This window comes from Xyrauchen texanus, chromosome 16, assembly GCF_025860055.1.
Source record: "Xyrauchen texanus isolate HMW12.3.18 chromosome 16, RBS_HiC_50CHRs, whole genome shotgun sequence".
NCBI classification, from domain to species: Eukaryota; Metazoa; Chordata; class Actinopteri; order Cypriniformes; family Catostomidae; genus Xyrauchen; species Xyrauchen texanus.
The window spans coordinates 42,474,288-42,546,376 of record NC_068291.1 but is presented as its reverse complement, the minus strand read 5'-3'; the positions used below and the strand labels follow the sequence as shown (position 1 = coordinate 42,546,376).

The 72,089-nt window shown below is 38.8% G+C and overlaps 1 protein-coding gene across 1 annotated transcript; it reads left to right on the top strand.

Moving 5' to 3' along the window:
- Nucleotides 1–36,094: 36,094 nt before the first annotated feature.
- Nucleotides 36,095–54,761, top strand: cdc5l (CDC5 cell division cycle 5-like (S. pombe)). The gene is made up of 16 exons (XM_052146157.1): nucleotides 36,095–36,285; nucleotides 37,380–37,483; nucleotides 37,685–37,846; nucleotides 41,290–41,417; nucleotides 41,527–41,626; nucleotides 41,863–42,081; nucleotides 42,167–42,311; nucleotides 46,503–46,691; nucleotides 46,826–46,974; nucleotides 47,053–47,215; nucleotides 47,319–47,483; nucleotides 47,606–47,686; nucleotides 48,583–48,825; nucleotides 50,464–50,661; nucleotides 53,219–53,431; nucleotides 53,596–54,761. Exons 1-16 carry the CDS (start codon nucleotides 36,241–36,243, stop codon nucleotides 53,698–53,700), a joined length of 2,409 nt encoding a protein of 802 aa, XP_052002117.1. The 5' UTR covers nucleotides 36,095–36,240; the 3' UTR covers nucleotides 53,701–54,761.
- Nucleotides 54,762–72,089: the final 17,328 nt, after the last annotated feature.

Here is a 72,089-nt window from a genome sequence, read left to right as displayed (position 1 = left end):
GGGGTCATGACATGAGAAACCAAATTTGCCTTGATCTTTTGGTATATAAGAGGTCTTTGTATCATTAAAACGTCCTGCAAGTTTAATATTTTAAGACGTCCTCCCCATTCTAAACGAATCATTTATTTAATCAAGCTCAAAATACAGCTCGTTCTGGATTCATGGTTAGAAGTGACGTGTCGGTTAGAAGTGACGTAACAGCGTTTGCATATGACCGCCTCCAGCACAAGATAACTACGATTTAAGCGCCAAGACAGCTACGCTCATTTCAGTATCGCCGTGCGCCTCACAAGTGTTCAGTCGATGGACAGCGAGCTCTGACAGAGACTACTTGTGCACAGGAAAATTACGATGCCACACAGATGTGCTGTTCCTGGCTGTGGTCAAACAAAACCTCTGAATAAGCTGCCGAAAGATCCAGACGTCAGGGAAAAATGGATGCAGTTTATTTTTTGCGGACGACTCAGTCACGGCAGTGTTAACTTAAGCATTTGTTCTGTACATTTTAAGGATGACTGTTTTGAGAACAAATCTCAATATGATGCTTTCTTTGCCAGAAAACTGTTGCTCAAAGATAAGTCCGTGCCGACTATTATGGGAACAACGACGACGCAAACTGTAAGTAATCTATTTTAAACTTTAAACTACTTTTTAAAGCGCAATTTCATTCATTATGAATAATCACAGTGTTTTTACTTAGTTTACTTGCATATTGTTCTGGCTGGGAGCGTCAATAATTGATACATAGGCACTGGCGTTAGCCAATCATAACAGTGGGCGTTAACACTGAAGTCTTAAATGGAAAACGCCCCCAAAACAGACTGTTTGAATCAGAGGATGAGAAACAGGGTGGGAAAAGGTCATAAATCACTAGATTTTAAAAGTTTTTCTTAAAAAAAAATATATTAATACTATAATTGCACCTAAGGTAACATAATAATACAATAAAAAAAACCATGTCATGACCCCTTTAAATCATTCATCTAGGTGCCAGCGAACACTAGAAATAAGAATGTGTTCTCTATCACCTTCTATTCCAATATGCAGATCTGAAAGGTAGGGGACGCTCCAACGCAGCCTCAAAAATCTTGTTAAAAAAAACTTCAAAAGCTTGTAATAAAGGCTCTGTTTGCTCTATCTCCCTACTTAGATCATTCCACTTGATGGCATCAAACACTAAAAAAAAGCAGATCTCTTGTAGAGAGATGGAGCAATTTATTACAAGCTTTTTTAACATAAAAAGGGTCAATTTGACCCTTAAGGACACCGTTGGGACTTGATCGTTAAGACCAAGGGTTAATCATGATTAATCACATAATTTTTCATAGTCGCGATTAATCACAGATTTTGAAAGTGTTGACTCTTTTTGTCTCTATATATCCTTTCCTTCTTAGAAATGAAAAGAAAACAATATGTAACAATTATTCTTTATTAAAAATGTCAAACAAAGCATTCCACAATATAAAGATAGAAAATTGGAGCATTAGGGCCACGCCCACACTAATACGTTTTCAGTTGAATTAAACGTTTGACATGTTTATGTCTCTCATTGACACTTGAACGTTGTTTCTAAAACACTCTCAATTACCACATACTTTGGAAAATGTTGATGTTAGGAAACTGATTTCTCAAACAAAAACAGATTATTGTGGACGTGGCCTGAAAATACCATAATAAGAGGTGCAAAGATCTTTTCCTGCCAGGAATTTTACTATTAAACCTGATTTTTTTTTACAAATGAAGTTACTGTAAAATGATGCAGACTGATGGCTTCAACAGCCTCAGAGTACCAAAAAAGGTTCATGGTACTTCTATACCATGGTTCTTTGGACAGGTACCATGGTATACTTAGAAGTACCTTGGAGTACTTTGTAAATATGGTTGAACATGAATATCAGTAGTATGATTTTTATCAGAGTACCATGGTATTACCATTGGATACCATCACTGCATCCAGGGCTGGACTGGGAAGAGAAAGTGGCCCGGGATTTTACGTGGCAACTGGCCCAAAACACTTCGCTGTCCTTTTCAGCATATCGCAGCGCCATTTTGTGGTCCGATCTGCATAACGCGCTGGCTCATTTTAGCTTATCGCGGACCATTCGGCACGTTTCGCGGCCAACTCACTGGCCCACTCGGTTCTCCCGATGGCCAGTCCACCCCAGATCGGCCCCAAAGTGCGTCGGCCCACCGGGAAAATGCCCGGTATGCCAGATTACTAGTCCAGCCCTGACTGCATCATAATACCACCACAGTTCTTCTTATGGTACTCAGGGATTAACATATTCTTATGTGTTTACTCCAAGGTGCTTCCAAGAATATTTCCAAAAAAACATGGGATTACCATCTGCAAAAATCCATGGTAGTAACATGGCACTTTCTGGTACTTTTCTGTTAGTATACATAATACATATGGAATTGTTGTAAATATGGCCTTAAGCGAAAAACACAATGTTGTCAAATAAATAATATGTAGTTGACATACAGTAAGGTTATAGAGATTTATAATGAATCTGTATAGCAAAACTGAGATCTTTGTGTCAAGGAAGAGTTTTCCTCACTTGTTGTTCCATTTGCATGTTTCTGATTTGCTGCTTGAACCATGTACAGCATCTTCCACAGCACCATATTGAGTTTGACGTCTTTTGCCGAGAGCGATTTGATCCACTTCACTGTCGTCTAAGAATAACAAATAATCATATGGTAGATTTGACCCTTTAAAGCACTTTAATAAATCATAATTACAATACACAGCTCAGTTGGGACACACCCTTGACTATTAAGCCTTTGTTCAATTGAGTTTTTAGGTGAAATAACCTTCATGCCGGACACGGTGTCTCAGAGGTATTGCACATTCTAATTCTATTGTTGCTCATGCTGTTGTTGTTTTGATTGCAGTTCATGTCACAGACTCCAAACGGCACCTATGGCCGAATAATGTGGCCTAAACAACCTGCGAGCAGAATGGCTAATGGCTGAAACCTTCCCAGTCAGACTTGAAGGGGAGAAGAAAGGAGAACATGCCGGCGAGAGCGTTGGGGTTTATGTCCGGCTGAGAGAGCTAGAGCTGAACGGACGGCCGTAACGGCCACCGCTGTAAATCTGCAGTGTATAATGAGAGTGCCACTCAAACACAGACCATCACAACCCATGAAAATCACAATAACACTCAGGAAACTCAATATCCAACAGCCTTTTGTCTATATATCAAGCATCTTTACACCTTTTAAAAGTGATATATAGAAATGTCTGTGTGACAAGGAGGAGGGCGGAGCCCGGCCGTGACTATGCACGCCCAGCCCCCAATCGGGCTAATCATTAGGGATGCGGCAGTCCGAGAGAGAGAGAGAGACACGCGCAGCTGCCGCATCCCTCTGCGCAAATTCTTCTGCTTTAGGGCTTATTCAGACGTCCCCAAAATTATTTGGACACTAAAAGGAATAGTCAGGGTTCAATACAAGTTGTAAGCTCAATTGACAGAATTAGAGGCAGAATGTTGATTTCCACAAAAACGAATTAAAGTTAATGTGGCCAAACCATAAACATAAAAATACTCACTGGTTAAAAAAGTATAGCCACGAGAATTTACATGATTTTTGTATGATAACAATGCTTATTAAGTTATATCCAATATAACAACTTTGTGTATATATATTTTAGCACAATATAAATAAATAAATAAAATCAAAAATATGGTTTTGGAACAACATGAGGGTGTGTAAATAATGACATATCTCACAAATCTCCACTTTCACTTTCACATTCTTCTTCTTTTCTTTTGTTACTGGGCAGGAAGGATAATTAATAGCAAAAAAAGGACTTAAATATGAATCTGTTTCTCACCCACACCTATCATATCACTTCTGAAGACATGGATTTAAACCACTGGAGTCGTATGGATTAATTTTATGATGGTTTTATCTGCTTTTTGGAGCTTCTCATCACTGTTCATCTGCAATGTATGGATCTACAGAGCTGAGATATTGAAAAAAGTCATTCACAACTGGGATGGCATGAGTGTGAGTAAATGAGGAGAGAATTTTCATTTTTAGGTGTACTGTCCCTTTAAGTGTTATTTAGGCATTTAAATAATTTATGAGGAAACTACAACTTATTGCTGACAGCACCAGCTCTTCATTATTAAAAATGCTTATTTCCTAATGCTCAGAAAGTTTTGTAAATTAATGTATGAATGGTACAGACTTTCTGCCAAAATACTATACACTTTCAAGAGTCAGTACAAACATAACAACAACCAAAAACTCTCCGTTTCTGAAGTTTGCATTCTTCAATCAGTAATCACATCTGAACTAAATTAAAAACTCCAAATATGTTCTGCCTCCAAAGCTGTGTGGCTTTAAAGAAGCCCAGAGGATCCCACAAGGTGTTTTCTCAGAATCAAACTTTGATCCTGTTTGATTTAAACAGCTCAAGTAAACCTGGCTAACTGCTTTAAGATATGAGGGATAACTTTATCTCTATTCCCAACTGCTCTTGTGTAAGCCTGTCAGAATCTTTCATCAAGAATATTCATTTACTGCTCAATACACACACACACACACACACACACACACACACACACACACACACACACACACACATTCTCTCTCTCTCTCTCTCTCTCACACACACACACACACACACACACTCTCTCTCTCTCTCTCACACACACAATCACACACACACACTCTCTCTCTCTCTCTCTCTCACACACACACACAATCACACACACACATTCTCTCTCTCTCTCTCTCTCTCTCTCTCTCTCTCACACACACACACACACACACACACACACACACACACACACACATCTCTCTCTCTCTCTCTCTCTCACACACACACAATCACACATTCTGGGGCGGCTGTGGCTCAGGTGGTACAGCAGGTCGGCTGCCAATCGCAGGGTTGGCGGTTCGATTCCCGGCCCACATGACTCCACATGTCGAAGTGTCCTTGGGCAAGACACTGAACCCCAAGTTGCTCCCAATGGCAGGCTAGCACCTTGCATGGCAGCTCTGTCATCATTGGTGTATGAGTGTGTGTGTGTGTGTGTGTGTGTGTGAATGGGTGATTGAGACACAGTGTAAAGCGCTTTGTAACCTCTAAGGTTAAAAAAAGCACCATATAAGTGCAGACCATTTACCTCTCTCTCTCTCTCTCTCTCTCTCTCTCTCTCTCTCTCACACACACAGCAGTTCTAGAACATATGGATGCACTTTGAAAAAGATGTGCCTCCCTGTGGGAGTTTAGGGTACTGCAGGGACACTGTAGTGTTCACAGCCAGAACAAATACTATAAATATTACTGGAAGTTATTCACTGGAAATATGCATCATAGTAATGTGCTTAACTGATGTGAAAATAGTGTCATAATGCAAAAAAAAAAAAAAAACAATCTTAACTTTTTTGTTAATAAATTTGCATGAATTATGGGTTCTATGCAAGTATGCACCCCATCATCTGTGCATGGCCACTCTAAATAAACACTTGTGTTATAGGTGCATGCTTTTATTTATATATATATATTGTCATTCATATTATTACAATTCATTCTACATTTTAGGGGATTTACATATGCCTCATTTTTTTATTAAATATAATCCCTCATTTCTTTCTTTACATTTTTAGTTGAAAAGTATCACAGGTTTTCGTGAGATTCGCCGGTTGAGTGTGATTTAACGTGCACCTGAGCTTGAAGCTGTCGACCAGCATGACATGGATTTGATGTTGAGGTGTTGCTGCCTGCCAGTCTGACAACTTCAGATAAGGTGTTCTGTTTGCAAAGCACTGTTTACACACTAACACACACTGCCTGGCTAAAAGAAAAGACGTATACACACCAACTGAAACACAAACATGCATGAACATACCTTGACCACGCTTACAAACAGTTATGAAGCTGAACATGATTGAAGCTAAACAAGGATGTGAAAAAGACAAGACCAAAACCTCACAGATAATACTAAAGACTTTCTCTCTTGTTGAGAATTTCATCTCACCATGCTGACAGACATCCAGCAGTCAAACATTTGTGATACACAATCATTAGTCGACTATAATTACTGACTATCAGCTATTTAATCATTGCAGCAGAACGGCATTTCTATGAAAAGGAATTTAATATCCTTTTTGGATGTGACATCGGTCCATTTTTCTCTGGCAAGTCATTTGGTAATAATAGACTGAATACACTGAGGCCACATTTGGCTCAGATAATCTTTTAAAAAGTTCCCGAGAGCTTGCTGAGATCTCAACACGCAACCAGATGAGAACAGCATGATGCTCTGTGATTCAGAACTCAACAATATGTCTTCCAGAAAGTGAGAAGATTCTGCTGCAAACATGAGATGTGTTCAACAGTGAATCTCTCAAAGACACATACGGATCATACTTCACTCCATTTACATTTGTGCAATTCGCCAACATCTTTATGCAAAGCGACTTAAGGTGTCAAAATACTTCTAACATAACTGAAGAAAGAATGAGTGTGACATCATTTGGAAGAAAATCTGGCCAAAAAGAAGGTGTTTTTGAGTTTGGTGCATTGGTTTGAAACAGGTTGCCTGCATTCCATTTCAGGAAACTTTAAGTGCTCCTCTAAATGCCGACCCTATTGTTTTAATGTTCGTAAATAATATATCATTGTTCTGCTGTTTTGAACTTCTTTCTAGCTCTGAGCGAGTAGGTAAAGCCAACTCAATGGCTTTAATTTGAATGATTGAAATTACTTTTATTTTGAAATTACGTACACATCTTAGCACATTTCCGTATATGGGCATGAACTTCGTAACTCACCCGGATCTCATTATTTGACATAAAAATCACAATAAAGGTGATGGCTGTACATGCTGTATTTGCTTTAGTGAACTGCTTTACATTGGTGCCGAAACCCGGGAAGAAGGAGGGATTGCCTGTCGCGGAGTCCTTGACACTGCCGTCCACCCAGGGGTGCGGCGCTGCCGGAGTAGCCCGACATCCCAAATACGTGGAACGTCGCATCCATGAGGTGAGTGGGAGGAGTGCCCAGCCGTCCCCCAGAAACACGGAGGTGTCGAAAGAGGACTATCGTCCGCCCTCCTCCCTGACCAACTGGAGCGGTAGGGCCACTGCCAGGGGCGGAGGAGTGTCCCCACGAGTCAGGGGCGTTCTGTCCGCCGGGGGTCGTAGGTCTGACTCTGGTCTGCCTGGGGAGGAGTGGCTGGCGTCTGCCTGAGAGGGTGGAGGAATGATCGAGGACCACGCGACGGTGCATCAGAGAACCGGTGAGGTTTTTATTCCTCTCTCTCTCTCGCTCTGTGTTGGCCTTTGTCCCTCGCCTATTTTGTTCGTTGTTTTTACCCTCCTGCCTCCTCCCAGGTCAAGAAAGGTGGGGAAGACCCGCCGGCAGACAGGGCGCAAGGCACGCCCCGGAGAGGAATGGTAAATGGTAAATGGTCTGCACTTATATAGCGCCTTTTTAAACTTAATGGTATTCAAAGCGCTTTACACTGTGACACATTCACCCATTCATACACACATTCATACACCAATGGCGGCAGAGCTGCCATGCAAGGCGCTAGCCTGCCATTGGGAGCTACTTGGGGTTCAATGTCTTGCCCAAGGACACTTCGGCATGTGGAGTCATGTGGGCTGGGATTCGAACCACCAATCCTGCAATTAGTGGCAGACACGCTCCACCAACTGAGCAACAGCCGCCCCTGGAGGGGGGGGGTGTACGTCATGCCGGGGGCTCCCCGGCCTGAGGCAACGCCGGGAGGAGTGTAGCTCGGAGGAGGGCGGGGCCAGGCTGGAACAACGCATGCCCGGTCCCCAATCAGCCTGATGGAGTGCGCGAGGGATATAGGCGGCCGGTAACAACGGTTCGAGAGAGAGAATGACATGCAGCTGCTCTTTGTGTTTCTGTTTGTGTGTTTTTAGTTTATTTCTTCATTAAACTATTATATATATTGTCAAGCCGGTTCTCACCTCCTCCTTTCCATTGAACTGCTTTACAAAGGTATTGTGGGTAAATTACATGAAATTTTAAGCATTGTCATCAGTGTCCTGCTGTGTGACACTTTCTCCATCTAAATATTTTAAACAAAATGTTATGATATTGTATATCATATCTATATCTATATCTATATCTATTTCTATTATTATTGTACTTGTTGTTCCACAACCTCATATTAACTGAGACAATAGTTTATTTGTTCTTCTGGAAACAGCACCTAAAATACACACTATCCCTTGTACTTTTTAACCGATATCTGTATGTAGGGAAAAATGTTTTCAGAGCTATAAAGTGCTTATTTTTGGTACTTTCTCTAAAAAAAATCCACTCATCACATTTACAGTGGTTTTATAGTTATGACAATTTTGCACTGGTGGGCCCGTTATCATGTCTAGCAGTCAATAGGTGTGTTATGGTGTGGTTGCGGGCCGGGTTTGGTGGGCCGCTCTGGGCCAGAAAGTCCAGGGCCACTTTTTATTTTTCCACAATGTATTTTTCCCACATTAACGTGAGAACGAGACAGAATAAAAAGTAAATATGACATGTTCTTAGGAGTGCCAATCTTTCTAAATATTGTGGCTATTATTAATTCTGGATTTTGTATTTGAATTCACAGTTTTACAAAGTGTTTTACTAATTCATTATAAATAAATCATCAGTTTTTCACATCATTTTCATGCTTATCACCGATATGCCAATGGTTTTAATTTGGTCAATAATTGGCTGCATCCCCATTTTATATTCAACCCACAAGTTAGTCAAAAAGTAATTAATTACAAATGATGAATTACTACTATAATATTGTAATCAGATTGCTGACTTTACTGATTACTTTATAATCACATTACTAATTACTTTGAAGTTACTTTCTAAAAACATTTTCACAGAAAAACTTTTTTTTTCGGTAAACAAATTCAAAATAATGTCTATATTTCCTCCTTGTTCATTGAGCCTGTTTACATGCACACAATATGCTGATAACTCCCAAACAAATCAGACAAAGCAAGAAATCTGGGTTTACATAAGATTTGATATAATCGAGTTATTCTCTGTTTTTGACGTCAGACATGAAGAAAGCATTCGCACAACTCTTATACAAACTGGATAAGTTGGTAGAAATGCAGGTAAAGGTGTTTACATGCAATGCGAAATCAGGGTAATCGTCAAAAATCTACTCATGTGGACTGGTTTGTTCTTAAGCGTTTTATAACCTTACACTGGCAAAGAAACGCCGTTAAATACGTTTACATGAACACCCACGTTGTTGTCTTATTAAGCATAATCAATGTAAGAACATGCATGTAAACATGCTCATTGGCTCGTTAGGGGGCACACACTCTTCAGCTGTCTCTAAACACAAACAGATGTACATATTAACATAATTCATGTTTTAAATGTATTCTACACTTATAATATTATTTTATTAATCTATATAACCCAAGTAATTCAAAATAATTAACTTAATTGAAAATCATTAACTGTAATCTGATCGCAAGAATTTGAAATGTAATGCACTACACTACTTTTTCTACTGAAAAGTAATTAGATTACAGTAATTCATTACTTTGTAATTACGTTTCACCCAACACACTACTTTGGTGTTGCTAGTAGAGCAAAAAATAAATACATAATTTTGCATAAAATTCAGCCTGTTTTTACGACCATAAAGATTTTAAGCTTTTAATTCATTCTTTCAAATACACACAAGTTATCCTTCCCGAATTCTCATTAGGCTACTTTAATGGGGGCTTGTTTAATGTCTCTCCTATCGATCCATGCAAGTCAATATTACTTGTAATGTTAGAGCTAATTTTGCAATAATAGCTAGCTGATTGTACATGATTCAAGCCGTAATTAGGGGGGTCATACATATCCCATCTAAACCCCCTGTAATTCACACCCTTGGCTTATCATGTTTACACAAACTACTTTCCCTTGCTGTTCACTGCATTCAAACAGACAAATATACCTTCCATATCCTGTTCCTGTCATTAACCGGGGCATAAACCGCATCTGTACAGTGGAGGATTGGCAATGCTTTAGTGTCGCTGACAGCACACAGGACAGCTGCTAGCCGAATAAGAACAGTAGTAAATGAGATGACAAATGTTATAGAGACTGACAGACCAAAGTCACACACAGAGAAGAGCTGTTAATGGGTGACATATTAGAAGAGATTAGGTTTTGGAACAACATGAGGGTGAGTAAATGATGACAGAATTTCAAGTTTGGGTGAAATGTCCCTTTATGGATCATCCACATTGAAACAAAACGTGAAAACGCAGGTTGAAATTAAGTGTTATTTTATGCATTTGAGCAAGATGAGAAAAGGGGGAGACCTAATAGTGTTTATTATTGATATTTTGGGATTTAGAACCAATTATGTTATGCTGGGTTACCATTGTGGTGCTGAGTGGAGATTTTGCTCAGGTTGAGGACTGGTACACAACCACCATATAGTGTATGTTGCTCAAAAATGGCAAAAAAAACCTGATTTCTCTAGAAACTCATCAGTCAATCATTGTTTTGAGGAATGAAGGCTATACAATGCTTGAAATTGCCAAAAAATTGCAGATTTCATACAAAGGTGTAACTACAGTCTTCAAAGACAAAGCACAACTGTCTCTAACAAGGACAGAAAGAGATGTGGAAGACCAGATGTACAACTAAACAAGAGGAGAAGTACATCAGAGTCTCTAGTTTGAGAAATAGACGCCTCACATGTCCTCCGCTGACAGCTTCATTGAATTCTACCCGCTAAACACCAGTTTCATGTACAACAGTAAAGAGAAGACTCAGGAGGACTTATGGGAAGAATTGCAAAGCCACTTTTGAAGCAGAAAAACAAAAAGAAAAGGTTCGAGTGGGCAAAGAAACACAGACATTGAACAACAGATAATTGGAAAAGAGTGTTACGGATCTTCACCCCATTGTGCTTTTGTGGGATCAGCTAGACTGTAAGATGTGTGAGAAGTGCCCGACAAGACAGACACATCTATGACAAGTGCTACAGGAAGTGTGGGGTGAAAGGTCAAGTGCTACAGGAAGTGTGGGGTGAAAGGTCAAGTGCTACAGGAAGTGTGGGGTGAAAGGTCACTTGAGTATCTGGACAAACTGACCGCTAGAATAACAAGAATCTGCAAAGCTGTCATTGCTGCATGTGGAGGATTTTTTTATGAGAACACTTTGAAGTAAAATAGGCTCTGAATGCAATACATTTCTGAATAAAAGCTTTAAATGCGATAAAGGTCCAAAACTGTATATTTTTTGGTTTTAAAATATTTACTTTTTTTCACACAGAAGTTCAAACAGTACAAGATAATCACTGTGCCTGCATTGCTAACAATTTACCTGTTTTAGTCATCTTTGCTTTCGTTTTTGTGCTGTCTCAAAGAAAAGACAAATCTAATTTGAATTTATTTTCATCATTAACGTATCCGTAAATGACATGACGTCAGCTGGCTAGCAAAAATAAAACACCCAAAATAATTTACTGCCCTCAAGTTGTGCCTCATTGTGTTTTTTCCCCAGTAGAATCTAACTCAATCTTTTCTTCAAGAATCCTAAAGCTGCTCTTTTCAATACAAAAACAGTTCACGTTGACCACCCCGTCAAGGTCCAAAGAAATACAATTATTATAAAAATATTATGAAAGTAGTCCATAAAACACACTGCTGTTGTGTGGCCCCAGAAAGCTTAGAATACAATGCACGAGTCATATGTACTTCTGTTATGATGTCTTTATACTGAACCTTTAATAGTGCTTTATAGTATTTGTCCTTTTTGAAGCTCGACTGCTCCTGCTCACTATAAACTCTTACTTTATGGAATAGAGCTGCTTAAAATATATATTTTTATGTTCCAAGAAAAAGTAACAGCATATGGGTGAGTAAAAGTACATTTTCCATTTTAGGTGAACTACTCCTTTAACTGGTGGCTCATCCTCAAAATTAGACTCTTAGGAGATGCTGTACAAAATTCACACATGAGGAAAATATTTAGAAAATCTTAATTTGATTACCTAATCATATTTGCATTAAAAATGTATGATGCTGTCCATGCCACAACCTAAATACTCAATTGAAGTCTTAACATGTTCTAGTTTTAATCTGAGGGTGAAAACGCTCTCTGGTGAATTCTCTAAAAAGCTACTTCAGAAACTTGCCAGATAGCCACATTCATTCAGATCCTTTACAATATACACACATTATCTCTTTGTCCTGAGCCTGATATGCTGAAAAAGTCTCAGTTAATGTTTTCACATTCAAAATTATGAATGACATACGAATCACGTACTGTACGTGACATATTTTTAATTCAAAATGGCGAATTTTGCCAAATGGTGAATGGTTTGTACTATTGGAAATTACTGTTGGTCTGTACATCATTTCAATCATACAATACAGTGGCAAAGTCTCAGGGCCAGAAAAGCCTTTTGTATTGTATTTACAACCCCAGTGAGTAAGCTGAACGTGACTGTGGTAAGGAACACAAAACTCCATTAGATGTGGGTTGATGGAGAAAAATAACTTTGGGAGAAACCAGACTCACTGCGGGGGCCAGTTCCCCTCTGACTAAACAACATGAACATAATGACAATATTAGTTATTTGTGCGCAGTGCAAGTCATGGTTTCAAATTTGTAAATTAAGTAAGTGTTAAGGTCCAGTTTTAAAAAATAATAATAAGATTTTTTTTTTTAAATAACTTTAAGAGTAATGAATAATGTCTTTGAAGTTCATCCTGGATTAACAGCAGAAGTTCACATAGATGCATTGTCCTTTGGATGATGAAGGTTTTGTTGGTAATTAAATGATAGTCTATGTATTTAATTTCAAGAGTGTAGTCCATCAATAGACAAAGATGATGCAGGTAGAGATCAATGAGTTGCAAAAATGACTTTTTTCAAATAGTGATGGTGCTGTTTTATACATCAGTAATGTCCTGACTATACTTTGTGATCAGTTGAATGCCACTTTGGTGAATTAAAGTACAAATTTCCTTCCGAAACAGCAAAACGTTCCAAACGTTTGGCCTCCAATGTAGTTCATTTAAAATGAATATTAAATTTAACAGGTAGCCAATGTAAAGACAATAAAATTGGTTTAATATGTATCTAGTAAAATGCTGTTAGCGTGGATTAATTTTGTAGATTGGATGATAATTTTTACAGCAACATCTTCAAATATGTTAATTTGTACACAGCAAAATATTGTCTTCTTTTACGGTGTCTTTGTGTTGTTTGGCAGTACAAATATCAAAACAATGTCTATTTTGCAAACAACCATGTCCAAAAAAAAGTCTGAAATGTACTGTGATGATGCCATAGTATTGTGATGATATCTAGTAATCATATTCAAATCCCATGTTATAAACAGTGCATAGTACTTCAAGCTACTTCAAAGAAAATGGTATTACCATGATACATATAAAAAGAAAAAACGATATTATCATGGTACATGTACATAAAAAGCATGGTATTACTATTGTACATTTCCAAAAACATATTACCATGGTACCATGTCCAAAAAACATGGAATTACCATTGCACAAGTCCCCAAAAACATGGTATTATCATGGTCCATGTCCAAAAACACATTATTCCCATGGTAACATGTCCAAAAAACATGATGTAACCATGGGACCATGTCCAAAAAACATGTAACCATGGGACCATGTCCAAAAACAAAGTATTACCATCAGAAACAGAATGAGCTTGATTGCCAAGTGTTCTCACATACACAAGGGATTTGTTTGGTGATAGGAGAAACAAGTGCACACCGAACATTACTGTGAGACACAGAATATAAAACAAGGTAAGAGTATAAATAGACATACAAATAATAGGACATACTGTATAACATATAATGGCGTATGTACATGTGCAAGTGGTTATATATTTGCAAGGTAGGGGTATGTACAGTTATTGAATTAAAAATGTGAATTTACGTATGTACATGACATATTTATTTATATTATTGCACTATGGGGGAGTCCTGAGGCAGTTTAATTGTTCATGTAGAGGGTAAAAACTATTCTTGTGCCTGGATGTCCTGGTGCACAGTGCTCTGTAGCGCCAGCCAGAGGGCAAGAGCTCAAAGAGGGAGTGGGCAGGGTTTGTGGGGTCCAGGGTGATTCTACCTGCACGTTTCCTAACACTGGAGATGTACAGGTTTGGAGGGTGGGCATGGGGGGCACTAATAATCCTCTCAGCAGTCCTGACTGTCAGTTGTAGTTTCCCTCTGTCTGATTTGGTGACTGGTCAAACCAGTCAGTTATAGATGTACACAGGACAGACTAAATGACAGCCGTGTAGAACTGTGTCAGCAGCTCCTGTGGCAGGTTGAACTTCCTCATCTGGCGAAGGAAGATGCAACCTCTGCTGAGCCATCCTCACAATTGAGTCAATGTGTGTGTCCCACTTCAGATCCTGAAAGATGGTAGAGCCCAGGAGCCTGAATGACCCCACTGCTGCCACAGTGCTGTTCAGGATGGTAAGGGGGATTTCTCCTGAAGTCCTCTATCATCTCTACTGTTTTGAGCATGTTCAGCTCAAGGTTGTTGTGACCACACCAGACAGCCAGCTGTTCAACCTCCCATCTGTATGCAGACTCATCATTGTCATGGATGAGACAGATGACCATGGTGTCATCTTCAGGAGCTTGACAGAGGAGCCCTTTGCATGTACAAGGAGAAGACTAGTGAAGTTAGAACGCATCCCTGAGAAGCACCAGTGCCAATAGTGAGGGTCCCAGATGTGAGTTTCCCCAGTCTCACTAGCTGATGCCTATCTGTCAGAAAGCTGGTGATCCATCGACAGATCGGGGTGGGCATGGAGATTTGGGTCAGTTTGGTTGAGAGAAGATCAGGCATGATGGCATTGAAAGCTGAACTGTTGTCCACAAATAGGATCCTTGTATAAGTCCCAGGTCTGTCGAGGTGTTAATACAGCTCCATGCTGACAGCATCATCAGCAGACCTGTTTGATCAGTAAGTAAGCTGAAGGGGGTCTAGCAGGGGTCCAGTGATATCCTTTCAGGTAGGCCAAAACCAGTCTCTCAAACGACTTCATGACCACAGACTTGAGAGTGACAGGTCTGTAGTTATTAAGTCCTCTGCTTTTTGGCGTTTTTTTGGGAACCGGAATGATGGTGGAGCATTGAAAGCAGCAGGGAACTTTCTTCAATGATCTTTTGAAGATCTGTGTGAAGATGGGGGCCAGTTGGTCAGTGCAGACTTTCAGACAGACAGGTGAATCACCATCTGGGCCTGAAGCTTTCCTAGACTTCTGTTTCCAAAAGACCCAGCACACATCCTCTTCACAGACCATAAGTGCAGGTTGAGGAGGAGGGGGGTTCCAGGAGGTGTTGGTGTGTGTGTGAAGTGAAGATCAGAGCAGGGTAGGGGTATGAGACTAGGCTTTTCAAACCTGCAGTAAAACACATTCAGGTCATCAGCCATTTGTTGATTCTCTACAGAGCGAAGGTGAGGTGTCTTGTACTTGGTGATGCTTTTCAGGCCTTTCCAGACACATGTAGGATCATTGGCTGAAAACAGTTTTTTCAGCTTTTCAGAGTAGCTTCTTTTAGCCACTCTGATTTCCTTAGTCAGTGTGTTTCTGTCCTGCTTGTACAATATTTTATCCCCACTTCAGTAAGCATCCTCTTTGGCATGACGAAGCTGTCTGAGTTTCCCTGTAAACCATCGTTTATTGTTTTTGAATGATAGAAATGTCCTTGTAGGGATGCACATATCCTCACATGATGTCACAGTATCTGTGAGCTCATTCAGGTCTGTGGCAAAAACACACCAATCAGTGCAGTCAAAGCAGGCCTGTAGTTCTAGCTTTGCTATTGGGCAATCTCTTTACAGTCCTTACTACAGGTTTAGCTGATTTTAGTTTCTTCTTGTAATTCGGGAAAAGATTAACCAGACAGTGATCAGAGAGTCCCAAATCTGTTTGAGAGACAGAGCGAAATGCATCTTTACAGTTGTGTAGCAGTGGTCCAATATATTTCTGTCTCTGGTGGGGCATGTAATATGTTGTTTGTATTTTAGCAGTTCACAGGTGATGTTAGCTTTATTCAAATCTCCCAGAATAATGATAAGAGAGTCCGGATGTTGTTGCTCCATGTCTGTGATGTGATCAGCTAGCTGTTGCAATGCTGCATTCACGCATGTTTGTGGTGGGATGTATACACTCACCAGAATAAATTAGGAAAGCACATCTTCTTCAATGCTGTTACATCTGTACACCAACTTTCGTTGACGTAAAAGCATGTTCCACCATCTCTCATTTTCCCAGATAATTCCGCAACGCAATCCGCTCTGAACAGCTGGAAGCCCGGCAGATTTAACACAGAGCAGTGGTGTTAGAAAAGTCCATATTTGTTGGACTGAGCAGAAGCAGTTCGTCCGTTTTGTTGGGGAGGAAGAGGACAAAAGTCCTAAAGCCACGTTGAAAAAACTTCACAAGCATGCCGGCTCGCTTCCTTCGCTTGCGTCTCTTGGAGCACTTGTAGAACACAACTGCACCTCCAAAAAATTTCAGTTATGCTCTGCCGAATATTCAGCAGTTCATCCCAGGTGAAACTGATCTGGAAACAGTGACAAAAAACATGACAAACAAACAAAAGTAACTAAAACGCTAGAGAGCTCCACACCAAAGCAGCCATCCACACTGCCATCTTGTTATTGCAATGGTACCACGGCCAAAAAACATAGTATTACCATGATACACGTCCAAAAAGATGGTATTGCCACAGTATATGTCCAAAAATGTGGTATTACAATGGTACATTTACATTTATGCATATGGCAGGCGCTTTTATCCAAAGTGACTTACTGTGCACTTATTACAGGGACAATCCCCCCGGAGCAACCTGGAGTTAAGTGCCTTACTCAAGGACACAATGGTGGTGGCTGTGGGGATCAAACCAGTGACTTTCTGATTACCAGATTACCAGTTATGTGCTTTAGACCACTACACCACTACACCACCACCAGGCTACAAATCCAAAACATGGTATTACTATGGTATACATCCAGAAACATGGTACTACCATGGCATATGTCCAAAACCAAATACTACTATGGTACCATGTCCAAAAAAACTTAGTTTTACTATAGTACATGTCCCCAAAAACCTGGTATACACAATCCAAATAAAATATTGTATTACCATTGCCCATGTCCAATAGACAAATGATATAACCACAGTATATGTCTAAAAACATGGATTTACTATAGTACATATCCCCCCAAAACATGGTATTACTATGGTACTTTTCTGTACTTTTCCTTAGTAATGACTTGTCATGATGATTCATATATCACACAAACTTACCAATTAATTTCAGCTGTTTTCTTTTTTAAGGTCAGGACAAATCCATAAAGCCCATTAGTGGAGAAAAGTGTCAATTCTCTATCTACAACAAGCCGAGACAAGCATGTGGTACATGAATCTCAAAAGAAGTGGAAGTCAGAGAATATACTTTGACACTTATTGTGTATTTTTGTGAGAAACATCAGGGTTCTCACTTCGTCCCTGAAGTGGTGTCAATCTCAGACAAGCATCTCTTTGCCTGAAGGTTTAAAATAATAAACAGCCCCTCCAAACTCACAAACTCACAGGCCATGTTTAACATGCTGGCCAGACTTTATCTGTGTATTCTCCCTATAGAAGTCTCTTCTGACGTATTCAAAAAGGCTGGACTGGTGCAGCTGGGATCGTAGTAAGCGCTGGAATGAGTCTGTGTGACTGGCAGCTGCTACCCATGTCTGACGGTTGTTTGCCTGAGGTCGTCTCGATGGAGCAGTTGTCAGTGTTCTGTGCAGTGTAGCACATCTTCATGAAGTCTGGAGAAACTCCGCTGATGACAATGTCACAACCAACAAGTCTCACAAACACATCCAACTCCAGAACAACAACAACAAAAAAGGAAATTCTGCCATTTACTCCCCCTCATATCATTACAAACCCACTGAACTTTCTGTCTTCTGAGGAACACAAAAGGAGAATTTGAGCAGAAAGCTGGTGCTGCTTTTTTACATATAATAAAAGATAATAGAGATATCAGGGGCTGTCAAGCTCCAAAAATGTCAAAACGCACCATCAAAGTTGTCTATCCAAGTCTTCTGAAGTCATACGATGTGAGGAATAGCATTTAAGTCGCTATTCTGGCAAAGAAGATTATCAATGAATAAAGACACAAAGCTATCATATGGCTTCAGAGGACTTGGATGGACTACTTTGATGGTGCTTCTTTGTTATTTTTGGAGCTTGACAGCCCCTGGTCCCTATTATCTTTCATTTTATGTAAAAAAGCAGCATCAATTTTCTGCTCAAATTATATTTTTGTGATCCATGGCCAAAAGAAAGTAAGCCATATGGGTTTGGAACGACATTAGGGTGAAGAAATGATGGCAGAATTTTCCTTTTTTTGGGTGAACTATCCCTTTAAGCGCTGTTTGCAAGTTCTGTTTGTGTTTCAGATGGAAAAATAATAGCAAAAACAGACGCCTGGAGAACTTTCGCCAACTTTTTGAATAATTAGTTTAGTCTAATAGGCCCAAAGAGACGGCATTTCAGAGGCACTGCATTATACTTTAATAACGCAGCTGCCGCTAACACAAAACAAATTGGGTTGTAAACATGGATTCTGTGGTTTCTGAGAGTGCAATAATTAGCATCAATGTGCTATAATTTAGAAGGCCTGTTACTCTGTCTCCATGTATCATGAATACATTCATTGCAAAGTATCCTAATGCTTTAATTTTTAATTTCCTGACATATGAATAAAACAAGCTGGCTAGTTGTGATTAGTTTTGCCACTTCCGCATGCGTTTGCCTATTTTCCAGCAAACTGATAACATTACTTCAGTTCAACTGAGTGATAAAGAACTGCTTTATTAAAGCTAGATTTGCATTGCATGAAGTAAATACAGCACTATGAAAGAAAAGAAATAAAAAATCTGTCATTGTTTACTCACACTAAGGCTGGTCCACTCAATATTTACAATACTCTTCGGTCAAGACAAAGGAGACAATGAAGTTGGATGTTTTTGATATATTTGATTTGGGTGCTGTTTTCGAGTGTTGATCAACGGTTTGTTGATTACTAATTTCATGGTAATTTTATGGTCTTTCTTGTCCTCTTTGAAGCTTGAAAGATGTGGTGACTTAGAACCGTAAAAGAACTGCATTATCATTCTTCAAATATGTGTACCTTTGTGTTTCACTGAAACGTAACAGCATACAGGAATGGAACAACATGAGGGTGAGAAAATAATGCAGAATTTTTATTTTAAGGAGAATTCTATTACTTTAAATTGTGTTGCTAACGATTCCAGACATGCATGATTTTACACCGATTATACTTGAACCAACAAGAGTGGTCATGTAAATGCATTAAACAGTGTCCCTTTATTGGTGTAAGGACAAAATGATCGGCAAACAGAGATTTTTGCCCATTATCCAGATTTTGTATTGCATGTAAACACTTTTACTGCTGTTCTTACCAGTTTATCCAGTGTTTGCAAGTGTTGTGCGCATGACTGTTGCATGATGAGAATGATGTATTAAAGCAATATCACACGAGCAAGAGTGCTTTATAGCCCTACATCAGCACGGTTGTGATGTGGCCGCAGGTAATTTGTGCATGTAACTACTTTCATATGCCATGGATCAGGATCTGCCCTTGCTAGATGTGCACAAGCCTCCATTACTAATTCAAACATCACTTTAGAACTAGTAGCAATGCATGGGCTGTTTCTAATAAGTTATAATATGTGTGTGTGTGCAGGGCTGGGCTGGTAATGTGGCACACCGGGCATTTTCCCGGCGGGCCGACGCACTTTGGGGCCGATCAGGGGTGGACTGGCTATCGGAAGAACTGAACAGGCCGGTGGGTCGGCCGTTAAATGGGCCGAATGGGCCGGCCGAGAAACGGGCCAGCCGCAAAACAGCCCACGATAAGCTATAATGAGCCGCCGCGTTATGCAGAACGGACCACAAAAGCCCCCCATCACGCTCAACAACTTTTGGGCCAGTTGCTATGTAAAATCCCATGCCGATTTATCTTCCCAGTCCAGCCCTGTGTGTGTGTTTGAGTGAGACACAGAGAGACAGAGAGAGAGCACGATTGAGCTTGTGTGATTACCTGCGTCTGTCGCGACTCTCAAGCCGTAGTGTAGTGTTAGTCAGCTTGCTGAAAATAGTGGGAATTCTGGTCAAATACATCCTATTTTCTCTGTAAGAATAGATGTCAGAGAGTGGGTCCCTCCTGAGTATTTCAAGCAGTGGGGATTTCTTTAAGACTGCAAGGGAAGCTCAGCTTCCCCTATAATGTCAAAAAAATTATGGTCAAATATGTACTATTGTGTAAACAATTTATTGACTAAAAATGCGTTAGAACACGTTCATCTCGAAGACGAGTTCGTTCAGAATCAGCTACATTACATATAACAGGTCGGCTGACTCGATTTACTTCTCATACATTCCCGTAGCGTCAGTGCATTTCCCTGTTGAAGCCGAGCGTCCATTGACGTCAATGGGGCTGCTCTGAACAGTTTTTTCAGTGCTCGAAAATAGACGGTCATTGGATAAATGCTGCGATTATGTCCGCCCACGGACGCTCAGCGTCTCTGGGAGTGAATGAGGAGTGGGCTGGCCCGGACTCGGGCTTCAGCGTGATGATTGGAGGATCTGTCGAAAGACTGCATCTCCTTTTGATTGACAGCGAATCTGTACTATAAGAAGTCACTGAAGCTATTTCAGTGCTCAGTCCTATCGCGGATTTCTCAAGTGTAGTCGAAAGACAAACTGCTGCAACCTATATCTTTATATTTGTTTGGCGAAATTGCTAGTCAATTTGCATAATACATTTCACACAATTATACACCACATTCCTTGTGTCAGTTTTACCAAGTTTAATATATTTTGTTTTAGAGCGTTCGTTCGTTCGTTCGTTCATTCATTCATTCATACAGTAGGCTAGGCTAGCGTCGTATGGGTGAAACTGCGCACGATGGCAGACGGTGCTAATATTGTCGACCTGATTTTGCCGAAGCCATTTGAAAGTCTTCCTTACGAGGAAAACATTAGAATTAAACAGCAGGGCAGATCAACACCTAAGATTGATTTAGTGCAAAAAATAGGGTAAATAAGTTTATAATGTAGGCCGAAAATGAGCTTCCCCTCTTTGAAAGACCAGCAGCCGCCACTGATTTCAAGGTAGTCGGTGCGCAATTTATTATATTTACTATAGAACCCATTCTCTCCTCCGCCATGTTGATTACATCTCTTTACAAAGCCGTATCAGGTAAGCACCTTGGGTATGTTTTTGAATGGGTCTCTCAGCTGTGATAAGGCATAATCCTGAAGCTGTTATTTTTACTGTATTTCCCAGCTGTAATGTTGCAGTAGTAATCCGAGTGATCATGGAGTCATCTGATCAATGCAGATGACTTAAAAGAAACCGCGTTACGTGCAACTTTACTGGCTCATAACACAGAATTGTCTGTAGTTGCAACCTGCTGACTAAAATCTTTAATGTCAAAGGGAAAAGACACACATTTACATTTATGCATTTGGCAGATGCTTTTATCCAAAGCAACTTACAGTGCAATTATTACAGGGACAATCCCCCCGGAGCAACCTGGAGTTAAGTGCCTTACTCAAGGGCACAATGGTGGTGGCCGTGGGGTTCGAACCAACGACCTTCTGATTAACAGCCCTGTGCTTTAGCCACTACACCACCACCACTAGCTATTTTACACATCTGCGCTGCTCAGGGCTGCTGCTGTCCAAATTGATGCCGGTGGACGGGGGGGGGGGGGTTGGGTGGTGGTCCGCGTGATATGATCGTGAAGCAATCATCTGACCGGGGGGGGTCGCAAAGCGATCATCTGTGTTCCGCAACTGCTTTCGGCCCTTGAATAACTTACAACATGCGAGTAAGGGCAGCCGGTGGACTTTCTGGTGCCCTCCAAGGGTAAGATGGTGCCCCCCTAGGGAGTTGGTGCCCTACGCAGACTGTGTAGTCTGCTTATAGGGAGTGGCGGTACTGGTGCTGCACTTACAGTAGTTTAGAAAGCCCCAAGCACAACCGGAGTAACACAAACAGTGAGGGCTGATGGTGTGAGACGTCAGTACTCATGGAACGTCTCTCGTCCAATCAGATGCGAGGACTGGAACTACCTGTTGGATAAAAACACACAAAACTGCAATGCTCCCGTTAGTTTAACAGGTGTGGGATTGTAACTAGATTGTAATTATACTAATGACAGTATAATTTATTTGAACACTGTTTTTGCTAAATGGGTTTTATTATCATGTAATGTATGGATACATTCTTTAATTAAAGTGAATGTTTATCATTAACTTTGTACATCTCCCTCGGTGCTGTTATGTTTGCGTGGCATCACACACCTGCATCTAGGTGAAATCCGAGTTGAAGGTTTCCGTACGAGTTTCCAAGTCGGAAGTCCGACTTCAAGTACCCTTCCCTAGTAGGAAGTTGTGAATTCCAACTTTCTGAGTTGAATGGATAACCAGATGGTTTCAACTCTCTTGGAAAATGTTTTTCTTGTATTGTCAGATTTTTGAATCAACAGATAACTCTTGGTAGTCATCAGATCTCATGATGACAAATGAATGCAACACTTCACTTCTTCTTAGTATCTTTTCACCATGTCTCTAGCTGTTTTATTCTTTATTTTATACTGAAGTGAAGGAGTCTGGGCAAGTATTTCCACTCAGATGATAATGAGAGCGAGAACAGGTGCTTCAGCTGAATAATGGAGCCAGGAATGAGCTCTGAATTTTAAGTCTAAAGTTTCACCTTGACGGTCTCTGAGCCGAGAGCAATATAATTACCACTATCTTTCACAGGAGATTTATGGTCAAACACTGTAATGAAATAATCAGACATGCAATGTCACTTTAAAACAGAAGCTTGCCTCACTGCTTATGGGAGTCCGGGGCTAGTTGTCACACTGTGTACACCAGTAAATATTTCTCAGGGTAGGTTTATTATTTAGTCAGTTTCGATATAGACACATACCTTAAAGGAATATTACGGTTAAGCTCAATCGAGAGCATTTGTGGCATAATGTTGATTCCCAGAAAAATGTATTTCATCTCATCCCTCATTTTCTTTAAAAAGCAAAAATCTGTGTTACAGTGAGGGACTTACAATGGAAGTCAATGGGGTCAATCCATAAAATGCTCACTTTTAAGTACAGCCACAGAACTATATGTGACTATATATGACCATAAAACAATATGTGCGTTAACACGATTTTAGTGTGATACAATCATGTGGAGCGGAGGGGGGCGGGGCCAGGCTGGAATGTCGCACGCCTGGTCCCCAATCGGCCTGATGGGGCACACGAGGGATAAAGGCGGCCGGTGACAAGGGTTCGAGAGAGAGAGAATTACGGGCATGTCCGTCATGTGTGTTTATGTTTGTGTGTTTTGGTTTAAGTTTTCATTAGATTATTATTTATACTGACAAGCCGGTTCTCGCTTCTTCCTTGCCCATCTTAACCCCCTTACAAATCACTAACTAACCTTTTTGTGTAAAGTTATATCCAGTTTATATCCATGATGACACAGTAAACTCTAAAATGACAATAAACAACGATTTTACAGCTCAAATAATTCACAAGGTTTTAACAGACGAATCAATGTAAGTGCTTTTATAAAATTATAAGCTTCACATTTCTGCCTTTAAACCTTCCAAAAATGGGCTCCATTGACTTCCATTGTAAGTGTCTCACAGTAACCTCCATTTTTGCTATTTAAGTAAAGGAAGGACGAGTCGAAATACATTTTTGTAGTAATCAACATTATGCCACAAATTATGCCGATTGAACTTCTTGTATTGAAACCAAAATATTCCAAGTCTTGGCTACAAAAACAAGCTATTGAACATTTTTACCATTCCAACACGTTGACCCCTACACTGGGGCATGTTGTCACACTATATGGAGTACTCTTAAAAAAAATTGTATTTTAAAGTGAGGTGTGAGATTTGTGGAGCTCGCTTTTCCATCACCCATGGAGGCCGCACCATCATCACACAGCATGTTCCAACAAAAAATCATGTGGATGCTGCTAAAAGTAAGTGTGCCACACCAAGCGTTAGCGTTAGTTAGTGTTAGAGATTTTTTTGTGAAGCAAAGTTTTGAATCTGACATAGATCCAATGATCCATGAACATCCATGATCTGAGAAAAGTCTTGCAGGCCAGGCTGGAGGAATCACACCTTCTGACATTGCATGAAAAACATTGTCACTCGTCGCATCACTGAGTGCATGAACAATGAACAAGATGGCCATATCTGAGAGATGGACAGATGTTTTTCCTGAGCTGGAGAGCAAGACCATCAACTTTGGAGTCTTAGCCAAGGTCGTGGAGTTTGTTTTATGTCTGCCTGGGACATCTGCATCTGTGGATCGTGTGTTCTCATTAATGGACACCAGATATATCTCAACTCAGCGTAACAGTCATGAAGGCAATGCTTTTCATATGTCTTAATTTTGGACTGGACTGTTCTGCATTTTACGATAAACTCTTGAAAGACAAGCGCACACTGAGAAAAAGTACAAGGTGACAACAGTTACAGATGCTTCTCATTAATCTGCGCCTAGGTAAGGATACATTAGTTTCATTTTTGCTGGGAGGCGGCTGTCCCGTTTTCCACAAGCAGGGGTCTGGTCAACCTATGCTCCAGCCAATCGACCTCGTCCAGACGGATCGGCCCGACAAAACCAGAAGAACTATTGATAAAGCTGTAAGACTGTAAACAAGCTCTGGCAGCTGCGTGCGTATTAGATTTCTCTTGTTGTTGAGGGATTTTGTGATTCTGCGTTTAATCAAGAGCAAGAAGAAGGTTATTGAAGGTACAACAATACAAATCTAGATGGAGTGAAATTGGAAAATTATGAGCATGGAAAACAAATTCCAATCCATTTATTATATTCAAATACAGGCTGAATTACTGACCAACCGACCGACTAATTGGTTAACATTATTTCTGGCTTATAGTAAGTGACATCAGACAAAAAGTAAATTAATTTGAAGCATGTCTTTGTATTAGGAATCATTCACAAAAAAAAACAACAGAAACACATTAATTAAATAATGTAATATTTGGATTTCATGTTGACGTTAAGACAGAAATAGTGAAATACACTTATATATATATATATATATATATTTAATTATAAGTAAATTTGTGATTTTTTTTAGAATATTTCACAAAAAACAAAAAAACAGCTGGACTGCCTCTTATACCATTACAAAGAAAGAATTTAGTTAAAATATATGATATTCAAGATACAATATTCACAAAAGAAGTCTCTTGTTCATCAGAAAGGAGGAAGTGGGAACTGGGTTATCAAACAAAAAGATTTTTGATAAACAAAACACAATATAAAATTGCTATTCAGCATAACCAATACACATTGATACACTCACACACACACACACTTTCTCACTCACACACAAACACACTCACACACTCTAAATACACACAGACACACACAGACACACACACTCACAAACACTAAACACACACACACACACACACTCACACACTCTAAACACACACAGACACACACACTCACAGACACACACTCACACTGAACACACACACACACTAAACACACTCTCACTCACACTCTAAACACACAGACACACACACACACACACTCTAAACACACACACACAGACACTCTCACACAGACACACACTCTAAACACACATACACAGACACTCTCACACACACACACACACACACACACACACACACACACACACACACACACACACACGTTGTGTTTCCATGTTTTATAGGGACTTTCCATAGACATAATGGTTTTATACTGTACAAACTTTATATTCTATACCCTAAACCTAACCCTACCCCTAAACCTAACCCTCACAGAAAACATTCTGCATTTTTACATTTTCAAAAAACATAATTTAGTATGATTTATAAGCTGTTTTCCTCATGGGGACCGACAAAATGTCCCCACAAGGTCAAACATTTCGGGTTTTACTATCCTTATGGGGACATTTGGTCCCCACAAAGTGATAAATACACGCTCACACACTCACTCACACACACACACACACACTCTCACACACACACTAAACACACACATACACACACTCACTCACTCACTCTCACTCACTCACACTCACTCACTCACTCACTCACACACACACACACACACACACACACTAAACACACACATACACACACTCACTCACTCTCTCTCACTCACACACACACATACTAAACACACACATACACTCACTCACTCACTCACTCACTCACTCTCTCTCTCACACACACACACACACACACACACACACACACACACACACACACACACACACACACACACACACACACACACACACACACAGCTCTGTGTCTCCCTCTCTCTGTCTCTCTGGAGTCTCCGGCTCCTACTTATCTCTCTCCCGCTGATTGGGGCAACTCAGCGCCAGGTGTGCATCCTCACGGACCAGCCACACCCTCATCATCGTCACAAATAGTTTTGCACAATGGATGTAAAAAAAGAAGATTTACAAAAATGGACCAAGACAAGCCCAACTGTTAAAGAACAACTGTTCCAGTTGAATGAAATAGGGCCTCTCACTTAACCATCTCTTATAGCTTGGAGCTCGTAAAGATTTCCACATAAGAAGTATCACCGTCTTGGCTGCAAGCATGTCCACCATTAGAGCCTGCTGATGAGTGTATGGAAGATAACCTCCCATGTCAGAGTACACAAAGGTCATTTTGATCAGGTTGAATGTCTATTCTCTATGCTTTTGAAAACAGTTCAAAAATGTTTGACCAAAAATCTTGAAGGGTAGAACAAAACCGAAAAAAACCAAAAAACAATTCAGACCTATGTATACCTTTTCTTTTCTCAAATTTAAATTAGTTTTAGGTAATGACATTCTCAGAATATTCTGCACTTTTTTCAAGACTATAAACTATCAGAACTATTTGTCCAATGCTGAGTTCACTTTCAGAAAACGATCTTTTGAACATTTTAAAATGTTTAAATATTTTACCCTCTTTACCTCGGATCGCATTTACTGCTTCTTCAGAAAACATAAATTTGCATTTTGAAGTTAAAACTAATTTGAGATGTTAATCAAGTTCAGTTGGTGGTTAAAAGTTGCTGGAGAAATATGCGGGACATAATGCAGTTGTCATGGCGATGCTTTAGATTAGATGATTGTTCAAAATATTGAATATCAGGAATGTATCATATGTAAACACTGATATTACACGCATCATTTATTTTTCTTTAATAGCTCTGAACACAGCATATACACATCGATTGATGGTCCTTATACTGAGATAGAAAGTTTCCGCCAGTACTTTGTGCAGGTTGCCAGCTTAAACAGGGCCATGCCGATCCGCTTTCGGGTCGGAACCGGTGCCAACCTGCGATAGGTGCAACATCAGGACCAATATTACAGTCCTATCAGAAGGGCAACTGCTCCCTTTTGATTGCAATTCCTCCTCTTCTGATTGCTTTTATTTGTGAAATTAAAATGACAGTAAACAGACTAATTTTAATAAATTGTCTCAATAATCTCCCCATTTTACCCAAACTTCAGAGGAAAAAAATTAGGGACATTTGGGAGACGAATTAGCGATAAACACACATTTCTGAACGGAAACAGCTTCAGAGAAGATTTATTTTGCACACAAAGTATTTTTTTAGGCATGACGTCATCATGCACACCCTTTTTATCGATAAAAGGCCATTTGAATGGAAAACGGGCAGAAGGCGGCAAATGTCACAATTTTCACTTTGACCTATAACAAAATAGCACGAAAGGTGGATGGAAACTAGGCTGTTGTGGCGACACTGAGGTAAATGTTGTTTTTGATTAATGAAGCGGGTGTATAACTTTAAATTGAATTCATTTATACCTAGATTTTATAGAACAGCTTTTTATTCTTGACCAGCCCTCTTCCCAAATAGTGTCAGAAACTACATCATTCAACTCATTCGACCAGGCTGCTTTAAAGTGAGACACCAAGTGCCTAGATTCCAGGTTAGAGGAGAAGAGCTCATAGACAACATGATTGCCAGGTTTATTTATACAATGTGGAGCGTTTCCTTTTACGTAATTTCTCATTTGCAAATAACAATAAAAATGGGACTGAAGAAGAAAAGGAAAGCTGGATGAGAGGATTGTGACACTGACACTGACTCTAACCCATAATGGAACAGTATCAGGCAACACATCATCCAAAATGCCCCACTACCAGTAAGTAACCCTAGCATTTGCTGCCCAGTAATAAAGTTTGAAGTTTGGAAGGCCGAGGCGTCCATACTCTGTGGGTTTCTGTAGGTGGATCAAGTTTTCTAGAAGAGATATGAGAGCCTAGAAAGAATGCATTTTTGGGCATCCAATGAGATTGTCAGCTAGCCACCTGTCTGTACATAAGATGTTTAGAAGCAGATTGACATTACAAAAGGAAAATCTTCCTGGGATAATCCCAGTTTGATTGGGATGGATAACTGTTGAAATATGCTGTGCTAACCAGGAAGCCAGTAATTTGGTTAAATCTTTAGGTTTCAAAGTTTAGGAGTGCTATGGGTCTGTAACGTGCTGGATCACCCTCAACTTTATTTTTTTTTATGTGCCTCATACAAGGTATCAGGAAGTCTCTTAAATGAATCTTTCACCATTCTCAGCATAAGGGGAGCTAGCCTCTTGCTGAAAGCTTTGTAAAATTCACAACCAAACCCATCAGGGCCTGCTGTCATGGTCCTATCACTGCCAATGCCCAAGGCCATGGAGGCCATTTTTCCTTCCCTGCCAGTGCTCACAGCCATGGAAGCCGTTCCCCAGTTGCAACTGCCAGTTCTCATGGCCACGGAGGCCATTCCTCAGGCCCTGCCAGCGCTCACGGCCACAGAGGCTGTTGCCCTGTCACTGCTGGTGTTCACAACCACACATTACCCCTTCCCTGTCAGCACCCATGCTTGCCACAGTCAATGAGCCAGCGCTCAAGTCTTCCATGGCTCCGCCCTCCGAGCCTTCCACAGCTCCGCCTCCTGAGCCCTTCCCTCCTGAACCTAATCCAGTGGCAGCCCAATCTGTTTGCCTTCCTATCCTTGCCACCCTCCACTTCTCCCTCATTCCCTACCTCAAACCTCCTCCCAGACCACCGGACCCAGTCCTTTCCTTAAACTGCTGCCCTCAGTTTTTGTTGTGTTTTCTGTTAGAGCTAGTTCAGTTTGTTTTGTCTATTGTTTGATGTTCCCTTTTTGGAATGCCCTTTGGGAGGGGAGGTTTGTGTGACAGGACCATGACATCATCGTCTTGTGTCTCATTTCCTGTCTCTGTCCAAAGAAATGAGAAAATGAGACCAACAGAGGAGGGTATGGCAGGGAAATAACAACTGAACACGTGCGCTCATCTGTTGGTCTCATGTTTCATGTTTGTAGCATGGTGTCTGGATCCTGACTTCCTTGTCTGTTTCGGTTTCGGTTGGTGTCGGGATCTGGACAGTCATGCTCCATGTTCTGTCTGTTATTGGCATGAGTGCATTGCGTTTATGTCATCTTGTAGGCATGCACTCACGTCAATCATTTCAGTCTGTCTTGTGTTTCATGTCCGGAGCATGGTGTCTGGATCCTGACTTCCCTGTCCGGTTCGGGTTCAGTCTGTATCGGGATCCGGACATTCATGCTGCATGTTCTGTCTGTTATTGACGTTAGTGCATTGCGCTTATGTCATCTTGGCATCATGCACTCACGACAATAATATATGTCTGTCTCTCGTGAACACAGGTGCACTTGCATGTCGCTCTGCACCCGGGTCTTCACGTTGTGCTGAAGTTCGGTCACTTTGGTGAAGGTGTCGGGTTTGTGTGTGGCCGAACTCTCCCACTGGTGTCCTGTCTCGTTTGTCACCTGAGCATGCATCCCGTAGTGTTTGCCTCGCTGTGTATGCTCCGGGTTTGTCAAGTGTGAGAATGCATGCCATTGCTTTGTTAGCGTTGCCATGCATTTTGATGGTCAGCATAAGCACATGTTGCCTTATTGTCTTGCCAATATGCGCTCGTGCCATTCAGTCAGTTGTCCCTTCTCCTCTCCCTCTGGGATGCCAAGTATTTTCAGTTTAATTGTATTGTCATGACGTTATCTCTCCTCTAAGTCGTTGACTTTCAATTTAAGGGCTTTATTCATCATCTGCAGAGCCGTTAGAGATGATTTATGAGAGCATATGCGGGCCTCGTGATCTTGTGTCTGACCCATTCTTTCTGAAAACTTGTGCAGCGACATCTGCAAAGACAGAAAGTTTTCTTCAGATTTGTCCAATCTTTCGTTAATGGTTGCCAGAATCCAGTTGGCATATCATCATGTGAAGATTCCTGACTAACAGATTGATTAGCAACATTGTCACTAATCTGCATCTGAGGCCCAGATCCTTTCAAAGCTTTTACGGTTTTTGGAGGCATTTTCACACATCAGAATATGATCAAAGTGCAAGACATGAGTTGAGTCAAAGCTGCCAACGCAAATGCTCAAAATAAAATGAGAGACTGTTGAATATTTCACTAGTTAGCATCCTGGTGCAGCAGAGATCGATGAAACGTCTAATCCATGCGCAACTCATACTGTATATATAAGCTTGATAATATATTTTTTTCAAAAACTCACAAAAAAAATCTGTTAATTATGGCAATTTAATTGCTATAAGCAATTTGTGAAGCTTATAAAATCTCACAATTTTTATGATAATTATCTGATATGCTAATGAATATGATGAGTGTGTGATTATTCATGCTGTTTTGTCAAGCAGATTAATTTCTCCTCCTGTGTTGCTGAATTTCACTTTCAGCTCACAGAGTTTATTGGTTTTAATGAGCTAGACTCAGTGGCACAATATGGCTATAAAAGATTATATCTCAAAGCACTAAATCCAAATCTCTAAATCCGATCGTCATCTTCAATCCCAGTTCACTACAGCACTTCCCTACACACTGAGAATAAAACCTTCAAGCACAGAGGAATTAAAAGTCTGAGACTTCATTATCATGAATATATCTTCTTAGTTCAACAGTTGGCATGGTGTTAGCAATGCCATGGTCATAGATTCAATTCCCAGAGAATACACTGAAGTAGTTTCACTGAGGTATTACAATTTGTTGTCGTTTTTGCAGAGCATTTCAGAACTTTGGCGAAAGCAGTGTTATTTTTTTATTTTACTCAGACTAAAATGGCATGTAGTTTTAGTCTACAAAAATAACATAGTTACGCTATTCTGCAAAATGCCAATCAATCTGTAACAGTGCAAACCTTAACCAAATATTGAAATACTCTAAAACAAATCTATAAACTACTATAGAGCAGAGGAGGGTGGGGCCGGGCTGGAATGGTGCACGCCCGGTCAGCCTGATGCGAGGGATAAAGGCGGCCGGTGACGACAGTTTTCGAGAGAGAGAATTACGGGCAGCTGCTCTATATGTGTTTGTGTGTGTCTTTTTAGTTAGTTAAATATTGTTTATATTGTTATGTCGGTTCTCACCTCCTCCTTGCCCATCTAAACCCCCATCGCAGAGTCTTCGACACTGCCATCCACGGTGTGACAGAGCAGTCCGACCGCCCAGACGTGGGGAATGGCCACCATCTGCGGGGAGAGTGGGGAATGGACTCCCCGACCGCCTGGAGCGATGGAGCCGCTGCCAGGGGCGGAGGAGTGCCCTGCCGTCCCCCAGGAACGCGGAGGGGTCGAGAGGGGAGGGCATGTGGCTTTGTTTTGTTTCTGTATTACCTGATTGTGGCATGGGGGAATGGTCATGTGTCGGTCTGCAGGAGAGGGAGAGTGGTAATGCTAACACCTGTCTCTCATTATAGTGATGGCAGAGGGCTTGATTAGCCTGATTATGGGCCGGGTGTGTGGAATCACGACCTGGGCTCACCCTCCACCCTGTCACATTCCTCCCTCGTTCTCTTAGGCCGGGGAGCTCCATGTGCATGATGTACATTTTCCTTCCACCCTTACCCTGGGGAGGGGCGTGCCTTCCGCCCCGTCTTGCGGCAGGTCATCCCTGTCTACCTGGATGAGGGAGGGGACAAGGGAGGAAACCAAAAAAAATGGCACCTACACAACTTATCGTCGATCGGGCCAAATTAACGAAACATTTAAAAAAGAGAAGGAAAGGCCAACACGGAGCGGCAGTGTGTGAGAGAGAGGAGAGAGAGAAAAAAACACTAACTCGCCGGTTCTCCAATATGCCGTAGCTTGGTCCTCGGCCACTCCTCCACCCTCTAATGGATGACAGCCACGCCTCCCCGGGAGGAACGTAGGCAGTCCTCCAGCCCCTGGTGGACGGAATGCCCCGCCATGCTCCTGTGGATGGAAGGGGTCCTCCTACTCCAGGTGGTCGGCCAGGCGCCCTTCCCCGCTCACAGTCGGTGACTCCGGTCTCCTCTGTCCCACGGCGAATGGCCACGGCTGCTCCGTTGGGGTGGATGGTAGTGGCGAGGACTCTGCTACGGCGCATCCCTCCTCCTTCCCAGGTTTTCGGCACCAGTGTAAAGGATTTCTCCAGTCGGCCTTTATCCCTCTCGGAGGCTTGATTAGCCTGATTAGGGGCCGGGTGTGAGGAATCACCACCCAGCCCCGCCCTCCACCCTGCCACAGTTGCATTTTTGCTACGGACATGAATGATACCTCAAATAATGCAGCTTGTTGAGGAGAGGTGTGCTATTACTTTTCTAGGTTAAAAACTGATCTCCTGTCAGTTAACTCATCTTTTTTTAGCGTGATCCAAGCTAATGAAGCACAATTTATGATATCATTGTTGTCAGGTTTATATATATATATATATATATATATATATATATATATATATATATATATATATATGTTCTTTGATTGTATGATAATCTTGACCAACTGTTTTGGATAGTTTCTGTCTTTCCCTATTCAAGTAGACAGGAGCAGTACTTGTATCCATAGAAAATAGCTGCCCAGGAGCGTTTCCAATATGGCCTTGAAAGTGCCTTTTATTCTAAGAAAATGTTTAAAATGGCAAATGTCTAGATGCTATATGTACAACACCATTGAAGAAACATCCTGCAATATAAATGTGTCTTGCTATGTGAAATGACTTTTTCCACAGTGCATATAGCATTAGCTTGCAGGTGTGTTGATGAGACTCAGAGCGCAGAGGGAAATTTGCTTTCTTTGCATTTTTGCCCAAGGTTCTGAATTCACTCCAGATCCACTTTGTACCTGGAGAGAAGCCTCATCAAACCCAGTACCCACAGATCAATCCTGCTATCTCTGTCTGTCACACTATCTCTATTCTTCAGATGCTTTTCTATCCTCTCCAACTCAAGGGCAAGAAACCGTTCCTGGAGGTGTATTCATTTTCTTCATTAGCAGCCAGAAAAGATGACCTGCTCAGACTCAGAGGATTTACTTCAGGATTTTCCTGAGAATTCTTGTGTGTATTTTGCCATCTCTGTCAGCCATCATCTGGCATTGTTTGATGATTCCCAATGGCCCATCTCTAGACAGTCTTTTTTTTGGACATGCTTTAGTTTGTTCAGAAAAGCCCTGCACACTTTTGCCATCTTTGCTGTACAGTTCTTGAGTCTCAAGTCTAATAGAGGACTATCTGTCTTTACTCTCTCACAATCTTTATCAGTTTTTCATTGTTTACCCTTATATTGGCTTTAACATATCATAGTAACATGCAATCGTAGTAATCTTTTTTCCTCATTTTTTTGTTTAGTTGTGAAATAGGATATAACTTTACACAGAAAAGGTTAGTAGAAGATTTTATCACGTTAAAATAATGTTTATACACATTGTTTACATATTGTGGCTATAATTTTGAGTATTTTAACTGTAGTATTTAAGTTGTGTGTGGTAATTCACATTACACTACAAATGTGTTCGATTGAGCTTAAGTCAAGTCTTTCTTATCTGTATTGCGCTTTTCACAACACACGTCATTTCAAAGAAGCTTTAACAGAAAACAAAGCTTTAATATCTGTAATGTCTTACTCTTAGAGTCATAATTGTGTGTTTTGATGAAAAACATGACTGTAAATTGTGCCTTAAAATAAATAATTAAATACATAAGTAAATAATATTTGTATGACCTCCCAGTGAGTACCCTGCTGAAAAATCCAGCTTAAACCAGCCTAAGATGGTCAGGCTGGTTTTGGCTGGTCTCCCAGCCTTGTCATAGCTGGTTTATCAGGCTGGTTTTAGAGGGGTTTTGAACACTTTTTTTTAGCTGGTCAGGCTGGTCTTAGCTGGTCAGTGTTGGTTTTAGCTGGTCAGGCTGGTCTTAGCTGGTCAGGCTGTTTTAGCTGGTCAGTGTTAGCTGGTCTTAGCTGGTCTTAGTTGGTCAGGCTGGTCTTAGCTGGTCAGGCTGGTCTTAGCTGGTCAGTGTTGGTTTTAGCTGGTCTTAGTTAGCTGGGAGACCAGCTTGACCAGCTAAGCCAGGCTGGGAGACCAGCTAAAACCAGCTAAGCCAGGCTGGGAGACCAGCTTGACCAGCTAAGCCAGGCTGGGAGACTAGCTAAAACCAGCTAAACCAGGCTGGGAGACCAGCTGACCACCAACTTGTCCAGGCTGGGAGACCAGCTTGACCAGCTAAGCCAGGCTGGGAGACCAGCTAAAACCAGCTAAGCCAGGCTGGGAGACCAACTAAAACCAGCTACTTCCAGCTTAAACCAGCTAAGACCAGCCAACCAGCTTAGGCTGGTTTTAGCTGGATTTTTCAGCAGGGTAAGCTAAAGGCGACTGTGGCAAGGAACACAAAATGCCATAAGATGTTAGTTAATGTAGAAACATTACTTTGGGAGAAACCAGACTCACTGTGGGGGCCAGTTCCCCTCTGACTGACATCGTGAATATAATGACAATATTAGTTATTTATGTGCAGTGCAAGTCATGGTTTAAAATTAGTAAATAAAGTAAACTAGATGCAAATGTTTAAATAAAAACATACAAACTTTAAGATTATTTGAGATGCATTGACCTTTGTTATGACACTTGTGCGTCAATTTAAAGGTTACTCGGAGGTACTTAGAGGACAAAAATGTCTGTCAAAAACTGCCATTCAAATATTATATATTAAAATTATTTTCCATTTTCACTGACTTTTTTAATCAACATCAGTCCAAATCATAACTACCAAATATTAATACATTTTCAGGATTTTAATCCTTTAAATGCCAGTTTGTTTACATAATGCCACTGTTGTTTTTTACACACACACACACATACATATATAACACATTCTGACACCCATACCAACACACCCACACTATTTTAGCTGCAGCATTTATTCAATTGGCCTGCAGTGCTCGATAATAGACTACAGCAAACATAAAATAGGAAAAAAGCACGTATTTGCTCCATAGGCTAAACATGAGAAAAATGGCGCTATCTGGTGGAAATGTACTTTAATGGCACTGGGATCAAATATTGCAGTTCTAATGGGTTTCAATGGGGACATTTTTGACCTAGAGGTCCTGAGTGTAACTATTTTGTGTACAGTGTATTATACACATATACATTATATGAACTGATATCAAAATTTCCCCCAAAATACACACCATTGCCAAAATGAATGTCGTTGGCAATGGCAATGATCGAAAAAAAATAAAATGAAAAAGACAAAAATGTATTGAACCCCCAAATATTCCTTTAATAAAGTTAAAGGTGCCTTAGCTTGACCAAAGCATATTTCTATGTTCTGTGGTGTCCTGACATGCTACACCATCTACAACTAGCTATTGAAACCACATTTAGCAAAAGTTATATTAGCACACCGCAGGACCATTTAAAATGAACTAAAAGGTGATTCAAAAAGGTAAAAAAGTTCACCATGGTGGCCAAGATACCTAAGATCTAGCATTAATAGAGATCTGAATCTAAAATCTTAAAATCTATATTTACAACAGACGCTGTGATCATGCCATTTTCTCTTTCTAGGAGGCGCTGTTGAGTTGAAGTGACATGAACGCGCCCGACGTGAACGAGTCGAAGAAGAGTGTTTTCCCACACTGCACCGCTCTGCAGCCATTACTCTTCCGCATGTGTTAATCGCACTGCAGCTCAAAAACAAACATCAGTTGTAATATTTCATTTTATTTGAGACTCCAGAAGAAGGCTTTACATTTCTTGCGTGTTTGAAGACTTTAAATCGCCATCATGCCGCGGATTATGATCAAAGGAGGCGTGTGGCGGAACACGGAGGTTTGTTTATGAAACATGCACGATTCCAACATTAAAACTGCGCGAAAGAGCTGTGATTTAATCATTTTATTGCATTTAAACTCACAAAATGAAAAAGTATGTAAATAACACTCATTTCTGCAGTCCTTTAAGTGGTTATTTACAATCAGTGTTGACTAAATTACTCTAAAAAAAGTAATTAATTACAAACTACTAATTACATCTTCTACAGTGTAGTTAGATTAATGTACTAATTACTTTGTGTACTTAGTTTGAAAAGTAATTGCATTACTTATTACTAATTACTTTCTAAAACCCTGATCAACCTCCACCAGATGAAAAATACAAGGTTAGATATAAAACTGTTCTTTTAAATTTTTCACATAAATTATTCATGAACTGGCCAAAGAATTTAAAGGGGCGGCATAAATTAGAAAACATACATTTTAACTTTAGACATTAAAGTTCGATTTTAAATTCACTATTGTTCTATATATAATTGTTCTACAGTCTATTCAGTATTTAAAACAATTACATCAGAAGTAACTAATTATTTTACTGAAATTAAGAGTAATCCCTTTCAATGAAAAAATAATTTAATTACAGTAATGAATTACTATGTTGTGCTGTTGTATTTGTTTTTTAGCTCGCACTACTGCCGCATTTGAGTGTTTAAAAATATATTTGTATTAATCTGAAAAAAATATAATTGAACTAATGATTATAAGCAATTGCTCACAATATATCAGCAAGGCAACATAGATATTTTAACTTGTAAACAATAATTTTTCATATGATAATGCACTATTAAATGAAATTTTAATATTGGCAAAAAATGTAATATTAGCCAGATTGCATATATGTTTGGCTATAGTAAAAGTGGCATTTAATTTGTTTGCATTTACATCATATTGCATATTGACATTACACCTTTAAATTTATGAACAGACAGGTAATGCAGGCAGTGTGACAATGCAAAACTCCATCTAAAACCGCTATAAACCGCGTTTTGCATTAAAATGCATCTTTATATAATAATGCATGTAGTTTAAGCTCATATTATTTGAGTGACTAAATCACTTTAATAATTCATGTCTTTTTTTTTATTTTAACAGGATGAGATTCTCAAAGCAGCTGTGATGAAATATGGCAAAAATCAGTGGTCTCGAATCGCCTCTCTGCTGCACCGCAAATCTGCCAAACAATGTAAAGCCAGATGGTGAGTTTTTGTCTTTGAGTCAGATTGTGTCTCGAAACCTAGTAAGATGCCTAGCTAGACAGCAACTTTGGGAATCGTAGAATATTCAGACATATTTGCAATGCCCAGATCGTTTTTAAAACACATTGACCTGTTCTTGTTAATTTGACTGAACAGATTTCCCAGGTCTTACTCCTGTTGTTTATAATGTGTCTAATGCAGGTACGAGTGGCTGGACCCCAGCATTAAGAAAACAGAATGGTCTCGTGAAGAAGAGGAGAAGCTTCTTCATCTGGCCAAGCTGATGCCAACACAATGGAGAACAATCGCCCCCATCATCGGACGAACTGCCGCTCAGTGCCTGGAGCATTATGAATATCTGCTGTAAGTTGGTTTTTATTATTTGTGTATTTTATTTTCTCCCGAATATTTACCGGGTGGCGGAGGACGAATTTCAGTTGCCTCCACATCTGAGACTGTCAATCCGTGCATCTTATCATGTGGCTTGTTGAGTGAGTTACCGTGGGGACCTAGCATGTGTGGAGGCTTCATGCTATTCTCCATGGCATCCACACACAACTCGCCTCACCGAGAGTGTGAACCACATTATAGCAACCATGTGGAGGTTACCCCAACTTGAATCTACCCGCCATAGCAACCGGGCAAATTGGTTGCTTAGGAAGCCTGACTGGAGTCACTCAGCACGCCCTGGATTCAAACTCACGACTCCAGGTTTGGTAGTCGACGTCTTTAATTGCTGAGCTACCCAGGCCCCCAAGTTGTCTTTATTTAACCTCCCGAGCATGACTAATGTGTGCATTTTACATTTCACTTTTTGATTTGTAACTATTATATAATAAACTAGCAAATAATTGTTTTTTCTCAAGAGCAAATGAGGGCTGAAATGATAAGTTGTCGTTATTGACAACGTCGACAATAAAAAAAATTGTCAACAAAAATGTTTGTTGTCGAAGAGTCGTTTGATCTCATTTAACGCAAAATGAGATCATTTGAAACACTAATGACATGCAAGAGCAGCAGAGAGGAAGAAAACACAGCTAACAGTCCAGACACACTCCAAAAAGGTGATATAGCTCACAAAGTATGAGGAAATTATAATGCAAGTGTCATCTTGACGTGAAATAAAGTGGATCCTTACCTTGCGTTCCACTTGAGCAAATCTTACCTGCTAGAGCATCTGAGAAGGTAACACCCCGGCATTATATCTTAAATGCATCCTAGAATCAGTCTGTATGTGTAAAATAAACTACTGCAAACATGTAAATGACTTGTGTTTGCTGCTGAAATATTTTCCAGAAATATGCTTCTAGTAACCAACCAAATGAGGTTTTCCTTTACCAGTTTACTCTGACCTGATTGGTTTAATTTCGTGACAAACGGCTTCTTCATATGGCTCAGCGTCTCTCCTCTCTGAAATATTTATACATACAGTATTTAATTATATTTACTATCAACATTGGCAAGGCATTTTGATGAATAGATGGAATTAGCTGGTATTACAGAACTCATGCTAGAAAACAAATTATTAAAGTAAGCCATATAAAGCAAAACTCTGTGAACAGATAGATAGTTCTCTTATGTCATTTAGTTTTTAGAATGAGTTCAATAAGACCAGCAAGTTACTTCCCATTTACCGTGCCAATGACAATCGAAAGTAATTAAAATAATGAACGGCAACAAGAAGAAACATTTGAACACCAGGTTTAGATTTCTATCAATAAATGGTGTCCGCTCAACTTTGCACTCGCAATAAAAGAACGTGTATGTATTAATATTTCAGTTTAATATTTGTTTTTGTTTTTTATCCCTGTGACAGCGGAGGGTGGGGCCGGGTTGTGATTCTACACTCCCGGCCCCATATCAGGCTAATCAAGCCTCCGAGAAGGGGTCTCCCCTGGCAGTGGTTCTCCCGCTCCAGGCGGTCGGCCGGGAGCCCCTCCCCGCTCGCAGTTGGCGGTCCTCTCTTAACCCCGCTGCGTTTAGCGACATGTAAGGGTCTCCCCCCGCCTCTGGCAGTGGCCCTGACCGCTCCAGGCGGTCGGCTATGAGCCCCTTCTCCCCTCGCAGTCGGTGGCCGGGCTCCTCCGTTGGGATGTATGGTAGCTGTGAGAACTCAACTACGGCGTATCCCTTCTCTTTCCCGGATTTTCGGCACCAGTGTAAATGGGTTAATGGAAAAGAGGAGGCGAGAACCGGCTTGACAATATAAATTATATTTAATTAAGAACTTGAATAAAAAGGCACAAACACACAAAAGTGTCGGACAGCTGCCCGTAAACGCTCTCTCTCGCACCAACGTCCGCAGTTGGCCTTTATCCCTCCCGGAGGCATGATTAGCCTGATAAGGGGCCGGGTGTGTAGAATAATGACCCGGCTCCGCCCTGTCACAATCACCTTCCCAATTTGGAATGCCCAATTCTCACTTCTTTCTAAGTCCTCGTGGTGGCACGGTTACTCGCCTCAATCCGGGTGGCGGAGGACGAGTCTCAGTTGCCTCCACTTCTGAGACCGTCAATCCGCGCATCTTATCACGTGACTCGTTGTGCATGACGATGCACCGATACTGAAGCTTTTAGACGGATCGTGTATCAGTCAGACAAGCCCGATCCAAATCCGATACTGTGTGTTAGTCATGTTTGTTACTGTCAAGCTCCAAAAATGACAAAAGAACCATTAAAACACCATTAAAGTAGTTCATGTGACTCGTGCATTTTATTGAAAGCCACTTGAAGACGTGCAATAGCTCTGGGAATCACAAAAGGCTGTTTAATAAGTAAATATATAAAATGCACGCGCAGCTCCAGTGTGTTAGTGAATGGTGCTGCTCTGTTGACACACGCTCATGGCTATTTTTAGCCTTTACGCGGTGTGCAATATTTGAGCACTACTCGTGAACAACATCTCAGATGTTGATGCTAAATAGTTCGGTTCACTTATAATATGCATTTAGAACGGCACTGGAATTAGAATTTCGGCCAAAAGTGTGAGCGCAACAAAAGGGAAGATGGAACTGTGTATATCGGATCATTTTACTCATACAGACTAATTCTTCAGTCAATCCGTTTACCTGTTCATGACACCCTTTCTTTGCTTGCATATCACTGATTGCAGGTTTGCAATGTTTCTGACCATGTTTAGGTGCAAAAGCAGTGCCAAAAGTACAAGCGTGAAAAAAGTTAGAAGAATACACACCAAATTTACTGTGTGCTTAGACAAAATTACAGATTCACAACACATTAAGTACACGTATGCAAAGCATTGAAGTATTGCTAATATTTGTTTTCTTAAGCTTGCAACTTGATTTACACCTTTGCAAAACGTCCTGTGCGAATGCAATTTGATTTACGCTCTGGCTCTGATGCCGGGAGTACATGAAGGCTTATGTTCACTTTTACAGCAACAACAGAACACTTATGACTCTTACGAAGCTCCCTCAGGGGAGGAGCTATGATAATAGGGTTGAGTCCGTCACCAGTCGTGGAGGAGGCCTGCTCTAACGTGACATCACTTTAGAGCAGAAACGAAAACCGTTAATTTTGATAAAAATTCTATTTTAATTAATAGAAATATAAGAAACTGCACAGTTTGGAAAATATTAACCAATAATATCATCGCCTAACATCCATGTTCCAGTTGATTTCTGATGGATAAAAGAAACTTAAAAATATACTAAGAAATAAACCACATTATGGGAGTTAATTAAGTTGCAAATGTTTCATCTTGTTTTTTACAGAACATTAATGCATGTGCCTGTGAGCACGTAAAGAATAAATTCAAGCCTAACTTTTTCTACTTTATGACCACAGTGATAAAGCCGCCCAGAGAGAGAACGAAGATGACGCGGGTGATGACCCTCGCAAGCTTAAACCAGGGGAGATCGACCCAAACCCTGAGACCAAACCAGCCAGACCTGACCCTGTGGACATGGATGAAGGTGAGTGTTTCTGAACTTCAGTTGCATGAAATACAAAATGCGGTTTTCTTAAAATTGCATAAGTGGATTGGAAAAATGCTTTTAATTAATGATAAACTTCCATATACAGATGAGTTAGAGATGCTGTCTGAAGCCAGGGCTCGACTGGCCAACACGCAAGGCAAGAAGGCAAAGCGAAAAGCCAGAGAAAAACAGCTGGAAGAAGCTCGGTAAGACACTATATTAACTGTGCTTCATGCAATCGCTGATGGCCTTTTCAGGACATAAATATTTGCAGCAGCCTACCAGAAATTTAAAATGCCTTCCAATGTTTTGAAGTTAATTTTGTGATTTCAAAGTGCCATCGGCTGTGTTTTAATGAGTTCTTACAGTGTTGACCGTGGAAAACACTCTGAGGTTATATCACAGGTGTTAATTACCGTTTCCCCTGTGCTGTGTTCTACAGCCGTCTGGCAGCGCTTCAGAAGCGCAGGGAGCTGCGAGCTGCGGGCATCGACATCCAGAAGAAGCGCAAGAAGAAAAGAGGTGTGGACTACAATGCTGAGATTCCCTTTCAGAAGAAACCAGCACAGGGCTTCTACGATACATCCATGGAGCAGTATGATCCTCTGGAACCCGACTTCAAACGACTACGCCAGCAGCATCTGGACGGAGAACTCAGAAAGTGAGTTTTTGAGGGCCTTTCATTGAAACTTTTGAGCTGTCCTGAATGGGCGTCTTTTGATCATTGTTCATCTTGTCCTATTCAGTGAGAAGGAGGATCGTGAGCGTAAGAAGGACCGACAGAAGATCAAGAAGAAGAAGGAATCAGATCTGCCCTCAGCGATTCTACAGACCAGCGGAGTGTCTGAGTTTACAAAGAAGAGAAGCAAACTGGTGCTGCCGGCACCACAGGTCAGACCTTGGCACAAACATTACTATCTTAACCAAATCACTATAACCCATGGCATATTGTTGCTTATTGTTAGTAGGGATGGGAATCGTTAAGAATTCGATGATTCCGGTTCCTCTGAACTGTTCCGGTTGCTTAAGTACACATGACACAGTAGCAGCTATTGGTTCAATTTGAGTCGGACATGAGGAAATGAATGACTTGAGGTTTATTAAGATATAAAGAGCCACTTAAAGAGCCGACTGATTAGAGTCACTCATGCGGGAGATAGAGCAGGATGCTTTGCTATGTAGATTCAAAAGAACCGACTCATAAGATTAATTCATTTGGGAATCAGATTGGTAGCTCTGGAAACAATGTCAGAGTGCATCGGTCAAAAACATCCATCTAGTGCATGTTTACTTGGAAAACATAAAAAAAATACTCTCAGAAGCCTGTAGTCTGTACAGTTTCCAAGTAACAACGATAAACGTTTATATGAATGGTGCATATGTCCAATGACCAGGATGGTTGTTGATATTAATCTGGACTTTACCATTGATGCACATCTATGTGTTTTTGTTTCTAAACTAGCTGACCAGAAGCGGGTATATCAATATACCATTTACCAGCTAGCATTTTCAGTGGCTTCAAACATGGTTCAGCCAATCAGATTTTAGAGCCAGAATGGTCTTATAAACTTTGTAGCTTTTTCTTGTATGCTGTAAACATTAAAAGTGACTCCAATCCTTCTCATGTGTCAAACATGTTGAGTTGTGGTTAATGTCATATAATCTGCATTCTAGTTATTTGTAGGGACATAAAATTGCATCTATGCATCTATCAAAGAAATTTCGATGGATTACGGAGTTAAAGAATCGATTATCATTACTATATCAACCATTAAAGCTTGGATGGTGAAATAAAAAAATTCAAAATATTAATAGCTGCAGTCTTGACCAACACAAAATGGGTTTCGTTTGAAAGCTTAACTCTTTCCCCGCCAGCGTTTTTAAAAAAAAGTTGCCAGCCACCGCCAGGGTTTTTGACGATTTTCGCTAAATTTAATGGCCCGCAGAATATTTTTTTCCATGAATATATGAAGACGCTATGTATCACAATAAAGATCTGAGCCTCTGCTTTTAGGCAAAAAAAACGATTTTATTTTATCTTCATTTGTTCTTTTTTTATTGCGACTTGAACAGAGGTCAGTTTTGTCAAAAAACAACATTTCAGACAAAAAGCTGATAAAAAGGCATGTTTATGTCTGATATTTTGAGCTTCTCAATACTCCACTTCATGTTTGAGACGATCGCAGTCTGTTTCTTTGATCAAAGAGTTGCGTACTCTTTCAAAACATGCGCAGGGGTCTTCCTTACCGTATAACACCTAAAACACGGAAACCCGGAAAATTCCGTGTTTGGCGGGGAAAGAGTTAAAAGCTCTATTTTCCCAATGCATGTAGACATTATGACCAAAACTAAATAAGTGTTTTGAAATTTGCAGACAAACCAGAAGTGATCCGTTTTGATGATAATTTATAAAAAAAATTGCACTGAACATTTTGTAAATGACACATCGATACAATACAAACAGCCTATTTGTTTTACTCGCAGACAAAAATATAGCGAGTATATGCCTTTTACATTTCATGTTACATGTGAACAGGTGTTGGTTATATGTTGCATTTTCGCTTATAACTTGACGAAAAATAAACGGAACATAAAATATCACATACCATTACTTAGAGGAGGTGATCTTTCAAACAAGCCCACACACAATGTTACATAGTTCCACCAGGAGATGGCGCCAAGTACATGACAGATTCGATGACTCAAATGGCACAGAATGAAACTCATTCTGTGAAATCTTATTACTAAAATCATGTCTGCAAGCTATGCAAACCTTTAGTCATTGTTGTGTTTGCATGTGTTATTAGTTCTTATCTACAATTATTTGTTTGGAGATGCTTTTGGACACTGAATTATTTTTGATTGCTTTATCTTATCAATAAAAAATGTCTTAGCTATAGTTGACATGATTGGTAACGAAACAAAAGCAGTTGTCTGAGCCATCTGATTTGCACCCAGAGATATATAATGGCGATCAGAAAATAAGAAGCTCAGGTGTATTGTGATTTTTCAGCAGATTCTTAGGCTGAGAGTCATTATGTTGCATCAGACATTCTTACCCTTTATTCAGATTGGATATCTGTTATGCATATAACATATCTTAATGTACAGTTGAAGTCAGAAGTTTACATACAATTAAGTTGAAGTCAGTAAAACACATTTTTTTAAGCACTTCACAGATTTCATATTAGCAAACTATAGTTTTGGCAAGTCGTTTAGGACATCAACTTTGTGCATGACACGAGTAATGTTTCCAACAATTGTTTACAGACCGATTGTTTCACTTTTAGTTGACAATATCACAATTTCAGTGGGTCTGAAGTTTACATACACTAGTTAACTGTGCCTTTAAGCAGCTTGGAAAATTCCAGAAAATGATGCCAAGCCTTTAGACAATTAGCCAATTAGCTTCTGATAGGAGGTGTATCTGTGGATGTAGTTTAAAGCCTACCTTCAAACTCGGTGCCTCTTTGCTTGGCATCATGGGAAATTCAAAAGAAATCAGCCAAAACATCAGAAAAAAATTGTGGACCTCCAAGCCTGATTCATCCTAGGTAGCAATTTCCAAATGTCTTAAGGTACCACGTTCATCTGTACAAACAACAGTACACAAGTATAAACACCATGGGACCACACAGCCATCATACTGCTCAGGAAGGAGACGCATTCTGTCTCCTAGTGATGAACGTAGTTTGCTTTGAAATGTGCAAATCAGTTCCAGAACAACAGCAAAGGACCTTGTGAATATGTTGGAGGAAACAGGTAGACGAGTATCTATATCCACAGTAAAATGAGTCCTATATCAACATAACCTGAAAGACTGCTCAGCAAGGAAGAATCCACTGCTCCAAAACGGCCATAAAAAAAGCCAGACTACAGTTTGCAAGTGCACATGGGGACAAAGATCAACTTTTTGAAGAAATGTCCTCTGATCTGATGAAACAAAAATGTAATTGTTTGGCCATAATGACCATCATTATGTTTGGAGGATAAAGGGTGAGGCTTGCAAGATGAAGAACACCATTCCAACCATGAAGCATGGGGGTGGCAGCATCATGTTGTGGGGTGCTTTGCTGCAGGAGGGACTGGTGCACTTCACAAAATCGATTATATCATGAGGAAGGAAAATTTGGTGGATATATTGAAGCAAAATCTCAAGACGTCAGCCAGGAAGTTGAAGCTTGGTCACAAATGGGTCTTCCAAATGGACATTAACCCCAAGCGTACCTCCAAATTTGTGGCAAAATGGCAACAAAGTCAAGGTATTGGAGTGGCATCACAAAGCCCTGACCTCAATCCAATAGAAAATTTGTGGGCTGAACTGGAAAAGCATGTGCGAGCAAGGAGGCCTACAAACCTGACTCAGTTACACCAGTTCTGTCTGAATGGGCCAAAATTCCAGCAACTTATTGTGAGACACTTGTGGAAGGATACCCAAAAGGTTTGACCCAAGTTAAACATTTTAAAGGCAATGCAACCAAATACTAACAAAGTGTATGTAAACTTCTGACCCACTGGGAATGTGATGAAAATGATAATTCTCTCCACTTATTCTGACATTTCACATTCTTAAAATAAAGTACTGATCCTAACTGACGTTAAAAAAAAACGATGTTTTCTACGATTAAATGTCATGAATTATGAAAAACTGAGTTTAAATGTATTTGGCTAATTTGTATGTAAACTTCTGACTTTAACTGTAAAATATTTGAATCAATAATGCATATCATGAAATGTGTTGTTAATAAATGCAGCCACACATATAAGCCAAACCTCCTTGGTGCTAAATGCATCTGTGACTCTGATGCTCAAGTTTAGTGCATTTCTGTTCTAAGTTAGGAATGCTCAGTTCCCTAAATTTGTCTTTTTTTATATATATATATATATATATATATATATATATATATATATATATATATATATATATATATATATATATATATATATATATAATTATGAATCGTTCCAAAATAATCAAATCGAACTATGGCCAAATTTCAGATTTCACAATGCATCGTAATCATTAGCTTAAGCATCTGAATCTAATCGTATAATATCCCTAGTTATTTGTCTTTATCTCAGATCTCTGACGCTGAACTGGAGGAGGTGGTGAAACTGGGTCAGGCCAGTGAAGTCGCCCGTCAGACCGCCGAGGAGTCTGGAATCACAAACTCCGCCTCCAGCGCTCTTCTGTCGGAGTACAATGTGACCAATAACTCCATGGCCCTGCGCACACCCAAAACACCCGCTGCACAGGACAAGATCCTGCAGGTTTGATTTACAATTTCAAGTATTTTCATTATAAAAAACAAACAATTGTGTGTCCTCAGATGTTGCTCTACAAGTAATCATCCGTCACTAAGATTTTTCTTTTAAAATCGAAATTTGGTTGATTCACCCCACAGGAAGCTCAGAACCTGATGGCACTTACCAACGTGGACACCCCTCTGAAAGGAGGACTCAACACCCCCCTACACGAGAGCGACTTCTCAGGTGTCACACCACAGAGACAGGTGGTGCAGACCCCAAACACTGTGCTCTCTACACCCTTCAGGTACCCACAACACACTCTTCTAATGCACACTCTGCATCTGCTGTGTGAATACTGACATAATGAATATTGTTTTTCCAGAACTCCCAGTCATGGAGCAGATGGTATGACCCCTCACAGTGGAATGACCCCCAAACCCTCAGTGGGCGTGACCCCTGGCAGGACTCCGCTGCGGGACAAACTCAACATCAACGCAGAGGAGGGTGGCGTGGACTACAGTGACCCATCATATGCTAAACACTTGGTGCGTTATGCCCATAGTAATGGGCTTTCATTTATTTCTGAAACTTAAATAAGTATTGGTATGTGTGAGGTTTTTGAATTCTAAACTTCCAAGTCTTTTTCAGCAAAGAGAGTCCCGTGAGCAGCTCAGACTGGGGCTGATATCTTTGCCGTTGCCCAAGAATGATTTTGAGATCGTTCTTCCTGAAAACGCTGAGAAAGAACTGGAGGAAGCTGAAGTGGATGAGAGTTTTGTGGAAGACGCAGCCGAGATAGAACTAGAAAAACAGGTCAGATAATCAAACACCCTGATCTGTCAGATGCAGCGATGGTTAATGGAACTCATTCATTGAGATCCAGCGTGTTGTGTTTTGTCTTCTGTGTAATAGTATTGTTGTTTGATATTTTACAGGCTATCAGAGATGCAGAGAGAGAAAAAGAGCTGCGTCAGAGACACACAGCGGTTCAGAGAGATTTACCAAGACCTTCAGAGGTGAGAACGTACATCAGTCACTCGCGGTCTATCCCAATCACAGCACCATAAAACTGTCTCACACACACGCTGTTTTCCAGCAACTACCATTTCTCTTTAAAGACAACACATTGTTTTCAAATGATGCAGAATATATAGAGGAAAATAGGGATGTGCAGTCTAAGCAAATCTGTATATGATATTAAAAAAATTATAATGGTTATGCCCACACATACTGTATAAATCATGATATGCACATTATTAATCTGTAAATTAAGAAAATATATATATATATATATTATATCCACTGTGCAGCTCAATGATGCTTGGTGTTCAGCTGAATAACACGTAAACAAGCCTTTCATGGCATTCATATATTTGTTAAAATCCACTTATTTGGGCATTAAAATGTGAATGGAATTTATAGTACACAATAATCACGGTTACCTCAAATAACTGTGATCAGACGATTACTGAATAATCATGTCAGGCCTAATTTACAAAGATGTCCAAAGTGAAGATAGACCCTTTTTTTGTACTTTAACAGTATTTGAGTTGCTTCAAAACTGTACTGTACTTTAGTTCATTACTTACTCACCCGTATGCAGATTTAAAGCTCTGACTGCGGAACACAAAGATGTTTTGATAGCGATAGAAGTCAATGGAGTCCGACAATTTCAAGATAATAAAGGTTATCCACACGACTTTAGTTGTTGGATACGTGGCTTTGGGTTTTGGGTGAAAACAGGCCAAAATGTTGTCCATTGTATGGACCAAAACACCTCATAGGGCCATTAAAATATATTTGTGTTCCGCAGAAGAAAGGTTAGTAATTACTACTCCATTAAGTTCTGTTGAGTTTGGTGTTCTGATGCTGTTAGATTGTTCTCTGTGCTGATGTGTCTGTTTGTGTTCAGGTGAATGAGACGATCCTGCGGCCTCATAATGTGGAGCCTCCTTTAACAGAACTGCAGCAGGCCGAGGAGATGATCAAAAAAGAGATGATCACCATGATCCATTACGACTGTTTGCATCACCCCAGCGCTGACGCTCAGGCCAAGAAGGGTAAAGGAGTGGGATCCAGCTCCAACAACGCTGAGCACATCGCATACCTGGAGAAAACAGCCTATGACAAGGTTTCAGAGGAGGAGCTTAAAAAGGTCTGCTCACTCGTGTGGTTGGCTATAGTTTAGACCCACGTGGAAGCTGCACACTCATTTTATTCTTTCTGTGCTTATTTAAGGAAAGTTGACATCTGCTTAAATTATATTTTCAATAAAAAAAATCCCCATTACTTTTTTCGCTTTTATTCTGTAAAATTTTATATCGTAATGTTGAAACATTTTGAGATATATATATATATATATATATTAGCATTATCAAATCTGCCTATAATATTCACATTTTACTTTTATTTAACTATTATTTAGGCACTTCAAAATGCAATTGAGAAACAAATTGAACGTGTGTGTGTGAAAAAAACACGTGTATATTTTTAATAAAAATGTATATATACACATTTTTATTTATATATATATATATATATATATATATATATATATATATATATATATATATATATATATATATATAGTGCAGACCCTTTCATTTGTTTAATTATGTTGTTGCAGCTTTATGCTAAAATGCTTTAAATTATTTATTTTTTTCACATCAATACCCAAAACCCATACCCAATAATCACAAGGCAAACATTTTTTTATTTTTGGTTCTCCTGTGGAAAATTCAATTTATTGGACATGATTTGGAAAGGCGCACGTGTATATAAGGTCTCGCAGCTGAAAATGCATATCAGAGCAAAAATCAAGCCATGAAAGATGGGAGAAACTTGGAGTAGGATGACCATCACTGCATCTCCACCGATCTGGGCTTTTTGGAAGAGGGGCCTGACGGAAAAGGCACCTAAAGGACTCTCAGACTGTGAGAAACAAGATTCTCTGGTCTGATGAAATGAAGATTGAATGGTTTGGCCTCAATTCAAAGCATAATGTCTGGAGGAAAGTAGGCACAGTACCTTCCCAACAATGAAGCATGGTGGCATCGTGCTGTGGGGGTGTTTTAGAGCAGCGGGGACTGGTCAGGGATGAAGGAAAGGTGAACGCAACAAAATATAGAGAGATCATAATTGAAAACCTAGTTTAGAGCACTCAGGACCTCAGACTGGCACTTTCCATCAGGACAATGACCCCAAGCATAGAGTGGCTTTGGGACAACTCTTGTATGTCCTTGAGTGGCCCAGCCAGAGCCCACTTTTGAACCCAATTGAACATCTCTGGAGAGACCTGAAAATGGCCGTGCACCGACAGTCCCCATCCAACCTGACAGAGCTGGAGAGGATTTGCAGAGAAGAATGGCAGAAAATCCCCAAATCCTGGTGTGCAAAGCTTGTCGCATCATCCGAAAAAAGACTTGAGACTGTAATCGCTGCCAAAGGTGCTTCAGCTACTAAGGGTCTGAATACTCTGAATAATTATGTCAGTATGACATCTCAGTTTTTTTTCTTTTTAATACATTTGCAAAGTTATAACAAATCTGTCTTTGTTTTGTCATTATGGGGTACGGAGTGTAGATTGATGTGAAAAAAATATATAGAATTGAAAGCATTTAAGGATGCAATATAACAAAATGTGAAAAAAATTAAGGGTTTTGAATACTGTGTGTGTGTGTGTATATATATATATATATGCATATATGCACACATACACACACCTTGAAAAGATTTATTTAAATTTAAAAGATGTCTTATGGTTTACCTATTTGACGCTTTGTGTCTCTGATAGGCTGGAGAGCTTTTGGGGCAGGAGATGGAGGTCGTGAAACATGGAATGGGACATGGAGATCTTTCTATGGAGGCCTATAACCAGGTGTGGGAGGAGTGTTACAGTCAGGTCCTGTTCCTGCCCGGTCAGAGCCGCTACACTCGTGCCAATCTTGCCAGCAAGAAGGACAGGATCGAATCCCTGGAGAAGAAACTGGAGGTAAACTTCAGATAAATCATGATGTATTCTGTTTCAGTCCAGCAGATGGTGCTGTCTGACTACTAGTTGCGAAAAGCACTTTCAAGATACTTGTACTGAAAAACATTTATGGGCAGGTTAACCTGAAGAAAAGACTTGCATTTAGAACTTAATGGTAAAAAAAAAAAGTGTATAATGGATAAGCCAGAAGAGGTGTGCAATTACTTTTCTGAGTAATTAGACTTTGGACTTATTTATTAAACATTAGTGACTTTTATTGTATTGCTTTTTCCTTTTTTGAAATCAAAACACCCATTAGAATGTGGTTAAAGCACAGCAAGCACTCGTTGCCTGCAGGACTGGCAAATGTGCAGTGTTTTAGTTTATCAAAACACCCCCCACCCAATCTCACAAAGACTGCATTTGTCTCACGTCTTGGCTGAGAACGTGAGTCGGAAACTTGGAGTTCATTCACTCAGCAGCACGTTCGGAGACATGGAGGAGTCATGGAGAAACTGTGCCGCACGGCTCTCATTCAGACAGCATCTGTAGAGCACATTTATGATTGGAGACCTCCGCTGTAGTTCTACACCACTGCAGGGTTTCAGAGTGAGACCATAAACTGTACAACACCCTCATCAGCAGGCTCTGGAGAGGGGTGGTGTAGCCTACTGGTTAAAGATTTGCGTTGGTAACCAAAAGGTTGTAGGTTTAAATGCTGAACGCGTTGAACCAGTGAGTTTGAACCTGTGAAAAGTCGTCAATTCACTTTTATATAAAAGTATCTGCTGATTGATTTATTGTTAGGGCTGTCAACGGATAACAAGTCAATAAAATAAGTAAAATATATAATAAGAATTTTTTTATTATAATTAAATTCTTAAAACAAAATCAGTTGTGTTGTCTAAGAAAATTTTAATTAACTTCTTGATTTAAATTAATTTAAAATATTGTAAATGTAATACTTATTTATTTTAAAAATCAATTGTATTGTCTGTATTATTAAATTATAAAAAAATATATTTTATATACATTTTTCAGTAGTGTTTGTATACTAATAAAATAAATAATAATAAGTCAAATGTATGATTATTAAGATTTGATTAAAATAGTTTTTACATTTTTCATTGATGTCTGTATAATAACAAAAAATATATAATATACAAAAATATTAAAAATTACTATAACATTTAAATATATTTATATAATTATCATTATATGTATTAAGTTATTACAATAAAAAAAATATTTTAAAGTTGTTTGCTATAATAATAATATTAATAATTTTGTCAATTAAATAAAATGAAGGAAAATGTTGAAATAAGGTTTAGAAGATTAAAAACAATGAATTCAATTAAATAAATCAAATTTATTATAATCAGTTAAATTTGACTTTCTGGTATATACATTATAAAAATAGAAATATATATATATATATATATATATATATATATATATATATATATATTATTTATTATTTTATAATATTTTTCAGTTGTGTTTGTATAATAGTACAAACACAATAAAATAATAATTAAGATTTGATATATATATACGTTTTATTTATAAATTGTTATTTGTATCATTACAAAAATGTATATAAAATTAAAATCTTTAAAATTAAATTACAATTACATATATGTATATTTAATTATAGTAATAAATATGTGTTATTAAAATGTAATATTTTTAATTGTACAGTTGTTTTGGCTATAATAATGATAATTTAATAAATTAAAAAAAAGTACATTTTAAAGGCAAATTTATAATAATCTTTCAGTTGTATGATTTAAGAAGATTAAAAATAATAAAATAAGTCAAATTTGAACAATCATAATTAAAATGTGATTTTATTTATTTTTTCATAAATCAAAGTAAAATATAAAATTGTGTAAATGTACATTCATTTTAAACTTCGAATAATATCTATTGATAATAGATATATTTTCAAGTGTCCGATTGGTTGAATTGTGTGACTGCTGTTGTCTGTAAGTTCAGTTTTTAGTGATCTCTCATTGTTTCGGCTCATCTGGTGGATGTTCTATCCAGAGATGCTCGGTCAGAGCTTTCAGCTGGCACAATACAGCAGGACACTTACTGGAAAACACACGATGGTAGAATGAAAACAGATCCATTGTAATTACATAATGGTTTGTTAAAGAGATGGCGTGTGTTTCTGAGGGCTGTGTTGACGTTGGAGGTTTATTGTTTTCGTTTCCATATCATGTGTCTTTTTTTTTTACATATCCCCATTTATTGCGAAATCGAATGTCTGAAAATAGTTTACCGATGGTTTAAATTTTTCATGCTGTCTGAAGGCAGAATTGAATCCTGGGATTACTCAGATCTCACATTCTTACTTGACTAAACGCATTGAACTCTAGAATCTCAATGACGTTTAAAGTGTAATGCAGCAATTAAACTGGGCTGTGGCTTAGCAGGTGACGAGGGTTCAAGTCCCATCCTCTTTGTTTACATTTTTTTTCTTATGGAATATCTTGTTTAACTTGGAGGGAAGTGAAATGGGTAGTGAATGCTTTTTAATGTAAAGTTCCCTTGTTTGTGTGTGTCGTGACAGATCAACCGAGGTCACATGACCACAGAGGCCAAGCGTGCAGCGAAGATGGAAAAGAAGATGAAGATTCTGCTGGGCGGGTACCAGTCTCGTGCCATGGGTCTGCTCAAACAGCTGGGTGAACTCTGGGATCAGGTGGAACAGGCTAACGTGGAGCTCCACACCTTCCAGGAGCTCAAGAAACAGGAAGATCACGCCATTCCACGCAGACAGGAGGTGAGTAACGGTGCTCTTTGCTGTGACTCATTACACTGCATTAACATACTATTTCACCTTGCAACTTTCTCTTTGTAAGTTTTGCTTCTGGAACCCTTCTAACGACCTTAGCTTTATAACTACAGTATTACTGATACTGTGATTGGGTTTCGTTTAATATCCAGGCACTCCGAGAGGACGTTCAGAGACAACAGGAGAGAGAGAAGGAGCTCCAGCAGAGATTTGCAGACCTGCTTCTGGAGAAACAAACACTTTCACAGAAGTTTTAAATGAAACATTCATCCAAAACATCTTTTGCATTTCCTGTAGTCAGTACAATAATCGTCTACGTGCTACTCCTAGAAAAATAGCTAATTTAGCTTTACTGTCCAACTGCAGTATGTACTTCCGCATGCATGTTGTGCAACTTTACTGTGTCAATATATTTGCGTTTCAGCTCTAATGAACTGCTTGGAGCTTTGCAAAGCTTCTTCGTGTTGTTGAGTTTCACGTACTGTTCTTTCAAACCACAGGGATGTCTTATTGTTTAAGAAAAATGCTTTTCATATTACTTTGTGCAGATAAAAACCTCTTCAGTGTAAATATAGTCTGTTTTGCAGTATGGGTTGCATGTCAAGCCATTTTTAGGTTGGCACATAAGATAAGGTCTTGTGCATTGTCAGGTATAATCGGAATAAATGTAATTGACACAAGAAATCTTCAGTGTTATGTGAATGTGTGGCAGTGCTATCATCAACATGGGGCCCTGTCATTTAAGGAACCGTTCGCCCAGAAATTATAGTTATGAAAAATCTATCCAATGGGATCAATTAGCTGCTTTTCTTTGCTAAGAGGGTGTTTGAGAGTGATTATTTCTACAGGATATTTTGGATCGTAAGTGCTATTATTCAACAAGATTGACAGACGCTGGAGAAGAACCGCAACATTTGAGAGTTATGTGATTAAAAACAGGTCTCCTGGAAATGGCACAACACCATCAAATGTTTCGAAGTATTGTCTGAATGCCATTGTTTTTAATCTTGGATGAAAACTCTTTTAAATAAACGTGGAGCCAAGTCGAGGGCAGAGAGTATTGTTTTACTGGTTCAGTGCAACATATGCATTTTCTTTTTCAACAATCTCTTCAAACCACATTAACTTCATAACTGGATCAAATGTGCTGGTATTTATGTTCTCTATATTGTTATTTTTCTCTCCTCTTGTGCTAATATGCATGCATTCTTAACATTGATGCAAAGGGCTCTATAGACCTTATATTGACCAGAATGAAATTGAGGGTTTGAGGGATAGACTTGTCATGCACTATATAAAGCTGAATAAAACTCCTAGATCGCATTTCACAACTCTGTTTTCTGGAGTTTTTTTGTCTGCTGAAATTTTTTATTTTTTTCAATATTCCGTCAATTTTTAACAAGAGAAATTGTTCATTTTTACATATCAATTTTTTTTTCTCCCACCAGATTATTATTGGTATTATTATTTTGTGTGTGTGGAGAAACTACATTAAGCTATATCACATCTATTGTGTTTTCTGGAATTTATTTTTGTCTACAGAATTTTTTTTTAAGAAAGTTAAAATATTTTTAATTTTTTGCAGACAAATAATTTTATAAGAAACTATATAAAGCTAGATCGCATTAGTGTTTTCTGATTTTTTTTGTCTACTGGAAAGTTAAGAAAGCTGTTAAAAAATAATAATTACCACCCCAATTCCGAAAATGTTGGGACAGTATGAAAAATGCTAATACAAACAAAAAAAAGTGATTTGTAAATTATATTCACCCTTATATTGAAAGCACTCCAACTACTCATTATATGATGTTTTTCCTTGTTTTTTGAGAATGTACAGTATTTCAAATCGGATGATTGCAACACGCTCCAAAAAAGTTGGGACGGGGGAAATTTAAGACTAATAACAATTTGACGAGTTGAAATAACCAGATGTTATACAGGACAGCCTCCAAAAACAGCCGAGTCCTTCAGGAGAAAGGATCATTCGAGATTTGTCAATTTGCCAACTGATGCGTCAGCAAATAATCCAACACTTAGGGAACAATGTTCCCAAAAGACAAATTGGAAGGATATTGGGCCTTTCACCCTCTATAGTGCACAATATATTTAAGGAATCTGGTCAAATCTCTGTGTAAAGGGCAAGATGAAAAGCTATTTCTGAATGCGTGTGATCTCTGAACCCTCTTACGTCTCCGTCTTAAAAAAACATCATTAATCTGTGATGGATATCATGAACATGGGTTTGGGATTACTTTAGTAAACCCTTGTTAGTCAACACCACTCTGGCTGCATCCACAGATGCAAGTTAAGACTTAACTATGTAAAGGAGAAGCCGTACATCATCACTGTCCAGAAGCGCTGCCGACTTCTCTGGGCTCGCTCTCATCTTAGATGGAAAGTAGGACAGTAGAAATAGCAAAGCTGTCCTGTTATCCGGGCCAAAGAGGAAAAGAGCTATCCAAACTGTTATCAGCGTCAGGTCCAAAACCAATGTCTGTATGGGCCAGGGGCATGTCAGTGCCCATAGCATTGGTAACTCACACATCTGTGTGAACACCGTGAATGCAGACAGATATGTACAAGTATTGGAGCAGCATATACTGCCATCCAGCACTGTCTTGTCCAGGGACGTCTCTGCATTTTCAAACCACATACTGTCGGATACAGGTGTATGGCTGTGTAAGCAGAGAGTGCTAGATTGGCCTGTCTGCAGTCCTGACCTGAAATGTGGTGCATTATGAAGCACCCATACACCGAAGACCCATACAATTGTGCAGCTGAAGACTTGCATTATGGTGAATGGGACAATTGTACTTTCTAACAAACTTGTGTCTTCAGTGCCCAAATGCTTAATACATGTTATTAGAAGAAATGGTGATGTTTCATAGGGGTAAACACTCGAATGTCTCAACTTTTTTGGAGCGTGTTCCAATCATTTAATTTGAAATGACTGTCAATTTAAAAACAACAATGAAATTCACAAGGTAAAATCTCATATAATGAGTAGTTGGAGTGCTTTCAAAATAGCAAAGGGTGAATATAATTTACAAATCACTCTTTTTTTTTTTTTGTATTTATTCACATTTTTCATACCGTCCCAACATTTTCGGAATTGGGGTTGTGTAATAAATAAGCATAATAATGATAACCTTGCCTATATTTTAACAAATTTAGGGGAAGCTTATTCTTAAATAAATTGCAACTGAATGGAAGTGCATGCCTGAAATGCATTGGCCAAGCATTCGGCCAACAATTAACCATATAATTGGCCTTTACAACATTGTATCATTGTACACACTTAACATGCATTTTTACTGCATTATTTATGCCACAGAGCTCAAGGAAGCGATAAGAGTTAACCGTCCTATTACAACATTCAGTTATCGTTCCGTTATACTGTATATCATTCACATATAAACAGATCGACGCTGTATAGCGCCCCTTGTGGCTTATAGTGTTTCGTTATAATGACATATTTTAGTATGCAACGATGTACAAAAAACAAAAATAAAAGCTAACTTAATGACCTATTAAATGGCATCATACCTTGTTTTATACACCCGTCAAAAATGTATAAATAACTGCTATATCTATAGTAGTATGCTAGTGTGTTATTCCAACGCCTCATTGATTTCTGTGCTTTTCCTCCCAGCAAACACAGAACGCACCCCTAACTTCTGGTTATTTTTGGGAACCAATTCCCAACATTATAGGAATGTTCTCTTTAGGTTATAATATTTAAACCATAAACTAACCTTTCCAGAACGTTGCAGGGAGGTTTGTGTGACAACCTTAAAATAATGTATACAGAACATTCTCTAATGGTTATTTTTAGGTTTTATTTTTATAACCATAAAATACCCTTCGTTCTAGGAACCAAAATTGTTAGTTGGGCTGAACTGGTTCGTTTACATGAATCGTTTGAACAAAACGATTCACTCAAATAAACTGGAATGCCCAATGCTACATATGCGTGAACGGGTGAACCCTTTATTTTAAACGATTAATGTCTGACCGAACCAATTCACTTAAATCTTTTGGACTTCCCAGGGAATTTGAAAGTCCGCCATACACGAAAAGAAAAGCATTTTGTGCTGCTACACTGAAATATTAACACTAGTATTTATTGGGCAATAGAAAGCTAGTATTTCATAGTATAAAATAGCCCATGTTTGTTTGCTTTAATGTTGTGTACGCCGGCAATTAATGTATTTTGCTTGGAAAGCTCTTTTTGTCTGGCCAAGTCTGGCTCCCCATTGAACAGACTTTAAAGGTCACACCAAAATCAAATCCAAAACATCTTTCACCATAATAACAATCTATTGTGAAATGCTCTGCGGTGCATCATAAATAGATACATTGTCCTCCAGGTCTAAATTTAAAAACAGACTGCGTACAGCTACATTGAAAACACCATCCCGCCATCACATTGAGATAATCTGAGATGTTTTCTCGTGTCCTCAGATTGTCTCTTCTGGAACTGTTTACATGTGTGAGTGACTCTGTGGCCGTTATGAAGGCGAGGGCAATGGGAGGTCTTACAGGCCTGTTCTTAACATTCACCCCCGAGGGGGAAGAGATCCAGTAACAAATCAAACACTTGAACTTCCATTTGATTTGCACTTCAGCTGAAGGGGATGGAAAACGTTTGTCACATTCAAACCCATCCGCTGGAATCATATCTGAGCATCAGTAATTGCAAACTGAGTCATGGTGATTTATAGAAGATGTTTTTAATGATGTCAGTCTGACCTTACTGTGACTTTAAGACGGTTACTAGTCCATCAGTGTTAAAACATTAATCCCATGTTACAATGTAAATCTAAATCAGTACCACGTAATAACATATTATTTCAGATATTTGAAATGGTAATACCATGTTATTGTAGACATGTACCATGGTTATATCACATTATTTTAGATAAATACCATAGCACTACCATATTTTAATTTATTTTTAGACATTTATCATGTAATAAGCATGTTCTCACACATGTACTATGGTAATACCATGTTTTAGACATTGGCCAAGGTGAATCCAAATTTGACCATTTTGTTTAGACATGTACCATGGAAATACCATGTTATTTTAGATAAATTACATGGTAATATAAATGTTGTTTTTTAGACTTATACCATGGTAATACCATGTTTTCAGACGTGTACTACGGTGATACCATTTTTTTTTTAGGCATGTAACATATAACCGTGGTAACACCATGTTTTACCATTTTTTTTTACATGTTACATACAGGTGAAACTCGAAAAATTAGAATATCGTGCAAAAGTTCATTAATTTCAGTAATTCAACTTAAAAGGTGAAACTAATATATTATATAGACTCATTACAAGCAAAGTAAGATATTTCAAGCCTTTATTTGATATAATTTTGATGATTATGGCTTACAGGATTTTAAATACAGAAATGTCGGCCCTCTGAAAAAACGGAGTGGTGGTGGCGTAGTGGCTAAAGCACAGGGCTGTTAATCAGAAGGTCACAGGTTCTAACCCCACGGCCACCACCATTGTGTCCTTGAGCAAGGCACTTAACTCCAGGTTGCTTCGGGGGGATTGTCCCTGTAATAAGTGCACTGTAAGTCGCTTTGGATAAAAGCGTCTGCCAAATGCATAAATGTAATGTAAATGTAATCATGCATATGTACTCAGTACTTGGTTTGGGCCCCTTTTGCATTAATTACTGCCTCAATGCGGCGTGGCATGGATGCTATCAGCCTGTGGCACTGCTGAGGTCTTATGGAAGACCAAGATGCTTCAATAGCGGCCTTCAGCTCTTCTGCATTGTTTGGTCTCATGTCTCTCATCTTTCTCTTGGCAATGCCCCATAGATTCTCTATGGGGTTCAGGTCAGGCGAGTTTGCTGGCCAATCAAGCACAGTAATACCATGGTCATTGAACCAGGTTTTGGTACTTTTGGCAGTGTGGGCAGGTGCCAAGTCCTGCTGGAAAATGAAGTCAGCATCTCCATAAAGCTTGTCTGCTGAAGGAAGCATAAAGTGCTCTAAAATGTCCCGGTAGATGACTGCGTTGACTCTGGACTTAATAAAGCACAGTGGACCAACACCAGCCGATGACATGGCTCCCCAAACCAACACAGACTGTGGAAACTTCACACTGGACTTCAAGCATCTTGGATTGTGTGCCTCTCCATTCTTCCTCCAGACTCTGGGACCTTGGTTTCCAAATGAGATGCAAAATTTGCTCTCATCAGAAAAGAGGACTTTGGACCACTGAGCAACAGACCAGTTCTTTTTTCTTTAGCCCAGGTAAGACGTTTGACATTTGAAGCCCATGTCCAGGACCCGTCTGTGTGTGGTGGCTCTTGATGCAGTAACTCCAGCCTCAGTCCACTCCTTGTGAAGCTCCCCACACATTTGAATGGCCTTTTCCTGACAATCCTCTCCAGGCTACGGTCATCCCTGCTGCTTGTGCACCTTTTTCTTCCACACTTTTCCCTTCCACTTAACTTTCTATTAATGTGCTTTGATACAGCACTTTGAGAACATCCAACTTCTTTTGCAATTACCTTTTGAGGCTTTCCCTCCTTGTGGAGGGTGTCAATGATGGTTTTCTGCACAACTGTCAGGTCAGCAGTCTTCCCCATGATTGTGAATTCAACTGAACCAGACTGAGAGACCATTTATAGGCTCAGGAACCCTTTGTAGGTGTTTAGCTGATTAGAGTGTGACACTTTGAGCTACAATACTGAACCTTTTCACAATATTCTAATTTTCTGAGATTCTGAATTTGGGGTTTTCATAAGCTGTAAGCCATAATCATCAAAATTATATCAAATAAAGGCTTGAAATATCTTACTTTGCTTGTAATGAGTCTATATAATATATTAGTTTCACCTTTTAAGTTGAATTACTGAAATTAATGAACTTTTGCACGATATTCTAATTTTTCGAGTTTCACCTGTATAACCGTGGTAATACCATGTTTTACCATTTTTTTTACATGTTACATATAACCGTGGTAATACCATGTTTTACCATTTTTTTTTTACATGTTACATATAACCGTGGTAATACCATGTTTTACCAATTTTTTAGGCATGTAACATATAACCGTGGTAATATCATGTTTTACCAATTTTTTAGGCATGTAACATATAACCGTGGTAATACCATGTTTTACCAATTTTTTAGGCATGTAACATATAACCGTGGTAATATCATGTTTTACCAATTTTTTAGACATGTAACATATAAACATGGTAATACCATGTTTTACCAATTTTTTAGACATGTAACATATAACCGTGGTAATACCATGTTTTACCAATTTTTTAGGCATGTAACATATAACCGTGGTAATATCATGTTTTACCAATTTTTTAGACATGTAACATATAAACATGGTAATACCATGTTTTACCAATTTTTTAGACATGTAACATATAAACATGGTAATACCATGTTTTACCAATTTTTTAGACATGTAACATATAACCGTGGTAATACCATGTGTTACCAATTTTTTAGGCATGTAACATATAACCGTGGTAATACCATGTTTTACCAATTTTTTAGGCATGTAACATATAACCGTGGTAATATCATGTTTTACCAATTTTTTAGACATGTAACATATAAACATGGTAATACCATGTTTTACCAATTTTTTAGACATGTAACATATAACCGTGGTAATACCATGTTTTACCAATTTTTTAGGCATGTAACATATAACCGTGGTAATATCATGTTTTACCAATTTTTTAGACATGTAACATATAAACATGGTAATACCATGTTTTACCAATTTTTTAGACATGTAACATATAACCGTGGTAATACCATTTTACCAATTTTTTTAGACATGTAACATATAAACATGGTAATACCATGTTTTACCAATTTTGTTAGACATGTAACATATAACCGTGGTAATACCATGTTTTACCAATTTTTTAGGCATGTAACATATAACCGTGGTAATATCATGTTTTACCAATTTTTTAGACATGTAACATATAACCGTGGTAATACCATGTTTTACCAATTTTGTTAGACATGTAACATATAACCGTGGTAATACCATGTTTTACCAATTTTTTAGACATGTAACATATAACCGTGGTAATACCATGTTTTACCAATTTTGTTAGACATGTAACATATAACCGTGGTAATACCATGTTTTACCATTTTTTTTAGACATGTAACATATAACCGTGGTAATACCATGTTTTACCATTTGTTTTAGACATGTAACATATAACCGTGGTAATACCATGTTTTACCATTTGTTTTAGACATGTAACATATAACCGTGGTAATACCATGTTTTACCATTTGTTTTAGACATGTAACATATAACCGTGGTAATACCATGTTTTACCATTTTTTTTAGACATGTAACATATAACCGTGGTAATACCATGTTTTACCATTTGTTTTAGACATGTAACATATAACCGTGGTAATACCATGTTTTACCATTTTTTTTAGACATGTAACATATAACCGTGGTAATACCATGTTTTACCATTTGTTTTAGACATGTAACATATAACCGTGGTAATACCATGTTTTACCATTTGTTTTAGACATGTAACATATAACCGTGGTAATACCATTTTTTACCAATTTTTTTAGACGTAACATATAACCGTGGTAATACCATGTTTTACCATTTTTTTAGACATGTAACATATAACCGTGGTAATACCATGTTTTACCATTTTTTTAGACATGTAACATATAACCGTGTTAATACCATTTTTTACCAATTTTTTTAGACGTAACATATAACCGTGGTAATACCATGTTTTACCAATTTTTTAGACATGTAACATATAACCGTGGTAATACCATGTTTTACCATTTTTTTAGACATGTAACATATAACCGTGGTAATACCATGTTTTACCATTTTTTAGACATGTAACATATAACCGTGGTAATACCATGTTTTACCAATTTTTTTAGACATGTAACATATAACCGTGGTAATACCATGTTTTACCATTTTTTAGACATGTAACATATAACCGTGGTAATACCATGTTTTACCAATTTTTTAGACATGTAACATATAACCGTGGTAATACCATGTTTTACCATTTTTTTAGACATGTAACATATAACCGTGGTAATACCATGTTTTACCATTTTTTTAGACATGTAACATATAACCGTGGTAATACCATGTTTTACCATTTTTTTAGACATGTAACATATAACCGTGGTAATACCATGTTTTACCATTTTTTTAGACATGTAACATATAACCGTGGTAATACCATGTTTTACCATTTTTTTAGACATGTAACATATAACCGTGGTAATATCATGTTTTACCATTTTTTTAGACATGTAACATATAACCGTGGTAATACCATGTTTTACCATTTTTTAGACATGTAACATATAACCTATAACCGTGGTAATACCATGTTTTACCATTTTTTTTAGACATGTAACATATAACCGTGGTAATATCATGTTTTACCATTTTTTTTAGACATGTAACATATAACCATGGTAATACCATGTTTTACCATTTTTTTAGACATGTAACATATAACCGTGGTAATATCATGTTTTACCAATTGTTTTAGACATGTAACATATATCCGTGGTAATACCATGTTTTACCATTTTTTTTAGACATGTAACATAACCGTGGTAATACCATGTTTTACCATTTTTTTTAGACATGTAACATATAACCGTGGTAATACCATGTTTTACCTGTTTTTTTAGACATGTAACATATATCCGTGGTAATACCATGTTTTACCTGTTTTTTTAGACATGTAACATATAACCGTGGTAATACCATGTTTTAACTGTTTTTTTAGACATGTAACATATAACCATGGTAATACCATGTTTTAACTGTTTTTTTAGACATGTAACATATAACCATGGTAATACCATGTTTTAAATTTTTTTTAGACATGTAACATATAACCGTGGTAATATCATGTTTTAAATTTTTTTTAGACATGTAACATATAACCGTGGTAATACCATGTTTTACCTGTTTTTTTAGACATGTAACATATAACCGTGGTAATACCATGTTTTACCTGTTTTTTTAGACATGTAACATATAACCGTGGTAATACCATGTTTTACCTGTTTTTTTAGACATGTAACATATAACCGTGGTAATACCATGTGTTACCAATTACCCTTTTTAAACATGTAACATGTTATGTTATTTTAGACATGTACCATGGTAATACCACGCTTTACCATGTGTTTAAAACATATACCATGGTAATACCATGTTTTAGAAATATAACCATAGTAACACCATGAAAGGGAATTAATTGATGTGCCTTATTAATTATTTATATAAAACATTACATTTACTCATTGTCATTAAACAGAAAGTTCTGTTTTACACTTCACAGGTTTATAGCTGCAGTGAAAAAAGCACAGTTTGTTCCCCCATACGGTTCAACCGGTGATGCCTGTGTTTGATTTGGACGCGAGTGAATAGCACTGTATGATGCGTAGGAATTTAAAAATGCAGAGTAGTAATTTACAGGAGCGTGAGATAGATTTAAAGGCCCTGTTTTTGCTGCTCCAATTCCAAATATGTCACAGCTGAATGAGATCTGGCCTTTTTCTGGGATGGCAGTTACTCGGGCACGGCTGCTGCCAGCTACCCCTCTGTGCCAGCATGCGATGACCTGAAGGCAACACTTTTTATCAGATCCAGAATTTCATAAAAAGCCAGACCTCTGATTTTGACTCTGTTTATAATGTGTACAGTTAAATCATAATGCAATTTCAGGCTGCCAGCTGGTAAATCTGGTAAATATTTCAAGCATGTTTTGATGAAGGGTTTGTAGAATGTAATGGTCAATTATTTCATTGGATCCTTCGTGTCCAATATTGCGAGAGTCTTCTGTCTGGCTGACCAAGCCAGTCGAGGGTTATGACAGAACTATTTCACATCGAACTGTCCATTTAGCTTTCCTGAGAGCTTTTAGTGCTTTGTTGACGATGCAGGCCCAACAAAGAGTGACACGATTGATACGTTACTTTCTCAAAACATATACCGGAATGTGATTATATGACTAGTTTGAGGAGAGAGCATGTTTGACTATTGGTTAACATTATAACGTTCTTTCAAACTACATCTATTGAGCAGTGCTGAAAATAACTCATAAATATCTTGATTCATTCTCACCTCCGGGTTGCACGTTTGGGACAGAGATATTAGTGTATCCGGAATCATATCCTGTAATCATTGCCTCACGGGTCGGCTCATGCATAGTAATTTAACAAAAACTTGGCTGTAAACATCGTGTCCGGTGAGTGAACCCAGATCTCCCAGTTGTGCTGTTCTGCAGCGACAGGTCGGCCTCTCTCTGCTCTACCTGGGAAACAGTGTCAGAAGGGGTCAGCGAGCAGCACTGGCCCTAGGGTGTCTGGGGACTGTAAACATCTCTCATTTGTGGTATCTGTGGTTTGTGGAGCTGCTCCAGAACTATTGGGTTTACTTACATATTGGCCTCTCATGAGCACAAGAAACTGGCCTACCACACCTCAAACTGCTGCCAGTAAATAAGATCTGGATCTTATCATCGGAAGAGATGCTTTGATGGAAATCCAAATCTTGATCCAAATCTACTGTAATTATGGATTCTGAAGATTTGATTTAAAGTACGAGTAATAGTAATAGTGATGCTAGCCTTAGCCAACACCAATAACAAAGCACTGTATATGAAGTTCAGCTCACTAAAATTGTAGTATGTCTCCAGGAGGTAGCGCTCTTGTCCTAATCTGAACATCTGGAATTGGCTTTCATACTGAATGTTATACATAGGCTCAGACAAACTCTTAAACTGTATCGGTGTAACATATATCATGAAAATATTATTTCAAAGTGTCAGCAAAGCTTTTGGTTAATTCTGAACAAAAGATTAAACTGATGGGCGAAAATTCATAGCAGATTTTATAGGTACAAAATGAAAGTTTCAGCAAGCAGCATGGTTGTTTTTGAAGTCAAATTCTTAATATCTCTCAAGACAACTGTCAGCTTGTTGAAAGTTTCATTTTAAACACATAAAAACTAATTAAATAGCTTTAACATGGACTTTAAAGTCAGTACTAAATGCAGTGACTTTTTTTAGGTGACTCTTTAGATTATTTCAATGATTGAACATGATTTAATGTTATAAGTTAATGTTTAAAGTATTTCAGAACATTGTAATAGTCAAATGATAATGCTCTAAACTAAACTAGACCAGACAAATCCTAACATAACATAATGTAAACTAACTTCATTTATCTAAAATTAACCAAACTTAACTAAACCAAACTAACACTAAAACCAGACTAAACCAGCCCAAACCGAACTAAACCCTGAACAGGTGGCCAGCCCATCACATATATACACATTTACACACCAATTCAATTGACCTGCATGATTTTGGACTGTGGGGGATCACACACTGTGCCGAACAATACAAAACAAAATCTCATTAAACTAAACTAATCTAATAACCAGAACTAAACTAAAACCAGATTAAAATAAACTATCATTAAAACCAGACTAAACTAAAGTAAAACTAAAGTAAAACTGATCCAAACTAAAAACTAAACCAAAACAAAATCAAATCGCATTAAACTAAACTATTCTAAAAACCAGAACTAAACTAAAACCAGATTAAACCAACCAGAATAAAACCAATCCAATCCAAACTATAAACCAAACCAAACTAAACTAATCTAAACTAAAACCAGACTAAACCAAACCAAATTAAAACTAAACTAATCCATAAGTAATCTAAACTAAACAAAGCACAGCAAAGCTTAATAATAATATATATATATATATATATATATATATATATATATATATATATATATATATACATACAGTATATATATATATATATATATATATATATATATATATATATATATATATATATATATATACACATACAGTATCTCACAAAAGTGAGTACACCCCTCACATTTTTTTAAAAATATTTGATTATATCTTTTCATGTGACAACACTGAATAAATGACACTTTGCTACAATGTAAAGTAGTGAGTGTACAGCTTGTATAACAGTGTAAATTTGCTGTCCCCTCAAAATAACTCAACACACAGCCATTAATGTCTAAACCGCTGGCAACAAAAGTGAGTACACCCCTAAGTGAAAATGTCCAAATTGGGCCCAAAGTGTCAATATTTTGTGTGGCCACCATTATTTTCCAGCAATGCTTTAACCCTCTTGGGCATGGAGTTCACCAGAGCTTCACAGGTTGCCACTGGAGTCCTCTTCCACTCCTCCATGACGACATCACAGAGCTGGTGGATGTTAGAGACCTTGTGCTCCTCCTCCTTCCATTTGAGGATGCCCCACAGATGCTCAATAGGGTTTAGGTCTGGAGACATGCTTGGCCAGTCCATCAAATTCACCCTCAGCTTCTTTAGCAAGGCAGTGGTCGTCTTGGAGGTGTGTTTGGGGTCATTATCATGCTGGAATACTGCCCTGTGGCCCAGTCTCCAAAGGGAGGGGATTGTACTCTGCTTCAGTATGTCACAGTACATGTTGGCATTCATGGTTCTCTCAATGAACTGTAGCTCCCCAGTGCCGGCAGCACTCATGCAGCCCCAGACCATGACACTCCCACCACCATGCTTGACTGTAGGCAAGACACACTTGTCTTTGTACTCCTCACCTGGTTTCCGCCACACACGCTTGACACCATCTGAACCAAATAAGTTTATCTTGGTCTCATCAGACCACAGGACATGGTTCCAGTATTCCATGTCCTTAGTCTGCTTGTCTTCAGCAAACTGTTTGCGGGCTTTCTTGCGCATCATCTTTAGAAGAGGCTTCCTTCTGGGACGACAGCCATGCAGACCAGTTTGATGCAGTGTGCGGCGTATGGTCTGAGCACTGACAGGCTGGCCCCCCACCCCTTCAACCTCTGCAGCAATGCTGGCAGCACTCATACGTCTATTTCCCAAAGACAACCTCTGGATATGACGCTGAGCATGTGCACTCAACTTCTTTGGTCGACCATGGCGAGGCCTGTTCTGAGTGGAACCTGTCCTGTTAAACTGCTGTATGGTCTTGGCCACCATGCTGCAGCTCAGTGTCAGGGTCTTGGTAATCTTCTGATAGCCTAGGCCATCTTTATGTTGAGCAACAATTCTTTTTTTCAGATCCTCAGAGAGTTCTTTGCCATGAGGTGCCATGTTGATCTTCCAGTGACCAGCATGAGGGAGTGTGAGAGCGATGACATCAAATTTAACACACCTGCTCCCCATTCACACCTGAGACCTTGTAACACTAATGAGTCACATGACAACGTGGAGGGAAAATGGCAAAATGGGCCCAATTTGGACATTTTCACTTAGGGGTGTACTCACTTTTGTTGCCAGCGGTTTAGATATTAATGGCAAAAAATAAAGTAAAACTAAACAAAAAATTTAACTAAACCAAACCAAACCAAAAAAAATAAAATAAAGTAAAACTAAACTAAAAAATAAACCAAACCAAACTAAACTAAACTAAAAAATAAACTAAACCAAACTACAAACCAAACTAAACCAAAGTAAAAAATAAAGTAAAACTAAACTAAAAATTAAACTAAACCAAACCAAAACAAACAAAAATTAAATAAAGTAAAACTAAACTAAACTAACAAATAAACCAAACCAAACTAAATAAAATCGTATTAAACTAAACTAATCAAAAAAACTAAATTAAATTAAAACCAGATAAAATTAATACTAAAACTAGACTAAACCAAACCAAACTAAAACCAAACTAAACTAAACAAAAAAATAATCTAAAAGTAAAACTAAACTAACATAAACAAAGCACAGCAAAGCTAAAAGATATAAAAATATCTTTAAACTAAACTCAAACCAGACTAAACTAAACCAAAACAAACTATAAACTGAACTAAACTAAACTAAACCAAACCATAAACTAAACTAAACTATGAACTACAGGAATTTGCAAGAAAACTGAGTCTAGGACATCATCATGCCCAAAAATGCTGGACTGGTTAAACAGCCTTAATGGCCACAAGAACATTCAAACCAGCAATAATCAGTATTCTGATCTAACTGACCACAGTCCATACTGCACAGGTGGTGAACACACAGTTAAACCCTCAACACAGCTGTAAAAGAGACTTAAGGCTACTTAATGGAGGTGTTAGCCTCAAAATGACATTCCCCATTTTGGGAATAACATACTTGGTTTCGTGGAGGGCTGGTTAGCAGTGTGGTCATTGCTTCCTTACAGGGCAACATTTGGGGTTAGTAAAGAGGGGTCTGTGGCGAGAGTACTCAGGTCACAACTGCAAAAAACACTGTTAGAAACAGATACAGAGAGAAGGGAATGCTTTCTGGGGTTTGCTCAATTAAACTCAAATTTTTTAGGCTAAAAATTAGCCTCAATCATCTTTTAATAGTGACATCACACTATATCAAAACACACAGCAAGCAAAAATTGAACTTTAACCTCAAAGAGAACTTACATTTTGAAATACACACTTTCTTTTTCTGTGGAACACAAAAGCAGATGTTAGGCAGAAACCATTCTCAGTCACCATTGACTTTCATGTATGGAACAAAGGATGCAATGAAAGTAAATGGTGACTCAGACAAATGCCATCCAAACTAATATGGTTTCATTTAAAAACTCATTGATTTCACTGTTTACACCTCTCATCCAAACTAGAACAGCTTGTCCTCCACCGAAAACACTCTCCGTTATTGCATACTTTGAAAAACGATGACGTTAGGAAACTAATAAAGAGAATTAGTGTGGACGTGGACTAACATACTGCCTAACATCTTCCACTGAAGAAAGAAAGTGACAAAATGACAGTATTCCTTTTAGTTATTAAGGATGTTACATGTATTGAACGTTATCCCTGCTCTCCCCTAAACAAACTTTTCCTTTTGAAGGTTTTGGTTCCAGAAGCGGAAAAGTGTCCGTACATTGAGACACATAGATTTGAGTCTGTCTGTACGTGCGTCCTCCTCTGCCAGCACTGGCAGATTTACCAGCTTTAATTGCGTAAATCACTGCTATAACACTCCCCTGATTTGAATATCCGAAAATAACGTCTGTGTTATAATGGATCTTCAATATGTTCACACTGTTTTATGGCTGGATTTGGAAATCATGCATGTTTTTTGTTTTTTTGCTAAAAGTGTCTTGATGTATTATGCAGATGAAATGAATACAACTCATTCACAAGACATGTAGATGCCTAGAGGTATAAAACACACTGTGTTTGAATGTAAACATGTGAAAACATATATTTGTTCGTCTGATATGAGATATGCTGAGTACAGGCTTGAACTCTCATAGTGGTTATTTAAGAAAACAGTGTTTTAAAATACAATCTCACAGTTTCTGCTGAAGTCATCATGGCTGGGCTTGAGGTATTTTATTCTTGCCATTTATGACCATGATGTAGATCTAATACACTTTAGATGTAATAATATTAAGTGTATTAAACGGCAAGAAAAAATAAATATCTAAAGCACAAGTACAGTTTGTCCAGAAGCCAATCAGAGGAAACCATATAGACTTTTCACTCTCGTACTGTTTAACCATGAGGTTATGTTTTACCCTGGAATAAAGTGATATATAGTGAAAGACTGAATTGACTGATTAATTGGTCGATATTGGGCCATTTTAAGATAATTTGCCTAGTTCCTACTTGCTCGATTAAACTAAACTAAACTACACATTTCCTACTTGCCACTTGGGTCAGTTCCCAACAGCCTACCAATTGCCTTATCAATAGATAATAAACACAGTTGTTCAATTTTTATGAGTAAATATTTAGCAAAATAAGGGTTAATTTAATTTGCAATATTTTATGCATATCTTCTTTGGTAGCATTAAATTGTATAATTACTTTTACACCCAGTCTACACCGGACGTGAGCATCACTTTGCGTGAAAAGCAATAGAACCCCATTATAATCAATGATGCTACCTACACTGGAAGTGTCCGTTGCGGCACTGCACACGATAGCGCGACTACTGGCAACAAAACAAGTAAACAGTTTAGAACGTTCGTGTCGTTCGTCCAGTGTAGACAGTCTCATGCCATTGCGTCACATTGCGTAAACGGATGCGTCCGGTGTAGACAGGGTGTTATTCTACAAAGTTGGTTAAATATTTTTTTTAAATACCTAAAACCAAGACAAACATTTTGAGCACTAACTTCTCCTTGAGCTTTCAAGCTACATCCACCAATCTTGGTTCAGACCTTCTGAGTATTCTGACATAGTGTGCTATGTATTTTCTAACTGCTCAGACTTTTGGTCTTCGCACAGCGGATGATAAAAAAATAACAAATCGGTAAACATCCCATAGAATGGGCCATCCATCCATCCATCCATCGTCAACCGCTTATCCTGTGTACAGGGTCGCGGGTAGAATGGGCCAATGGTTCATTAACTAAAAAAAAATTCAAATGTAAACAAACCCACAAAACGGTTGCTGATGGTTTATCTATGTGACGGCAAAGTCTTTCTAGCAAGTCAATCCACTGTCGGCCATCTTTGGAACACTCCCGGCAGGCTATTTCCAGTCATGCCAGGTCTTTCAGACAAGGCATTGTCAAGCCATCCTTAAAGTTTGTCTTGAAACTTTACCTATCTAGTATACTTGTAGGCAACATTCACACAGTCAGAGTTTGAGATTGACAACCGCATTTACTTACATGTGTGAGTCTTCAAATTTCCTGTTCATACAACCAGGGGTGGGGCCAGAAGGGTGGCCCGGGAACTTTCCAACTTGTTCAGGCTTGGAGACTAGCTACACCTTCCAGGGAGAATGGCTTAAACCAGTTAAGATCAGTCTAAACCAGGTAAAACCCCTTTCAAAATTACAAGTGTGAAACATTACGTAACCCAGTGATAAAAGAAGTCTTTTAATATGGGCTTTAAAAAGATGTTAACCAAGGGTTAAGGATATAGTGTGAAAAGCCAAATTGTCTTCATTTCGATAGAGTCTGGTTCAAAGATTCACATTCACAGTAGCTATTTCATAACATGGCGAAAATGTCTAGAGCGCAAAAACATTTAATTTCAACCCAGTCAATAAATAAGTACCTATCCATGGATTTAAACTGAATTAAGTTTATATAATATACTACAAATTTTATATTGTTTTATGCTAACTATTTTATGAGGTGTATAACCTCCCAGTTAAGACAGTTGAAACATGTGGTTTCCATCAATGAAGTATCTGTAGATGAGAGAGGTTTTGATGTTAATGGGTGGGATGTGCTGGGTGGGGTGAGAGGTTGCAGACATAAGATCTGATCTAAAGACCACTGAAGAGAGTGAGTTTGGCCAGCGCTGCAAGGATCAATGCAAACAACAAACTTTTAATAAAACAGCCAGAGAGACAAACTATAAACTAACGGAACAGTCTATCCACTGACAATTTCAAGGACAAGGGTGGGTGTTTAAACTACAATCACAGCTAAAAAATAACGGTAAAGGATATATTGAAAAACTCAGCTAAAAAAGAAATGTTTCACATAAATGGAATGTGTCCCTGAACAAAGGGTTGGTCAAAAGTAACAGTCAGTATCTGGTGTGGCCACCAGCTGCATTAAGTACTGCAGTGCATCTCCTCCTCATGGACT

Coding starts and splice junctions, on each gene's coding strand:
- cdc5l (XM_052146157.1), top strand. CDS start 36,241: ATGCCGCGGATTATGATCAAAGGAGGCGTGTGGCGGAACACGGAG. Junction 47,484..47,605: donor AGATAGAACTAGAAAAACAG/GTCAGATAATCA, acceptor GATATTTTACAG/GCTATCAGAGATGCAGAGAG. Junction 47,687..48,582: donor ATTTACCAAGACCTTCAGAG/GTGAGAACGTAC, acceptor GTTTGTGTTCAG/GTGAATGAGACGATCCTGCG.